Genomic DNA, 72,089 nt, shown 5'->3' with positions numbered 1-72,089 from the left:
AGTGTAAACCTTATTGTTATCAATGATTTTCATAATTTTTAAATATTCTATAGAAAAAATAGCATTGCTAGGTCATTCAATAAAAATTACCTGATAGCTGTTATGTGACATCCACTCTGTTAAATGCAGACATTTTTATTTTTTAAAAGATTTTATTTATTTGAGAGGTAGAGTTACAGTGAGAGAAAGAGGAGACAGAGAGAAAGGTTTTCCTTCTGTTGGTTCACTCTCCTTCATGCCTGCAACTGCTGGAGCTGTGCCAATTCGAAGTCAGGAGCCAGGAGCCAGGAGCTTCTTTCAGGTCTCCCACGTAGGTACAGGGGCCCAAGCACTTGGCCATCTTCTACTGCTTTCCCAGGCCATAGCAGAGAGCTGGATTGGAAGAGGAGCAGTCATGACATGAATCAGTACCCATATGGGATGCCAGCATTGCACATGGAGGATTAACCTACTGTGCCACTGTGCTGGCCCCAGAATTTTTTATTTTTAAAAGCCTTTAAAATGATTCTTTTTACTTTCTGCTATATTCAAAATTCAACTTCTAAATTCACTTGCTGCATCTAAGGTGCACAGTAAGAAAAATTGGTTTAAAAGCCCACACTTGTTTGTAGTAATCCTTGGTAATTTTTAGCACTATGAGTAGAGTGACTTGCTTTCTAAACTAGAAAACATATCAGGTTTCTAATTTTCTACCTAACAATGAGAGTTTTTCTGTCTGTAAACATTGTGTCTAACTATGCATCTTCTTTCAACATTGGTAGTTTATCAGAGAGCTGTTCTTATTGTGACCCCACAAACACAAGCTGCTTTGCATATTTTTATGACATAAAGATGGTCAATGGGAAAGAAGGCTGCAAAATTTGCCCAAAGATCACTGATGGGTGATTCCTTTCTCAATTATTTTACTCTGGGATGCACTAACTGTCTGAGCATAGTGGAAATCTAGGTCCTAATTATAATGGAATGGGCAGGAATGACAGTGCAGCAGCGGTGTGACAATGTAACCTGTGGAAGGGTCCCCTGGGTCTCCTGTGCCACATGTACTAGGAGTTACTGATTTAGACCATCTGTCTCTTAGGCTGGAGAACTACTTGTTAGGTGAACAAACTCCAGGGTCATTATCTTTATGTTACTCAAGCAGATGACAAAATCTTGCTAAGTTAAGAACTCCCCTGTTCTTAATTGACATTTTTGGGAAAACATTAGATAAAAGAATTTTGTTACTCTATTGATTTATATTTACTGAGATCTATTGAAAACGATATTATGCTCACAAGGGAACTTCAGTGATAACACGAAATGTATCAGACTTTCCAGTTTTTGCAGGTTACTTTAGGTGACTTCATTTTGACTTAAAAAAAAAGATCATCATTTTTCCAATCCTCACTGAGATCCCTAGCCATTACCATATTGCAGGTGTTAATAGCACTCGACTTCTATATAGAGTAAGATCTTATCACTAGCAATTATATCTGATTATGAGTTATTTGTTCAGTCCTTTTTTTCTCATTGATAAATTTGATCATTTTTTTCAGTCCTATTTTTCTCATTGATAAATTTGATATTAATAGCCTGTAACTTAAAGGCAATATGAGTGAACACAATTGCCTGCTTTTAAAAAAATTAAAAACCCTTATAATCATTTAAAACATCATTAAACTATGTTCTACTTGTTTCTTTCACAGGCGTATATTGCTGATAATATGAAATTCAGCAAAGATCCAGTTAACTAGATTATGTAAGTTCTTCTGAAGAAAACTTTAGATATCACACTACTGAGAGGTAATTTTCTTTGACTCTGAAGCAAATTAATAGTCACATGAGAAGTTTGTCCTTTGAGTTTTACAGCTGCTTTCACACTGTTTCACACCCATTCACAGTATTTCCTCAAAGTGGGAAGTGTTGAAAATAATGACGAGAAACCACTGGTGGAGATATCTTTCTGTTTGGAGCAGATTCAATATGCTACACAGGCTTTGTAAGGCTGGCTGTTGCTGGTAACAAATACAATAAAGTACAAGAGACTTTCAGAATCATGGAACTGCATTCAATATAAAATAAATGGACATTTAAAAACAGCCCAACCAGAATGCCACCTATACTTTTTAGCTGATGTTTTGTAACCCCTTTATTTCTTTTCTAACTTCACATTCAAAATTTTCATGCACTGATGATTGCTTTGTTTCATTATAAATAGTATAAAAAATATGTGAAATCTAGTTTAAGACGGAATTAAAAACTTCAGTTTCAAAGAATGCATTTTTCCCTTTTGTATGTCACTCATAGCTGTGCACGTTTATCCAAACGTGTATTCAACACCTTGAGGATGAGGGTATATTCTTCAAATTTTTGTCATAAATACCTCAGACAGCAACTCAGGCTTCCACATTTGCCTTCATGTGAAATCAGCTGAAAATTTCATTTTGTGTATTTATTTTGCTTTTGTATGCCTAATTTCATACCTTTCAACAAGGCAAAATCATAATTAATAACTCCTGTATATGAGTAAGGTTGATTATTTTATGTTGTGCCTTTATTAAAAAACTAAGTATTTTTCCCCATTATGTTTCAATATTTTCAGTCTAGCATTTTGTGGTAACTGCTCTACAGCTCAAGCTCACCAAGGTAATCAAGTTGATGACATTGATGCTCAAGTTCAAACTCAATGTAGCCTCCATCTGTCTTCTCTAAACTCAACACTCAACATGTGTAGAAAACTCAGAGGAGTAAATCATCCACTTACATATCTGGATATAAAGAATGCTGTAAGTGTCCAGATAATAATGTCTCAAGATTAGAGATTAGAGATAATTTTTATTATGCTGTGTATACTCCTGTCTAGTACAATGCAAACATTGAGAAATGCTTAAGAAATGTTTGCAGAATGGTTAATTGTTGAACAAGAGGCTAGGGAGCTGTTGAGAGATGACTTACAAGTATTGTGCTGTCTTGAAACTATCAGCTTTCCATCATCTCATATGTCAGTGTTTCCCCAGGTAATTATCTTCTGACCCTTACCACTCGTACTACCCTCTAACACACTCTCTAATTTGACTCTAGGGAATGTTTGGATCATCTAATGGAATATCCAGCTGTTCAATATACCACAGGTTGAATACAGTTTGTATCATCTGATCTGAAGCCTGGCCAATCTGATAAAATTACCAATGTATACAAAATTTCTTGTAATCCATTTAACTTAGGCAGGAAGTGGTAGAAAGAATATCATAATAGTGTAAGTGATGATGAGCAGTTTGATTGAGGGAGACTCATCAGTGTGCAAGAATAACCAATAGAAAAAGGAAATCAAGGGCTGGGACGAATCCTTGATAGAAACCAGAAAACAAGTAAGGCTCAGGGAAGAGAGGAGGAAATGCTGAAGAAGTCGAAGGACTGGCTGAAAGAAGTGTGATGGAGCTTAAGGACAGCACTTCCACATTTTCTGACACATACAAAACACTCAATAGATGTTAAACAAATTACTGAGTGTTCGCCTTAGGAGTATCAAATATCTCAGAGAGGTCAAATAGTTAAGGACTTGTAATAACTGAAGGCAATTATGAGATCACTGCTGACTTTTCTAAAAGCAACTACAATGGATTTGTGGGGGCAGAGCCATATTTTAGAATAATGAGGAGTAAATTTGTGCAGATGAAGATTTTGTCATGATTAAAAACTACTCTTAGGCCAGCGCCACGGCTCAATAGGCTAATCCTCTGCCTGTGGCACCGGCACACAGGGTTCTATCCCTTTCAGGGCGCCGGTTTCTGTCCCAGTTGCTCCTCTTCCAGGCCAGCTCTCTGCTATGACCCGGGAGTGCAGTGGAGGATGACCCAAGTCCTTGGGCCCTGCACCCCATGGGAGACCAGGAGAAGCACCTGGCTCCTGCCTTCGGATCAGCGCGGTGCGCCGGCCGCAGCGCGCCAGCTATGGCTGCCATTGGAGGGTGAACCAACGGCAAAGGAAGACCTTTCTCTCTGTCTCTTTCTCTCACTGTCCACTCTGCCTGTCAAAAACAAAACAAAAACAAAAAAAAACAATCTTAGAAGAAGTTTGGTCAGAAAGAGAATAGTTCGACTCCAGAATACTTATTCCTCATCCATTTTTAATTAAAGTTGATTTTTTAAAAAAAGATTTATTTAATCTGTTTATTTGAATGGCAGAGTTACAGAGATAGAGGTAGAGACAGAGGGAGAGATCTTCCATCTGCTGGTTCACTCCCTAGATGGCTGCAACATCCAGCGCTGGGCCAGGCTGAAGCCAGGGGCTTTATTTGGGTCTCCCACATGGGTGGAGAGGACAAAGTACTTGGGCTGTCCTCCACTGCTTTCCCAGGGGCATTTATGGGCCTCAAACCAGTGCCTATGTGGGATGGGATGCTGGCATTACAGGTGACCATTAAACCCACATCGTTACAACACTGGCCACTAAAGTTGATTTTAAAAAATTATTCTCTTTCTTTGAAAGACAGAGAAAGAGAGAGAACAAGAGGGAGCACCTCTGTCTGCTGGCACACTCTTCCAATATTGCAAGAGCTTAGACCTCTACCTGTGTCTCCCATTTCGGAGGCAGGTACCCTGTACATGAGTCATCATTTACTGTCTTCCTAGGTTTGCATTAGCAGGAAGCTGTATCAGAGTTGTATCAGAGCAGGGACGCGAACCTCAGCACTCTTGACATACAATGTAGGATGTCTCAAGTGAAGGTTTAACTGCTGCACCAGACACCCGCCCAGATCATCCATTTTGTACCAGATTCTGTGCTAAGCACCATATTCACCCATAGAGTTCAGAGTAGAGTTCAGTGGTGAAAACAGATAGATTACAAACAAGCTGAGTGTCAGGAAAGACTAAGCACAAGATAATATGGGCAATGGAGTTGATTTAGTGAAGACAAAGGAAGACCTTTCTAAGAAAGAGACAACTGAAAAAAACTGGAATTAAGTGGGAGTTAGACAAGACTGGTGGGTGCGATAGAAAGGAGTATTACTTGTTGTGTACTGATACTTCATACCTGTTGAATTGTGCCTCTGTTTAACAATACTTCATTGAGCACTTAATATTTTGTTTAGAGGGCAAATCATGTTAAATGTCCTCGCCAAAATAATAACCATACAAAAAGAATATCATTGATTGAAGAATATGGAGAGGTGGGGAAACTTTTCTTCTGCCAAGGACATTTGGATATTATAATATCACTCATGGGCCATACAAGATTATCACCTATAAATTAGCCTGATATACCTTTATTAAATTTTGAGTTCTACCTTTGGTTGCCTTGGAGGGACAGACCAAATGATTTTGTGGGACTTACGTGGCTTAAAGGGATAGAAATAGGACAGAGCACAGAAATTTTAAATTGTAAAACAGATCACATTCAGAAAAGCTCCCATGGACTTACTACATCATTGAAGAAACTGAACATTATCAATATTTTTGAAGCCTTCTGTGTATCTCTTTCATTTTCACCAATGTATACAATGAAATATGCACATTCAATACATATTCACACTATATATATATAAACAATAATATATAAATACAATTGCTGTTATAAATTACTAACTTGTCTTCCCTTACATTATTAATATACATGCATATATCTCTAATTTATATACTGTCAAATTTTGATAGTTTTTAAATTTCATGTAAATGGAATTAGATAACTTATATTATTTTGTGTTTTTCTTTTTTATTCAGCATGATATTTTGAGGGTTTTTCATGTGGATTCTTATAGCTGAGATAAATCAATTTTTATTGTTATTTAGTTGTACAATATAAGATCTATGACAACTAATTTATCTATCTCTTAGACATCTGGACTATTTCTAAAACTTTGCTTTATCAATAGTATGGTTTGAAACATTCATATATATCACTTGTTGAAGTTTTTCTGGAGCAACAAGCTAAAGTGAAGAACTCTGTCATTTGATATGAATATGATTATTATTGCCATAAAATATCAAATAGGTTTTGAAAACAATAGAGGCAGGATGGTAGGTTACAAGAAGACAAGATCAAAGAAAAAATTGTTAGTATATGTGAGTTGGTTTGCATTTTTTCAACATAGGGAACATGCGAACATATTTATGAGAGTACATGAAAAGAAAAGAGTGGAGAGAAAGATTTTGAGCATAAAACTGTGAGAGATGACATAATTAATGAGTAGGGTTCCAAAGGAGTGGGGAGAATGTGACATCAAGATCATAGGTGAGACAGAAAAAAAAAATCAAAGCTCAGAACCATCAATTGAATAGAGATAGCAGGGCTAAAGTGGGAGAACAGAAGTAAGAAAAACAAACAAACCAGAGTCTTCCATTTGCACTGCCCAGTGTTTCTTTGCACTAGTTAAAACTGGCAAAGCAAACAAACAATAGCAATGCAGTGTAAAAGTAAATGCAATACTCCTGCATTTTTAAAACCATTATGTTTCAAGTATTGAAAGTGTGTATGTATAATATATATATATATATATATATTTCATAGTTTTTGCCTTATGCCAACTCAACTCCATTTAACAGATATAAATTAAGTCCATGAGCACAAAGTTAGCAACTCAATCTAAATCCCCCACGTGGGTGCTAGGGACTGAACTACTTGAGCCATCATGTGCTGCTTCCAGAATGCACATTAGCAAGGAAGTTGGAATTGGAAATGGAGAAGCTGGGATTTGAATCCACATGCTCAAATATGGCCTGAGATATCCCAACTGGGCCTTTAACCACTGCAGGAAAAAGTTTGCCCTCACAATGTAAATATCTCAAAATTGTTCTCTTGGATTTATTCCTTGAAAACTATTTCTTGAAAATTGCTAGTCACCATTTCCAATTCCTTTCTTCAAGAAAGTATGTGTCTGGTTGAATATTCTGTTATTTTTAAAAAAAGATTATTTATTTAAAAAGGCAGAGTGATGTAGAGAGAGGGAGAGACAGAGAAAGAACATTTTCCACCTGCTAGTTCACTCCCCAAATGGAGGCAACAGCCAGGTCTCAGGCTGAATCCGGGAGCCAGGAACTCCATCCTGGTCTCCCACATGGGTGGCAGGGGCCCACATATTTGGGTCATTACCCACTACTTCCAAGGAGCATTAGCAGGGAGCTGAATTGTAAGTGGAGCAGCCAGGACTTGAAGCACTATCATGATAGGGAATGCTAGTACTGAGAGTGGCGGCTTATCCCACAGCACCACAACAACACTGAACATTATTTTTTATAGTATTTCTTTTACCATAACAATGATAGGGGCGCTGTATTTAAATATATGTATATATATTTACTTAATACATATGTACATATACATTTAATTTTTGACTAGGGAGCTGTGTCTTGACCATTATACTGAACATTACCAACACAAGGACCAAGCTGTTAAAATTCTAGAATTAGAGATGTGCGCATGAGCTATTCAAGTCAGTTGAATTAAGTATGTTAATTAATCAGTTGCTCATGAGGTTGTATACATGATGGCTTTTCAATCTTTTTGGCATAAACTGATTTTGGGATTTATGCACATATAAAATATTTATATTATTTTTCAAAAACTATTTTTTAGAAACTTTTTAAAATTTTTATTTGATGAATATAAATTTCCAATGTACAGCTTATGGATTACAATGGCTCCCCCCCATAACTTCCCTCCCACCCGCAACCCTCCCCTCTCCTGCTCCCTCTCCCATTCCATTCACATCAAGATTCATTTTCAATTCTCTTTATATACAGAAGATCAGTTTAGTATAGATTAAGTAAAGATTTCAACAGTTTGCACCCACATAGAAACACAAAGTGAAACATACTGTTTGAGTACTAGTTATAGCATTAAATCACAATGTACAGCACATTAAGGACAGAGATCCCACATGAGGAGCAAGTGCACAGTGACTCCTGTTGTTAACCCAACAAATTGACACTCTAGTTTATGGCACCAGGAACCACCTTTAATTCATTTAGATGCTTGAACTTTGATGGGGAGAATACTTTTCATGAAGTTGCAGTGTGGATCTTGGTGTTCTCTCTTGCTTCAAGAATTGGCTTTAGAAGTGTCATTTTAAAAAGTTGCTGACAGGGGCCCGTTGTGGTGGTATAGTGAGTAAGGCCACTGCCTGCTATGCCGGCATCCCATATGGGAGCCGGTATGTGTTCCAGCTGCTCCACTTCTGATCCGGCTCCCTGATAATGTCCTGGAAAAAGAAGTGGAAGATGACCGAGTGCTTGCGACCCTGCCACTCATGTGGGAGACCTGGATGAAGCTCCTGCCTCCTGGCTTCCACATGGCTCAGCCCTGGCCCTTGCAGCCACCTGGGGAGTGAAGCAGTGGATGGAATATCTCTCTGTCTGTCTCTTCCTCTCTCTGTGTAATTCTGGGACTTTCAAGTAAATAAAATAAATCTTTAAAAATAAAATGTACTGATAAGTAAAAATTAATCAGAGGAAGGATAAATGCTTCCAAACTTCCATTACTGTTGCATCTAGGCTCAGCAAGCTTATCTAAATGGACTTTTTGTTATTTAAGCCTGACTAATTTTCTTTGTATTTACTGTCTTAATTCCATGTGTCTACCATATGCCTTATAAATCCCTAACAATCTACTTATTTTGTTGCAAAGCAATTTTTTATTTAAAGATGCAACTTAAATATATATGTTACTTATATACTATTTAATATGCTTTGATGATAATTATTGGAAAATCTTTTCACGAAGATCAGTGTCCATGCCTTGTTTTTGTTACTATCTGAGTCTCAAGAAGCCCAAATCCTGCAGCCATGATGACTTTAGCTTTAGTTAAAAGCAGGCAGCTATAAGTTTGGGAAATATTGTATAATTTATATGGCACGAGTAATATCTTTAGCATTCTGCATGAAAATGGTTTCAAGAAAAGTCTTGCTGGTCTTCTACTATAATGTAACACCTATGTGTACCTCACATGAGGTCATCAGAACCATATGTGCATTTATTCCATTGTAAATATTAGCACATGAGTAATATTGAAACTCAACATGATTTTTCCATTGCTACCAGCTCTAAGGTCACAAGCAACTTTAACCCAATGGAAAGATAACTCTATTTCTTTTGGTCTTTTATGAGCACGGTTTCCCATGTTTTTATAACCGAGGCCTCATCTGAAAATATTTGTCGTTCCTATTTGTAAGGGAGTGTTGTAGTCTCTGGCCCAAACTTCTGAGTTTTATGCAGATTTCGTTTTAGCACCTATTCTCCTTGTCTCCCGGTGGGATCCAAATAGCCGCAATGTAATATGAAATACTGTTTTTCAGCTTCACTTCTCCTCTCCATACATAACCTTGAAAATAGAAGTTATAAGAGAAAAATTGCAACTATTCAAAATGCATCTGTCCAGATTTATGGTGGAATTTGGAAAAGATCCTGTTGTAAACTGAAGTTATAAACTGGCCTCCCCCAACTAGCTGCTGATAACCTAGTTCATCTGTCTTATGTCTGAGAGCTGAGCTTAGCTCAGAGATGGGGCACCTTTCCCACTCAGAAGTCAACATGAGAAGAAACAGTGACAGTGTAGGTAGGAGATGATTTATGTATCTTTTGACTCCCCTTACCTTCCTCAAACACCCTGGAAATATTTCAATGAACTTTGTGCCCTTTTTGTGCACAGTACAGCTTAACTTTTTTCTTTTTTTGCTTGTAGTAAATGAGCAACTACATTGAGTCATTTAATGAGTTCTTTGAAATATTTTTATAAAGTGTATATAAATAATTTTGAAATATGTTCTCAGTCATTGTCTCATTTAGCTACACCAGATAACTGTAAATTAAGCAGATTAAATATGATTATTCTCCTGTTTAAAAAAACTCAGACTTAAAGTGTTTTAAATAAACTTCTCAAAGTCACATGATTAATGAATAATGAATGGAACTCTAAGTTTTTGACTCCTTATCCAGTGCTTTTTTTTATTCTGCACCCTATTTTATATTGAAATACGAAGCATTTGTTTCAATTCACATTCCAAATCTTACTTTGACATTTAGTGTTTAATGTCTTTCCTGGTTAGAACCATGCTTAGACAAATTTGCTTTAACCAATTCTCAACTACACAAAAGCCCCTTTATCTGTGTTAGTATAAATCAATTAACCTCTTTACTTTCTGCTCAAAGTTCCAAACTTCAAATGAATTGCCCATTAACTTTGACTGTGTGCCCAGTGTACTCTCGACAATAAAAACAAGCATCTACACAATGTGCTGAATGCACTATTATTGTCAATCCAGGTTTTTAATGTATCCCTGAAAAAAGAACATGAGGAGCTGGCCCTGATGCTTTATAGAGTGGTAAGGTTTTGGTGATAGGAAACCTGTTATGGATGACTGCCTTGCAAGAACTGTGATGCCTTCTAATAGTTTCTAGTAAGTCTCCTAATAGTAAGGTCCAAGGATTTCAGCCTTCTGCAAACCAAGTAAGTGCACATTCAGCACAAAATTCTCACAAGTCTACAATGGAAAAATGAGGCAAATGCACAGTTTTCATAGTACTCAGTAAATGATTTATGAAGGCTCATTTTTTTCCCCCATGAGGTAAGGTAAAACTGCTCAATTGATTTCATTGAACAAAAGAGGCAACCTAAAGCTATTTGAAACAGAAGTAAAATCAAAGAATAAACCTGGTTAATGCAATGAAGTTTGCTGGCAATCGGAAGAGAACACATTTGAAGTACTGTTTATATTTTTCCTTCTTTCCCTCCCTCCCTCCTTCCCTCCTTCCCTCCATCCCTTCCTCCCTTCCTTCTTTCTTTCCTTCCCTCTTTTTGATGAGAGAAATATTATCAAATGTAACTCATCATAGGTTCATGAAGTTCAGATCATGTTATTTAAATAAACAACTGTTTACTTACTTTCCCATTTTTTAACCACTTTTGGATTGTAGTTAATTAATTGCCCTATCATGCCACATGTTCTGTAACAGGATCCCCCTATATGTGCCTGTTTCACAGCTCTTACCATAGGCAATTTGCCATAGAAGTTTCACAAAACCTGGACTGGCATATCCCCGTTCAACCAGTCAAATCTCCAAATCATGTACCTGAATACCAACGGCTATAAGAAATGTTGTGAAAATGTCTAAATGTTTACCCCTAATTTCTGAACTTTACAAATTCTCTTCAAGGATTTGTAACAAGTGCTTCACTTACCAGCTCTGATCAAGCCATTGCCCTTTCCTTCCTAGTCTTTATCAGCAAGTAAGTTTTCATCTGGATTTTCTCTGCTATGGCTCCCCTGCAACAAAATTCCCACATAGAATCTAGATTATCTTTCACAAAATGGAAATAACCAAGCAAACTCTGGAGTACAATCCTTCATGGGCTTCCCAAGTCACTTAATGGCAGTTGTACTTGCTGACACAAAGACCCTCGATGAACCCCTACCTGGTAATTTTTTCCTACTTAATTTTTCTGGCTTTTTTATTTGCTCACTACTTTTTTCCTTTTTGGTTTGCTTCTGTGGGTACATGTACTTTTGCCTAGCTCCTGGCATTTCTTAAAGCTAAAATCTGCTCCTCTCTGGATCTAGGTTGGACAAAGCTCCACAAAGCCTCGGATAATATTTTTAGATTTTCAGGTTGTATAGGCTCTGTCACAACTACTTAATTCACCCATGGCAAAGCAAAAGCAGATTTAGATAATCGTGAATGAATGAGTGTGGCTGCATTGCAATAAAATTTTATAGACACTGAAATTTCAATTTTATGTAATTTGCATTGTTAAGAAATGCTCTTCATTTGCTTCTTCTTATATTTTAAACATTTACATGTAGCTCAAGGGCATACTAAAACAGATGGTATAGTTTGTGGGTCCTTGTTTGAGCTTAGCTTAAATGTCATTTTATGATGGCTTGACCTTATCTAATTATGGTTCATATCTTAGCACTTTATTATTTTAACTTGCATCCTCATTTACTTTCTTTTAGTAATTATTTTCCAATTGCTGTTTGTTTATTCTCCATTTTCATTCAAGTGCAGTTTTTATGATCTGAACTATTCCAGTGATCTCTACTTACAGTGAGAACAATATGGAGCATATGGTAAGTGTCCAGCAAGTGTTCGTTACCTAAATTAATTAATTGTGTGAGCCCATTTCACACAATTCAAAGTGCTGTAAAAATGAGCTACGTTGGTTTGTTTTATGAGGTTAAAAGTCCAGAACAGGGAAATGTATAATGATAGTAATTAGAAAAGTGATTGACTAGGGCTCAGAACCATTGGTGCGGATGGAAAGAATTGGGAATGATGGCTAATGGTTATGGAGTTTCTTTTTTAAGTGATGAAGATAATCTAAAATGAAGGTTGGTGATGGTTGTACAACTGTGTGTATGCCTCAGAACCATTGAATTGAATACTTTAGCTGGGTGAATTGGTGATATGTGAAGTATATTTCGATGAAGCTGTTTAAAAACACAGTGAGAATACAATTTACTCAGTACAAAGTGCTATTAACTTTCTCATAACTTTCTTTCGTCAAACTGAATTTGAGAAAATATTTAACTCTTATTTGTTCAATCTACAGCAGGCATAAACAAAATATTTATACATTCGCATGGGGCATCTTATTGTGTTTATACAAAGATTATAGAAAGAGATAGCTTGAAGACTTTCATTTGACATCCATGTTACAGTCATTTTCATAGAAATGGATTCCTGTGGTATTATTCAGAATCCAATATCATGCTTTGTGGAGTAGAGCCATAAGAAGCCATGCATCTGTGACAATCTCTGTTGTTGTTCACTTGTCGCTCCACTCTCCTCAACCCCCTTTCTCAGTAAGTAGAGTTCTTGTGGGATCGTGTGCCCAGAAAGACTGACTCCCCTCTTAATTGAAGCGTGGAGGTTGATTCCTCTTAGCCAGTGGTGACAATTCCATCACTCTCTGCTTATGGAGTCGTCAGGTAGGAGCCAATAACACCAAAAGAAATTTGTTAGGGGCTTGGTGGAATGTCATCTCCCCTACCGAAACAGACACAAAAAAAGAGGTATTGCAGTTCTTGTCCTGGAAAGAGGCCACATGAATGCAGAAAGTTCAGGGAATGTGAGATAAAGGAATTGCAGAGAAGCCTACTGGGAACCCTGTATTACCTTCCAGTTCTGTGAGGTGTAATTAAGTATTAAGTACAGCCAGTGATTCTCGAACCATGATGTGCATCCCAATCACTTGAAGATCTTGTTAAACTTATGATTATAATTCAGTGAGTCTGTATAGTTGCAGGTAAGGTTGATGCTGCTGGTCCACGGCCCACACTTTTTTGTAGCAAGAGTTTATGTCTCTGTTGACATTTCTATTACTTGTAATTGGAAGCACCTTAACTGATGCATTATGGATGCTAAATCTACATTAAAAATGACAAACTGATTTCTCTCTATCTTCATGTTTGTAGAAAATACAAATATAAATTATACAATGTCTTCAAGTTGTTTTAAAGAGGAAAAAATCATATTACTCTGTCTTAACACTAACTCTGCTTTCCTTCTAAGAAGTAATCAAACCAGAAGAGAACATCTTTTGTGATAGCATTGTTACACAAAATAGCAATTTTGTTGAAACTTTAGCATTGTTTATATTTGATAATGATATACATTTTAGCATAATTTTTAAAAATTGGTAAATGTTGGAAACAGGTCATTTGGATTGTTAAATATTAATTTAATATTAAGTATGTTTAGTAAGTTAATTATTTTTTTAAAAAATTACTCAAACTAATTGGATAAGCATGAACATGGAATTTTTTTAATCGCACTAAATTTTTTTTCAAATGCTGTTTTAGAGCTATGTCAATACAGATTGAAATATAACACAATAGGAAAAAAACAATGAATAGTGAGTAATAAAAGATGCATCTCTAAATAATAAGAATTTAAATCCCAGTTTTCTGATTTGGGCCTTTCATTTTGATATATTACATTTATTGCCTGTCTGGAACAATGAAAAGGTTATGATACTTTGTAATAGGAAAATAGTGAACAATACTGTGTCAGTACAAAAACTGAAAGGAGAAAATATGAATTGTGCCTGTGGATGTAAACTGTAAATCTTATGGAAATGAAGTGGGCTGCCTCTGATGATTGGATGTTATTTACAGGAAATGGATACTGTTTGTTTATGTCATTATTATTTCTGTTGACCTAATATTCATCTAATATATTAGAATATGATATGAATGATGCAAAAACTATTGCAAGGAAATATAATTTCATCACACTCCCTCTTCATATTTTCTCAATCAAAATAAAAGTTAAATTAAAATCAAAAGTCCATTCCTTTTTGAAAATGATAACTAGCTATCAACCTGGCCAACCTTGATGGAAGGCCCCTGGGTGGGTCACAAAACAAGGTTAACACTACAGCAATACAGTGTTGATTTAGGCCATTCCCAAAAGAATGTTGATCAAATACTCGGGGCAGAGCTTACTTTAGTTTTCTTTTTGCTAACATGAGGCTTAAAATAAAATCTTCTAAATCTGCAAATCTTCCTGTATGTGTTTATTCTTTGATGAAATTATAAGAAAAATACTTTTAAGATTTGATGGATTTTCCTAGATACATAATCATGTGCATTTTTTTAAAGATTTATTTATTTATTTGAAAGGCAGAGTTACAGATAGGCAGAGGCAGAGGCAGAAAGAGAGAGGGGCTTTCATCTGCTGGTTCACTCCACAACTGGACTCGATGGCCAGAGTTGTGCTGATCCAAAGCCAGGAGTTTCTTCCTGGTCTCCCACGTGGGTGCAGGGGCCCAAGGATTTGGGCCATCTTCTGCTGCTTTCCCAGGTGATGGCAGAGAGCTGGATCGGAAGTGGAACAGCCAGGACTTGAACTGGCGCCCATATGGCATGCCGGCACTGCAGGCAGATGCTTTACCTGCTAAGCAACAGTGCCAGCCCCAATCATATGCATTTTAGAAAAGATTTTTGGAGCTGGTGTTGTGGCTTAATGGGTTATGCTGCTGCCTGTGATGCCAGCATCCCATGAATGCTGGTCGAGTCCTGGCTGCTCCACTTCCAATCAAGGTCCCTGCTAATGCACCTGGGAAAGCAGTGGAAGACAGCCCAAGTGCTTGGGCTCTTGCATCCATGCAGAAGACCTGAATAAGTCTCCTGGCTCATGGCTTTGGCCTGGCCCTCAGCTTTGGCCTTTGAGGACATTTGAGGAATGAACCAGCAGATGAAAGATCTCTCTATCTCTCCCTCTCCTGCTCCATAACTCTGCCTTTCAAATAAATAAAATAATTCTTAAAAAAAAAAGAAAAAAATATTTTAAAAATTTATTTTAAATACAGAGCAACAGAGACAGAAGGAGACAAAGAGAGATCTTCCATTGCTGGTTCAGGCCCCAAAAGACCTCAATAGCTAGGTCTGGGCCAGGGTAAAGCCAAGAGTTAGGATCTCTGGGAGACATGGGTGGCAGGGGTCCAAGTTCTGCACCCATCTTCTGCTGCCTCCCCAGGTAGGTTAGCAGGAAGCTGGCTTGGAAGTGGAGCAGAAGAGACTTGAATAAGCACTCAGATATGGGTTGCTGGCATCACAAGTGGTGGCTCATCCCAGTGTCCCACAACACTGGCCCTGACATTTGCATTTTATAAAAAAAAAAAAAAGGTCTGACTAAAAGACATGAGGAAGTGGCATAAATATTTTAGGCCCTGAATTTTCAGCCAGATCATTAAGGGCAGGATTATATTTCCTGGTCCTGTAGAGTCAGTGTTAATTCACTCCAATCTAAATTTTAAAATGCTTCAAGCCTCTAACTATATGCTGACTTTGAGGGTATAGATTTATGAATAGTTACCTATTGTTGTGTTCAGTATCTGGTAATTCCTACATTATTTGCTTTATGTTGAATTACTTGTTTATGTGTTTTATAAACACAGCTCATAGTATGTACCACTTAAATTTTTTTTAGAGATTTTATTTATTAATTTTTTTTTTTTTGACAGGCAGAGTTAGTGAGAGAGAGAGAGACAGAGGGAAAGGTCTTCCTTCCATTGGCTCACCCCCAAAATGGCCGCCATGGCCAGCGTGCTGCGCTGATCCGAAGCCAGGAGCCAGGTGCTTCTCCTGGTCTCCCATGCGGGTGCAGGGCCCAAGCACCTGGTCCATCCTCCACTGCACTCCCGGGCCACAGCAGAGAGCTGGATCATAAGAGCAGCTGGAATATGAGCTGGAGCCCATGTTGGGTGCTGGCGCTACAGGCAGAGGCCTAGTCTACTACAACACAGTTCCAGACCTCCAATATATTTTTATATTATATTAGAGATAGTAACTTATAAATTGAATCACCTTTGAATAAGACCTAGGAATCAAAATGGAAAACTTACTTAATTCTTCAATAACTTTAATGTTTTATGCTCACAAGGGAATTTTTAATGAATTGTTCAAGGAAGAATGCATACCATCACAAATATTGTATATTCATGATGAGATAATTGATTGCTGAAATGATTGACAATCAGATAAAAACAAGATATTTTCATTTAAAACCTATTTAAATGCATTCTATAAAATTAGTGTGCTATCTTGGGGGAATGAATCTTTCTTTCTCTTTCCCTTTCTCTGTAACTCTAACTTTTAAATAAATAATTTTTTTAAAATAATTGGTGTGCTGGCCGGCGCCGCGGCTCACTAGGCTAATCCTCCGCCTTGCGGCGCCGGCACACCGGGTTCTAGTCCCGGTCGGGGCACCGATCCTGTCCCGGTTGCCCCTCTTCCAGGCCAGCTCTCTGCTGTGGCCAGGGAGTGCAGTGGAGGATGGCCCAAGTCCTTGGGCCCTGCACCCCATGGGAGACCAGGATAAGCACCTGGCTCCTGCCATCGGATCAGCGCGGTGCGCCTACCGCGGCGGCCATTGGAGGGTGAACCAACGGCAAAACGGAAGACCTTTCTCTCTGTCTCTCTCTCTCACTGTCCACTCTGCCTGTAAAAAATAAAAAATAAATAAAAACAACAACAAAAAAAATAATTGGTGTGCTGAGACTAAGCCAAATCCAGCAGGCTGAGTTTTCCATACCAAGCAATACATTTTGGTCCATATTGCATAACCTAATGTTGGATTACTCTTATATATTCTTTGTAGAAGTTAATAAAAAGAAAAAAATATGAGTGTAGCTATGCACAATGAAGTAAGATTGGAGCAATGGGAATGGTTGGAACAAAAGATATTCATATTCTAATTAGGTACAAACATATAAAAATTTCATAATTCTTCAAATTTCCTATATATTCATGTAACTCCAGGCTTTATTTCTCTGAAAAATATTTAATGTTCTATAATAAATTATTTTTGATATGACTAATGATAAAGGTATGGAGCCATAACACCACATGTTTAGAAAATATAAAAAGAATTGATATGTGTAAGTGTCTTGTTTTCAGAGTCTTCAGATATAATTGTACTTGTACTTAGAGTCTTTGTTTTTCTCAAGTGAGCAAATCAATACATGCTTATTTTAGATTTCAAAAAAATGCCACAGGCCATTATCAAACTCTAGGTAACTGTGGCTATTGCAGAAAAGTAAAATTGCATAATGCTGCTTTCTTTTTTTAAAAAAAAAATCAATAAAAACAATTTTATTTGAGCTGTGATTTTCAAAATTATAACCTACTGGTTTAGTTTCACTGTATAACCAGTTCTGTAATGAGCAGACTATGATCATTAGGATAGCGTTACTAGAACAAGTTGCTAAAAGAGAAATGAGTCCAGGCATGACAGATTGTACATGTTTGGTTTTCTGTATTTAAAGAAGCATCATCAGGCCGCTGCTGTTGCATAGTGGGTAAAGCTGCTGCCTGCAGTGCTGGTATCCCATATGGGCACCAGTTCATATCCTGGCTGCTCCATTTCTGTTCCAGCTCTCTGCGATGGCCTGGGAAAGCAGTAGAAAATGGCCTAAGTTCTTGGGCCCCTGCACCCACATGGGAGACCTGGAAGAAGCTCCTGGTTCCTGGCTTCAGGTCAGCCCAGCTTAAGTCGTTGCAGCCATTTAGGGAATGAACCAGCAGATGAAAGACCTCTCTCTCTTTGCTTTTGCCTTTGCCTCTGCTTCTGTGTAACTCTGCCTTTCAAATAAATCTCTTTTTTTTTTTTTTAAAGAAAAAAGCATCATCATAGTAATTGAAAAACAGCACTGCACCTGCTGGAATAATAGACTGTAGTACAGTGTATCAGGTGTTTTTTTTTTTTTTTTTTTTTTTTTTTGACAGGCAGAGTGGACAGTGAGAGAGAGAGACAGAGAGAAAGGTCTTCCTTTTTTCCGTTGATTCACCCCCCCACTGGCCGCTGCGGCCAGTGCGCTGGGCTGGCGCACAATGCTGTTCTGAAGCCAGGAGCCAGGTGCTTCTCCTGGTCTCCCAAGCTGGCACAGGGCCCAAGGACTTGGGCCATCCGTCACTGCACTCCTAGGCCACAGCAGAGAGATGGACTGGAAGAGGAACAACCGGGACAGAATCCAGCGCCCTGACCAGGACTAAAACCTGATGTGCTAGCGCCGCAGGCGGAGGATTAGCCTATTTAGCCGTGGCACGGGCCAAACTATTGGCTTTAATGATGATGCATATCACACACTGAGTGCTCACTGCAGGCTGGATGCTATGCAAAACACTTAACATTATTCTCTCATATTGTGTAACAATACCTGAAAGCTAAGTACTGTCTTTCTATTTTAAAGATCTGGAAACTGCAACTTAAAGTGGCTGAATAATTTATTCAGGATCAAATCATGAGCAAGTATTTATAAAAGCATATGAATCCAGGCTTGCGCTGTGGTGCAGAAGGTTAAAGCCCAGCCTGCAGTGCCAGCTACACCTGTAATAGGTGCCGGTTCGAGTCCCGGCTAGTCCACTTCTGATCCAGCTCTCTGCTATGGCCTGGGAAAGCAGTAGAAAATGGCCCAAATCTTTGGGCATGGGAGACCCAGAAGAAACTCTTGGCTCCTGGCTCCTGGCTTCCGATCAGTTTAGCTCTGGCCATTGCGATCATTTGGGGAGTGAAACAGTGGATGGAAGATCGATCTCTCTCTGGCTCTACCTCTGTCTGTTAACTCTGTCTTTCAAATAAATAAAAATAGATCTTAAAAAGAAGAAAAAATAAGCATATGAATCCAACCATTGTGAATCCAAAGTGTGGTGGTAGTTGCTGTTTAGTGAAGTCTTGACTCAGTTTTGAACAGAGGTTGGCCATTTCCTCTTCTTGAATGGCCAATGAAGTCCACACTCTAACCATTCTCCTTTTCAGCCTTTCATCCTTTGGGCCTCTATGCAGCAGCTTAAATCACCCCATGGCCAACGGCCAACAAGTAGACAATTAGGGAAGACTCTTTGGCCTGGAGAACCAGAAATTATTCAGATTAGCCAGTTCACAGGGAGTTCAGAAAATCTAGCTAATTCCACAGTGTGATATGTGAGCTGCTCCCTTCTGCACCAACTTGCTGTTACCCTTGTCCCAGCAGCAACCACTTGTTGGCTCGACCTGGAAGTTTGGAGCTCTAAGTAGTAAAGAGTTTGCCCGCCTTCTATCTGAGAGTCATTGTACTGTGCCCCACCATCAAAGCAATCTTTAAATCTTAGAAAACACTGAGTCTACTCCCCCAACCTCTTTCCTTCTTCTGTATGTTTAACGTGAAGTGTATAGTGAAGATGTTAGGCTGTGAAACATCTATGGCAGAACTGAAAATTACAAACCAGTTAACCCTCCTCTCCATATACACATAATTGATATTAATTTGTGTTATTTAGAGTTGGTTACATGAATTTCACTATAGGCTTTTTCCATCTGTGAAAATAAAGATCACATTTAAGACAAAATTGAATTTAACAGGGCAAAAGAAGTTTATGAATGGACTTTAAATTATATTATTCTTTTTGGCAGGTTTATGAATCATAAATTACTAAGGAAATTTATCAGAGCAGGAACATGATTATTATAACATCTAAACAATTCAATATAGTGAAAGCAAGAAACAACTCAAATGAATAATAATTCCAGTAGACCCCTTGCACTCAAATACTTTAGAGATGAAAGTGTTAGTAATTCCCTCCGGGATGCAGAAAAGAAGTTATTGCAATGTGTAATCTGCTATGAATTATTTTAATTGGCTAATAACAGAGTTTTGAAAAACTTTTTCTGTAAAAAGTCAGATAGTAAATATTTTAAGGCTTTGGGAACTGTAAAATCTCTCTCCCAGCTACTCAAGTTTACCTTTATAGTACGAGAGGAACCACGGGGAATAGATAAATGAACAGGTCTATCTATGTTATAATAAAGCTTTACTTACACAAACATATAGCCAGTTGGATTTGAACTATGAACCAGTTTGCTAATGATGGTTGCTTTAAAATTGCTCTTTGAGGGGCCTGCGCTGTGACGTAGCGGGTAAAGCAGCCACCTGCAGTGCTGGCATCCCATATGGGCACCGGTTCAAGCCTCAGCTGCTCCACTTCTGATCCAGCTCTCTGCTGTGGCCTGGGAAAGCAGAAGATGGCCTAAGTCCTTGGGCCCCTGCACCCTTGTGGGAGATCCAGAAGAAGCTCCTGGCTCCTGGCTTCGGATCAACACAGCTCCTGGCCATTGTGACCAATTAGGGAGTGAACCAGTGGATGGAAGACCCCTCTCTCTCTACCTCTCCTTCTCTGTGTAACTCTGCCTTTGAAATAAATAAATAAATCTTAAAAAAAAAAAAGTAGAAAACAAATTGCTCTTTGAATTGTGATTCAGGCTTCCATTCTTATCTGTGACTGACACACTTTTATGTAAGTGGCTTCAGAGTTTAGAATGATGGGAACCACACTCCAAAAACTCTCAACTGATGCAACTAAAGGCACTCTCTTTGTAAGAACAGTATGACCGGCTGGCGCCGTGGCTCAACAGGCTAATCCTCTGCCTAGCGGCGCTGGCACACCGGGTTCTAGTCCCGGTTGGGGCGCCGGATTCTATCCTGGTTGCCCCTCTTCCTGGCCAGCTCTCTGCTGTGGCCCAGGAGTGCAGTGGAGGATGGCCCAAGTGCTTGGGCCCTCCACCCGCATGGGAGACCAGGAGAAGCACCTGGCTCCTGGCTTCGGATCAGTGCGATGTGCCAGCCGAAGCGGCCATTGGAGGGTGAACCAACGGCAAAAAGGAAGACCTTTCTTCTCTCTGTCTCTCTCTCACTATCCACTCTGCCTGTCAAAAAAAAAAAAAAAAAAAAAAAAAGAACAGTATGGCCACAATCCAATCAGTTTCTCTGGAACACTTAGTGCAGGTAACTTAGATAAAGGTTTATTTTCTGTGATACTGTCAGCTTCACAAAGCCACCAGTTTTCACTACAAGGTTTACTAGCTGCTGCTCTGTATTTTCTATTTGTCAACATCCAAAAAACAACCAAGAAAATTGCATTGTATTTGTCTCTCACATGAAGTAAGCTATCAGTTGGAACTAGCAATGAATAATTTCCTTTTATGACCTGTGAATAATAATTATAGATATAGGAATAATAATCAGTGTTAGTTGTTGAATATTTCTGTTTGAAATCTTATTTCTTTCAAGACTCAGTTCCATTTTGTTCAGCAAATGTTCTTTAACTCCATGGCCCAGCTTTTGTAACCTTTTTGTTCCCCATGCTTCATCGATCTCTGGTTCTGGTTTTCTTTGTATCACAGCATTTACTGCACTCTCGGGTCCTACCGTTAGCTCCCCACTACACTGATAATAAATGCCTGAGAGTCAGAAACTATGATTTATTCAGCTTTGTATCTCTAGGCTCTCACACAATGCCAGCCTTTTAATAGGCACCTGTGCATAAATGTTTATGACATAAATGGATGAACAGATACTTTGAGCCATGGTCCACTGGGCTGACATCCTGAAGCCTTCAGAAACCGAAAGGAAACACTGAATCCTGGCAACCCATCAAGGTTCAGCTGCAGAGAAGGCCCATCACTCTGAATCATTGTAGCTTTGAAAATGGTTGGCAAATGTTTTGTTTTGTGTTCACTGACTATAAGATGTCTTAAATCTCTGGGCACCCACTCGTTCTCCTGGTATGTTGGTTTGTACACTCAAGAAAGGGAGAAAGCAGGTTGGAAAACAAACCACGAAGACAGATGGTTTCCCTTGTCTGAGTCTGCCTTGGTTTCTGTTTATCATAGTACCAGAACTAGGATGCCTGTAGAGATGCGTGCAGATAGGCTACCAGGAATGAGATTTCAATTCAAGTTTGGCTCAGAGTAAGTTACTCTCCCAAATGTCTTTTACAATGTGCTGACTGTAATACTTTGACCATAAACCACTGGCAATAACCAGAAATTAGACCCTGGTTAGAAACGTATTACTACATTGCCAAATCCTTCTGTGGAATTCAACTACTACATATTTTTAGGTTAAAGAGAACTAAGTCTTCTGGACTTTGGACAAATTTGACTGTGGTTTCAAGTTACTTTAGAGGAGAATTTTTAGCTGATGTTTCATTTTATATGATTTATTTCACATGGAAATATATTTATAATACATTTGATAAACAAACCTCTTTTCTTATTTATTTATTTTGTTTTAAAGATCTATTCATTTGTTTTTTCTGTTTATATCGCCATCTGTCTCTGTCTCATTTTTAATAATTACATATATATATAAAGTATATATATAAATATGTATAGGTATAAAAATTTTGTGTTATTTCATATATGCAATTTTATGAGCATAGTGATACTTCTCACCTTAACCTCCCTCCTGCTCACACTCCCCCTTCTTCCTCCTCCCTCTCCTATTCCAACTCTTAATTTTTACAAATTTCTATTTTCAGTTTTTATACTCGTAAGATTAACACTACACTAAGTAAAGAGTTCAACAAATAGTATGAAAACAAACACTGTTCTTCAACAGTAGAGACAAGGGCTGTAACAATCATCAAACTCAAAATGTCAATTTCACTCATATACATTACATTTTAGGTACTCTATTAGTTACCTCAGATCAGTGAAAACATATCAAAGGTACATTCATCAATATTTATTAACTAGAAGTTTCCAGTTTAAAATATTAATAATTTGGGGAGTGGGACAGAAAGGAGGATGTACATAGGAATTTTTATACCTTAGATCATTGGAAATAAATGGGATAACAGGGGTGAGTACATGAGGGGGTTTGAGGAGAGAAATGAATACTCTGAGGGAAAAAAATGGAACTCTGAAAACATTAGAGAAACATCTGGAAAAGTCAAGGACCTCATTCTATGGATGATTCCTACAAGGTTGGCACCAAAGGCATTTATTCTGATGGGGATTGCTTAGTTAGATTCACATAAATAACCCTTAACAATTTCTCCATGGTGGTATTTTTTTCATTTCCCTTTGGTTGACCATTCCTCATTCTTTTTTTCTTGAAAGATAAAGTGATTAAAGCATGAGGATCAGAAGGGACATCATAGAGTACCACCTCTAAATTCAATTGGGTAAGATAATTACACATAGTAAATTGGCTTTGCTGTCATAATTTGTAATCCACAACAGAGGTTAAGTGAGTTGGTCAGGAATTCGGACACCTCAAGAAACATCTTTTTTGGAATTTCTAAAAAGAGAAACAAAACATTTCTGGGGAAACAGGTTGTGCCAAAACAGAACTTTACTATTTATTTACTTATTTGACATTTATTTATTGGGTGCTTGCTATATGGAAATAGGCAATAGCAAGGAAAAAAGTCGTTATAACTCATCGTCACTTCATGAGAGGAGCTTAATCTGTAATAAAAGTTTCCAGTTTGACATTTTGAAGTTATGGGTTGGCTGAGAAATTCTAACTCCCAAATTCCAGTATAGATTCTTACTTGTGATAAACCTAAGTGCTGACCTTTGTAAGTTTTCCTACTTGGTCGTTCTTACAATTGATTGTAAAGCAGGTTTCTTATTTTTCAACTCCCTCTCAAGTCATTCCCAACAAATAATTTTGCTATCTGCTAAATCTAATCCTCTAAGGTGATTTGTGTCTACATGATCCATGTTTATTGTCAATCTAAGTGATGTTAATGAGCAATAGTGGTCATATTTTGAGCAAAAATCTTCCATTTTTATACTTAAATAAAATATTTATGTATTAATAATATAGCTGCCAGTTATTGTAATACTGATTACTGCTCATTTTTATTTGTAAAATGGAGATACAATTTAAGTATGATATATATAGAAATAAATGCATAAAATAAAATACCTGCTTATTTCTTTTGGCTAATTAACAACCACCTACATTAGAGTCTACAATTACAAACATAAAGCAATGCTAATTTTTGAAAAGCCTAAAGGTTTTAAGTTTTGGATCCATCCCTTGTTTTCTTTCTTTGGGAACAAAACATAGAGATAAAATACAAAAATTTCTCTAAATTTAAATTCTTTTTTTTAAAGAATTTGTCATTATGGCCAACATACTCTGATGGATGCCATGGCCTGTGTATTAACATTTTACATTTAAGGAGAAGGGGGCTTGGTTCTTCTGCTCATTGTTCATTCTTAAATTTTCATTGGTACTTTATAGAGGAAAAAATCACTGCAGCAAAATATCAAGAAACTAATGAAACTGGGTAATGTGGATTCATCTTTTTGCACAATCATTGGAAACCAACCTCTCATTTGAAATTTAATCTTTCTGTTACTCAAACTGATTGTTTTTCCCATGAGAAGGAAGTATAATGGCAGTTGAAATAAATCCAATAATATGTTCATTCATCTACAAAATCAAACATACTAAATCATTTGTCAATCTATTATGAATAGTTAACATAATTGACTTGACTGGGTATATACAATTTTCAAGTATCAATTCAAATTCCTTAGAAAAGAAGTTTGTGAAGATGGTATAATGCAGTCAAAAGAATATATAACTTGGAATCAAGGAGATAGTTGTTCTGATTTATAGTTCACCGCAGCTAGCAAAGTGACTTTTAGCAGATTATTGTAGTGCCTGAAGCCTTGGTTTCCTTATGTCTGCAGTTTCTCTTTTTAAGATTGATTGATTGATTGATTTAGCAGAGCATGAGAAGAGAGAGATTCCATCCATCTGCTAAGCCACTTTCCAGATGGCCCCAACATCCAGGACTTGGTCAGGATGAAGCCAGTAACCAGGAACTCCATCCAGTTCTCCCACCTGGATGGCAGAGACCCAAGAACTTGGGCCATCTTCCTCTTCCTTCCTAAGCACATTAGCCAGAAGTTGGAACAAGAAGCAGAGCAACTCAGACTTGAAGTGGCAATCTGATAAGGAATACAAGATCATAAGCAACAGCTAAACCCTCTGCACCACAACTCTGACCCCTATCTCTTCAAATTCTACCCATGTCTGACATTCAGTGATTCCTTATGGCTGAGAGGCTGCATAGAGACAAACAATATACTTTCAGTGAGCTTGATGTTTTTAATGATCATCAAACTGATTGACTTCACTTTTTTCTTATAGTTTCTTTCATGAGTTTAGTATAGGTTTTGGTTTTTTTTTTTTTATAGTATAGCCTATTTTGATCATTTAACTGCTTTTTGTACATATTTTCATTCAGGACACGTACACATTACTGATTGAAATAGCACAGATAAGCACCGAAATGTAGCTCTGTGTATTTGAGATAGCACATTGAAAGGTAATTTCATTTACTGTATTCATTAAAAATAGATTTTAATTTTTAGAGCAGTTGTCACTTCATAGAATATTTGAGAGGAAGGTACAGAAATTTCCAGTTTACTCCTTTTGAATCTCCTAATCATCATGTAAAACAGTTAGCTTGTCATTTGTGCCATTGTAGGCCTTCATGTATTTTTTCAGGTACGTATGATTGCTATTCAACCAACAGAAACCAGAATTTTCTCCCCTTCTTTTCCTTGAAACTCTTTGCAATACATTGCCTTAAGTACATGTCCAGCCATCATTTTTCATTCATTATTTCACTTGACCAAGGCTTGACATTGACAATTCCTTAACTCTCCTCTCCCTCAACACTGAAATTTCTTTTTTCTTGCCTTCATCTGATCACTTTAATCTTCTTACCTTTCCCTGCCTCTATAGTATTGAATCATATTCAACTCTGGGATTTCTTCTTCTTCTTCTTCTTCTTCTTCTTCTTCTTCTTCTTCTTCTTCTTCTTCTTCTTTTTTTTGACCAGCTGAGTGGACAGTAAGAGAGAGAGAGAGAGAAAGGTCTTCCTTTACCGTTGGTTCACCCTCCAATGGCCGCCGCGGCTGGTGCACCGCACTGTTCCAAAACCAGGAGCCAGGTGCTTCTCCTGGTCTCCCATGCGGGTGGAGGGCCCAAGCACTTGGGCCATCCTCCACTGCATTCCTGGGCCACAGCAGAGAGCTGGCCAGGAAGAGGGGCAACCGGGATAGAATCCGGCGCCCCAACCGGGACTAGAACCCAGTGTGTCGGCGCTGCAGGCAGAGGATTAGCCTAGTGAGCCGCGGCACCAGCCATGGGATTTCTTCTAACCTTGCTCAGTCCTCAATGAGTTTATGACTTCAATACAATGCTCTGCCAATATTTACCTCTAATTTCAACTCTCTCCCATGTCCAGATTCTTATTTTTAACAGCAGCTTACTCCATTTAGAGTTCTTACAGGGCTCTCAAATTCAACAGACATAAATTTTAATTAACTCTTACCCCCAAAATGTTCCTTCTCCTCTAATGTTTATTTTTAATACTAGCATGTTATCTCTGCAGTTATTGAAAGTAGATGTCTGGGACTCACACTATCCTTTATTTTCCCTAATTTCTTAGTTACAAAGGCATATACTGAAGTCCATATCTGATTTTGAATTTCACCTCTACAGGTCTTCCATTTACTATGAATGTGACCTTGGTAAGCTAGTTGACTTCTTGTTATTTCAGTTTCAAGTTTTATAAAGATTTATTAATTCATTTGGAAGGCAGAATAGGAGAGACAGAGAGAGAGAGAGAGAGAGAGAGAGAGAGAGAGATATCAATCTCCCATCTGCTGGATTTCTCCCCAAGTATCTCCAAGTATCTCCAACAGCTGGGGCTGTGTTTGACAGAAGCCAGGAACCAGGAACCCAATCCCAGCATCTTACATGGATGACAGGGACACATCTACTTGAGTCATCACCTCCTGCTTTTTTTTTTTTTTTTTTTTTTTTTGACAGGCAGAGTGGACAGTGAGAGAGAGAGAGAGAGAGAGAGAGAGAAAGGTCTTCCTTTGCCATTGGTTCACCCCCTAGTGGCTGGCGCACTATGGCCAGCGCACCGCGCTGATCCGAAGGCAAGAGCCAGGTGCTTCTCCTGGTCTCCCATGGGGTGCAGGGCCCAAGCACTTGGGCCATTCTCCACTGCACTCCCAGGCCACAGCAGAGAGCTGGCCTGGAAGAGGGGCAACCGGGACAGAATCCGGTGCCCTGACCGGGACTAGAACCCAGTGTGCCGGCGCCGCAAGGCAGAGGATTAGCCTGTTGAGCCACGGCGCCGGCACACCTGCTGCCTTTTAAGGGTGCAGACTTACGAAAAGCTGTAAGCTGGAGCAGAATTCGGATTCAAATGTAGGTGCTCAAATATGAGATGCAGAATTCCTAAGGGACATCTTAACTGCTGCACCAAATGATTGTCCTCTTCATCAGTTTCAAGTGGTGACTGTAATTCAATGTTTTGCCCTCTGGGACTTCATCTCCATATTGGACTATTGATCTGTGAAAGCCTCACAGTTGTCTTACTTTTGGCCATGCAGCTTAATTTATGATTTGTTCTGCAACCTGAGTGATCTTGCAGACGTTAGGAAATCTATCCTATGATATGCTCAATTGTTGCATATTTCCTCTCATTGACTGATATTCATAAGCAGAAGGATAATGGATTATATTTCTTTGTGTTTGCAGTGCTTAGAATAGAGTGAACATATATATTTTTGTTAAAATAATAGATAATTTCTAGCTTATTTACAACTAAAATGTAACACAAGACTTTAATTACATGGTCATCAAATTGTATTTACTAGTTAGAGTGTTGAGCAAACACCTAAAGAAAAAGGGTGCTATTACTCTGCATACAGTCAAAACATATAATTTGTAAAACTGTCATAATCAGGGTCAACTGTAATTTCTGAAGTAATGTCTTTTAAGTCTGAACTCCAAATTCTGTTTAGAAGAATCTGACACAGTTTATTGCAGTGAGTTTGGACTAATCTAACACCTTTCTGTCTAAATATACCCCCTTTGGTTAATCCTCTACCATTGCATGAGGCCAATTAAAAGTCACTCTTTAATGTTTTCTTAGAGATTTAAGCATCCATGATAGGCCCTCTCTAACTAATCCTGCTTGGAAATCCAAGATCTTTAGTGACTGTTGAGCCCAGCATTAGGAGACAAATATTTGACACCTCCTTGTCCTCCAGAGTACTCAGCACAACACAGCAGGCTCACTCTTTAGATAAAGAATATTTAAACCTCTAGTCCATGTTTTAGTCTGGTTAGATGGCATCTAATTGGCTGACAATCATTTGAGGAAACTAAGTGGTGCAACTTATAGACCTATGACTGCCTAATCTAAGAGCAGGATTCAAGGCTAATCATTTCTTCTGAGTTTGTTCTTTGGATATATTCTAGCTGTGACAAATGATTCATTAATTCGAATAGTATAAGCATCTACTCCAAACCATTCTGGGTAAAATTGTCTATTTATTCAATAATCATTAGCTTCACTTCAGATTTGGAAATGATTATAAAATTATACTTAGAATAACACTCCAAAACATTGACTAAATGATGGGTTTTATTGGACTTGAAAATTAATTAGGGCATTCTGAAATCAGAATTATATGTTTTTCTTTTGTGGTAAATTATTACCTGAGATTGAAAAGTCATTTTTCATGGATCTAGATGCCAATTACACTTACTTCTGAATGCATAGGATTTGTACATAACTATCTATTTTTAAAGAAAAAATTTATTTATTTATTTGAACTGCAGAATTAGAGAGAGGCAGAGGCAAATGCAGAGAGATCTCCCATCTGCTGGTTCACTCCCCACATAGCTGCAACAATCGGGTCTGGGCCGATCCAAAGCCAGGAGCCAGGTCTTCCACATGGGTGCAGGGGCCCAAGGAGTTATGCCATCTTCTGCTGTTTTCCCAAATATATTAGCAGGGAGCTGGACCAGAAGTAGAGCAGCCGGGACTTGAACCAGTGTACATATAGGATGTCGGCACTGCAGACAGCCATAGCGCCAGCCCTGTGCATAACTATCTTAACTATAAATTCTATCAAAATACCCATTCTGCATATTACTCAAATGGGAAGTAATAATTAGATCTTCTGATTTCATTTAAATTGCAGTTATTCAGTTTCTATGTTAGAATTGTAAGTTTGTTCCTGCTTATGCTTTGATTCTTACAAAGTTATACACTTCTTTTTCCTCCCCCTGAGAGTCACACAGAGAAACAGACAGGGAGAGAGCTCCCATTGCCATGCCATTCATTCCTCAAATGCCTGCAACAGCCTGTCACAGGGGTGGAGGGTGAGAGTAGAGGGCACAGAGGTGGTTATTCGAAACCAGAAGCCAGGAGGCCAATCCAAGTCTTCCACGTGGGTGGCAAGGACCTAATGCTTGCAACATCACCTTCTGCTTCCAAGGGTCTTCATTAACAAGAATCAGGAGCTAGATTCCAAGATCACCAAATGATTGTCCAAGGCACTTCCACATGGGGTGCAAGCATCTTAACCGGCCAAGTACCTGCCTTTATATGCTTCGTAGTTGAAAATCTCTATCATGGCATTCTATTTTCTTCTCACAGTGCTTTTAGCATATTGAACACAATATACCTGCTAGATCCCCTATTGGACACAATGTACCTGCTATATCCTCCAAACTCATGTCAGTGGTTGTATGCAGATGTGGTCAGTCAGGGGGACCGCACTAGCCACCACAACATGTGTTCATGTCACTGCCACAACTCCAGAGGAGAGAATGAACTGCAAAGTAGAATCTCCTATCAGAGTACATTCAAGTCATGGGAGCACACAAGGCAAAATTTGTGTAGTTATAATCAAGGTGCCTATAGAGATTGGTTCAAAGAAGTGCACATGTAAGTCAGGACACTGCAGTTCCCTCCCTCCCTTCCTCCTTTTCCTCCTCCCCCCCCCCCTTGCAGTTCCCTCCCTCCCTTCCTCCTTTTCCTCCTCCCCCCCCCTTGCAGTTCCCTCCCTCCCTTCCTCCTTTTCCTCTTCCCCCCCCTTTTCTCTTCTCTTCTCTTCTCTTCTTCTCTTCTCTTCTCTTCCCTTCTCTTCCTTTTCCTTTTCCTTTTCCTTTCTAAGATTTATTTATTTATTTGAAAAGCAGAGTTACAGGGAAAGAGGAAGAGACAGAGGCAGAGACAGAGACAGAGAGATCTTCCATTGGCTTGTTCACTTCATACATGGCCACAACAGCTGGGACTGCACCAGACCTGAGCCAGGAGCCTGGAAGTCCATCCAGGTCTCCTACATGGGTGGCATGTGCTCAAGGATTACTCCATCTTCTCCTGCTTTCCCAGGTGCATTATCAGGGAGCTGAATCAGAAGTGGAGCAGCTATGATTTATATAGGATGCCTGCCTCACAGCCAGCGTCTTCACCTGCTATGTCACAATGCTGGTCCCTGGATTTCTTAGACTATGGGAAAGAAAATTATATTGTTAGCTAGGATAATGCCAGCTAAAGCTTCCACGCATCACCATGTTAACCATCCTAAGAATATAGCCCACATGGAAAAAAGTTAATTGATGAAAAACACAAGCGAGATGAAAAAATAAGGGAAAGAAGGGAAGGGAAGGAAGAAGGAAAAAGGAAAGGAAGGAAAAGAGAAAGTAGATTTGGATACAATTGACAAATCATGTCAAATACAAATTATCCTTTGGCTGTTAACAATGACAACTAGAATACAAAATTATCTGAAAAGCTGGTAGGAGAGGATGCCCTAAATTTGTTTAAGTCCGTTTTTTCCAGGATTATTTATATACAGAACACATTTTTCCTCCGAAGTTCATATTTTAAGAAATCAGAACAGTATAAAAGCATTACAGTATTTTTTTCTACTCCCTGTTCTTGTTTTCCACTCTGACCAGTAGTATATATTTAAAGGAATCCATCATTCCTCTACTCCAGCTATATACTATTTCATCAAATAGATGCATTATGATCTATAGAATCAGTTCCTGGATTTAGATACATTGATTGCTTTAACACTTCTGTTACTACAACAGATGAGTAAACTTATTTGTATGTATTCTAGAGGTGGGCTCTCATTAAAACAGAATAAATTTCAGAGATTAAAAGGTCAAAGAGTGAACACATTTGTCATTTTTAGATGTTGTCAACTTCCTCTCTGTAAGTAATCATACTTTGAACTCCACACATAGCCTGCTTCGTGGTAGCCTTGACAACTGGATTTGTTTTCACACTGTGAATCTTGCTAATGTTAGAAAATAATACTTTAACTTATATTTCCTCTTACTATGATTGAAACAGAGCATCACTCACTATGTTAAAGGACAACTGGATTTGTTTTTCTGAGAACTATAAATTTACATCTTTTGCCAATTTTTGCTACAGAGATTTACTAATTAAACAGCATTTTCTACATGAGTCCCAGTCACCCCTCTGCTTATTATTCATCTTTTAACTTTGTTTCTGATAACTCTTCTTGTGATACAGAAGTGATTAATATTCATATACAGAAAAGCTTTTTCTTTGTTTTCTGTTTCCATATTTTTGTTCTGGAATATTTTTTTTCAACAATCACAAGATCTTCCATCACACATATTCTTCTTACATTATGATTGTGTTAGTTTTCCAGGGCAACCATCACAAAGCATTGCAGACTGGGTGGATCAAATAACAAAAATGTATTTTCTTACTATTCTGGAGACTAGAAGTCTGACATCAAGCCGCTGGCAGGGTTGATTTCTTTTTGGCCTCACTTCTTGGCTTGTAGCGCCTTCACAGGGTCTTTTTTCTAGGTGTGTCCTTCCCTTCTGAACTGACCAATTATGTGCATTTGGGTTCACTAGTGACCTCATTTAACCTTAGTCACCTCTTCAATGGCCTTGTCTCCAAACAAGGCATGTTCTCTATTTCTATGAGTTAATGAATTTTGGAGGAATAAAATCTGGTCCATAACAGTGACTTGGGTAGGCCCCAACCATACTGGTTTAATATCAAAATTTCACTTTTTATTTGCTATTTTACTATTTGGTAGTAGTCTCCAACCTTGCTTTTTTATTTAGAGTTTTACTGTCCATTATTGTTTGTTTTTCTTATTGAACTCTAGAATCAATATATTTATTTCTTGTAGGGTAGACAATAAAACCTGTGGGAATCTTCATTATAATTATATTGACTTTTTTATTTTTTTATTTTTGACAGGCAGAGTGGACAGTGAGAGAGAGAGACAGAGAGAAAGGTCTTCCTTGGCCGTTGGTTCACCCTCCAATTGCCGCCGCGGCCGGCGCGCTGTGGCCGGCGCACCGTGCTGATCCAAAGCCAGGAGCCAGGTGCTTCTCCTGGTCTCCCATGGGGTGCAGGGCCCAAGGACCTGGGCCATCCTCCACTGCACTCCCTGGCCACAACAGAGAGCTGGCCTGGAAGAGGGGCAGCCGGGACAGAATCTGGCGCCCCGACTGGGACTAGAACCTGGTGTGCTGGCGCCACAAGGCAGAGGATTAGCCTATTGAGCCATGGTGCCAGCTATATTGACTTTCAAAATTTAACCTGTTGATATTTTACGCAGTGAGTCTTCTAATTAGTTCTTGTTCTTTTTGATGACTATATCTCTATTTTTAATTGCTATTCAACTGAAACATCTAATTGTGTGAATACAATTTCTACACAATGTTTTAAGTATTCTAGTTAACTAGTAATTGCATTTACTAAATAGGAAAACTTTAGTTTCCGGTTTTTTTGCATACCTGTCTTTACTCTTCCAGTTTATTTTTACTGGGTAATACTTGCATAAAATGTAAACTACGCAGTTTTGACAGTGACAGTTTTATCTTCTAACCATCTTTAACAAAAATGCTTCTTCTTTTATTTTCCTATTATTGTCTGATCCTGACTTTTAGACTTTTAGATATAGAAGGCTTATCTAAATTTATCTATTTACTGATACATCTCTTCCTCAAAATTTTGTTTGTTGTGAATCTCTATATTGTCAAAGTCCATAGTATACAGTTTCATTCTGTCAAATCTTCATCTCTTCCATTTTATTTATTTACTTTAAAAAGTTTATTTTTATTTAAAAAATCTTTTTAATGTATTTATAAAACACAATGACAGAGAAAGACAGGGTGAAAGACGCACACACACGCACACACACTCGCAGAGGAGTAAAAGACTGAGAGACAGGAGAGATCTTTCAATCTTCTATTCCCTCATTCACTCCCCAAAAGCTCCAAAAGGCAAAGGGCTGGGCCAGGCCAAAGCCAGTTGCCTGAAACTTCATCTATGTCTCTCATAAGGTGGCAGAGACCAAGTATTTGCACTTTCTCTTTTTCAATCTATGGTTTAAGATGTACAATGGTCACAGGCCTAGTCTTTTTCTGCTGTTAGAAAGGAATTAATCCTCTGGTGGACAGTGTGAATTTTATACTTTGGGTATCTTCAGGTTCAAACTATATGTCTTTTCCTTTTTATATCTCAAGGGAAAACTTGGGGGAACATGACAAAGATTTACTAGAAAGTTTGATGCTAGCTTTATTTTCTTTCTCATATATGTGACATAATTTCTTTTTGCCTAGGCTCTTTAGATGTTCAATAAACTTACAAAGAAATATCTCATTGTTCTGAGCACATAATGTTGTCTTGCAGTGTATGGAAGTGATATAGTTCTACTTAAGAGTCTGTTTTTTAGGACTGGCATTGTGGTGTAGCAGGTAAAGCCACTGCCAGTAGCACTGGATTCCCATATGGGTGTAAGTTCAAGTCCTGGATGCTCCACTTCCAATCCAGCTCCCTGTTAATGTGCTTGAGAAAGCAGTGGATGATGGCCAAAATGCTTGGGCCCCTGTACTCATGTGGGAGACACAGAAGAAGCTCCTGGCTCCTGGCTTCAGTTTGGCTCAGCCCTGGTCATTGTGATCATTGGGGAGTGAACCAGTGGATGGAAGATTCTCTCTCTCTCTCTCTCTTTCCCTCTGTAACTCTATCTTTCAGATAAATAAATCAATTTTTAAAAAAGAACGTGTCCTTTAATTATATTTACCTTTTTGTCCTATTGTTTTATTTTCTTTGTAGGTAATTACAATTATATATAGAATGATTCACCTTTTCTTATATTCTACGCTTACTGTTTTGTCTTTAGTGTCTACTTACTCTCCTTTTCTTTCAGTAGGTTAAACTTTTATTTCTGAAATTGTTTTTCTATTTAACTTTCATTTCTTTTTTGGATTCTCCCAGTTTCTTCATTCTCTTTGTCCAGTTGCATGTGTATCAACTGTTGAATATGCACTAGAGTCTGTACAACTTTTTCAGAGTTTGTGTGTTTCTGGTCTTCAATTACATTGACAATTGCTACACTTGAATATTCTTTTGTTGTTTGGTGATGGTGTTCATACTGTAATGTTGGGTTATAATTTTCTAATCCTTTGGGACATTTCTCTGGTGAATTTTTCTCTATTTATAACAATTTTGTAACTCTTTTTCTTATAACATTGCATGACTTTGGCCGGCGCCGTGGCTTAACAGGCTAATCCTCTGCCTTGTGGCGCCAGCACACCGGGTTCTAGTCCCAGTTGGGGTGCTGGATTCTATCCCGGTTGCCCCTCTTCCAGGCCAGCTCTCTGCTATGGCCCAGGAAGGCAGTGGAGGATGACCCAAGTGCTTGGGCCCTGCACCCGCATGGGAGACCAGGAGAAGCGCCTGGCTCCTGGCTTCAGATCAGCATGATGCGCCGGCCGCAGAGGCCATTGGAGGGTGAACCAACGGCAAAAAGGAAGACCTTTCTCTCTGTCTCTCTCTTACTATCTACTCTGCCTGTCAAAAACAAACAAACAAACAAAACATTGCATGACTGCATGACTTCTAAAATTTTTCTTAGAAATCTTTGTATGTAACAGAGATGGATTTTTCTGAATAAGCTATTAACAGATTATTCTTGTATATGTGAGATGGGAGGGTATGGAGGGAGACAGGGAAAGGACCAGTGTGGCAACCAAATTTATCATCCTGGTTCCTTGTCCATCTTTGTACATAGGATTCGGTAAATTATTTAAATTCTCTGGTCTTTGTATAATTGTCTTTACTTCATGGATCTGCTCTGAAAAGTGCTCCTTATATATGGATCATGCAGTATATGGAAATTCTCATTTTAGCTTTGCTCTGACCTGATTTGATGGTGCTTTAAAAGTTATAAAATGATTGGTTTCTACTGTAGCATACATGTAAACATAAAAAAGCAAGTAAATGTTGAAGTAATATATGAGTAGCCAAAGCCCTGCCTCAATAATTCTGTGTACTGTTTTTTTGGCATCAGCCTTATTGCCTTGGACAAAAAACAGATACCAGCTTTGGCCTACTCTGCAAGGAAACTCTTTGATATGGTTAATCATCTGGCTGAATGGAAACTTAACAGATGCTGGAAAAAGAATGGATGAATATCATCTCAAAAATAACAATCCTCATCAACACAAAAATATCATTGGCTTTAACTAGTAAAAGATTTTTTTGGCCATAGCATATTTAATGATCATGTATTGCAGCTTTGTAGGACAGCTGGTGAAAAGTATCAGTACACTTATCCTATGATTAAAATGCAAGTTTTTGACATATGTGAATCATTGTACCTGAATACTTTTAATAAAGAATCAAATTATCTCGTTAAAAGGGACAGGGTATCTTTAATACACTTTAATAATCAGCTGCACATGCTCAAGACTATTTTAGGAAATATCTTCCAATGTATGCTTTCAAAAATTTTGATGATATATGAAATTGAACTTGGCAGCTCAAAAGAGAGAAAGTGAGAGTCATAATTTATGTGCTATGGCTACTGTATTTCAGCAACTTGCTTAGGAAACAGCTATTTCATTTAAACAATTTTTTAAGGAGAAAAAGTTGAGAAATCTAAAAAAAAGCCCCTAAAATCCTTGTCATCTGTTAGAAATTGAAATATTTACAAGTGTTTATCCAAACATGAATGGATTTATTTTTGTCCTTTTGGAATTGAATCTAAAAGCTTGGTGAAAATGAACTTCCTCTTAAAAAATTTACAATTCTTCATTTTTCTTTTCATAGGAGCAGAAATGCTGAAACATCATTTTCTCTCAGAGTAGAGGATATGTGTTTCAGAGCCAAACTAAACTGAAGCCATCTGGGAACTTGCCATTCTTCACCTTCCAATTCACTTGCTGAGTGGAGGCGATGATCCTTAGCTCTTATTGTTTTAGTCCTCAAGTTCATCTCAACAACTTTGAATGAATGCCATTCCTTTTTCCAGGTGATTTTTATCTGACTTTATTAAATTTGTTTCCTATATATCTTTCACTTTATCCAACAGCAATGTAACATGCTGCAAGTTCTTAACAATCTTTTTTATTAATCTACATTCCTAATACTGTGCAAATATAAATTAATAGTTGTCCCAGAATTCAATAGACAGTGATAACCTATAAGACTTAAGAGATTTTAGCTTCTAAGTCTTATAAAAAGCATTTTTAAAATTCCTATTGTCTGTAGCTTAAAGTACACTACACATTATTGTTAAAATCTCCTGTGCCCTCCCTTTATTTGAGATGTTCCATTTGCTGATTCACTCTCTAAATGGCGACAATGGCCAGGGCTGGGCCATGCCAAAGGCACGAGCCAGCAGCTTCATCCAAATCTCTTATGTGGGTCACAGGGGCCCAAGTACAAGGGCCATCTTCTACTGCTTTCCCAGGTGCATTAGCAGGGAGCTGGATCTGGAGCAGAGCAGCTGGGGCTCACTGGTGCTCGTAAGGAAGGCAAACACAGCAAGCAGAAGCCTAACCCACTGCACTACCATGCTAGCCCTTCAAGAAATTTTTTATTTCATTGCTAATGTCTTCAATGATCCAGTGTTCATTCAAGAACACGTTATTGAATTTCCATGGATTTGCAAGTGGGGTTCTGTTGCTCTTGTTGTTGATTTATAATTTTATTCTTTTGTGTTCTGAGACGATATGTAGTATTATCTCAATTTTTAAGTAATTACTGAGATTTGATATGTGGCCTAGCCTATACTTTTGAAGAACAATGGGTTTTGTATTTGATATTTGTTGAATTTTTCATTTGGTAGAGGGTTAGGTTGATGATTGTGAAGTAAACTGAAGGTATGCCACTGTGAAAATTGAAAGGAGGAGTGGGAATGAGGGAGGAAGGGAAGGGGGGAGTAGGAAGTATCATTATGCTCTTAAAATTGTATATATGAAATACATGAAATTTGTTCTCTTTATATAAGTTTAAAAATTAAAAAAAATATTATGAGATTTTGTTTGTCACCATATATATATATATGCTCCATGTGCTGATGAAAAGAACATATATTCTGTAGCTGTTGAGTAAAATGTTTTATAAATGTCTGCTTGGTCTATTTGCTCTACAGTATGTCTCAGCTCTGGTGTATCTTTGTTGATTTTCTATCTAGGTGGTCTGTCTGATGTTAGTGAGTGTTGAAATCCCCCTCTATTATTGTATTAAATCTATTTCTGTCAATAGATCTAATAATATTTGCTTTATACAATATATAGTATATATTTGGGTAGTCCTATGTTGTGTGTATCTATTTATATTCATTATATCTCCTTGCTGAACTTATCCTCTTTTCAATATATATTGTCCCTCTTTGTCTTTTTAAAGTTTTTAAATTTAAATTTTCTTATATGATATAAGTATATTACTCCTGCTTGTTTGTGGTCTCCACTCACATAGTGTATCTTTTTGAAACCTGTCATTTTCTTTTTCTTTTTTTTTTTTTTGACAGGCAGAGTTAGTGAGAGAGAGAGAGAGACAGAGAGAGTTATAGACAGTGAGAGGAAACCCTTCATATTCAATCTGTATGCATCTTTTTTAAAAAAAATATTTATTTATGTATTTGAAAGTCAGAGTTACACAGAGAGAGGAGGGACAGAGAGAGAGAGGTCTTCCATCTGATGGTTCACTCCCCAATTGACTGCAATGGCTGGAGCTGTGCCGATCTGAAGCCAGGAGTTAGAAGCTTCTTCTGGGTCTCCCACATGGGTGCAGGGGCCCAAGGACTTGGGCCATTTTCTACTGCTTTCCCAGGCCTTAGCAGAGAGCCGGAATTGAAGAGGAGCAGCAGGGTTTCAAATTGGCACCTATTTGGGATGCTGGCACTGCAAGCAGCGGCTTTACCCGCTGGCCGCAATCTGTATGTATCTTTACAGGTAAAGTGAGTTTCTTTTGGCAAAATATAATTGAGTCTTGATTTTTTTATTCATGTGTCTACTGTGTATCTTTTAACTGGGAAATTTAGTCCATTTACATGTAAGGTTAGTATTGACAAAGTAGAACTAACTCCTGTCATTTTGTTGATTCTTACAGATTTATAGATCCTCTGCTCCTTTCTGACTCTCATTGTTTATCTTCATGTTTGGTAGGTTTTTGTCATGGTAAATGTGGGTTCTCTTCTACATTTCTTTTGGCATTGTGCTTTGTTTGGTGATGATGTGTTTTCATGGTGATTGGTATGATCCTTTTACTTTCAATGTAGGACTCCTTCCAGAATATCTTATAGGGCTTGTCTGCTGTTGATGGAATTCCCTATTTTGGCTTTTCTGGGAAGTATCTTATATCCCTTTCAATTCTAAAGGATAGCTTTACTGGATGTAGTATTCTTTTTTGAAATTTTTTTTCCATTTCATGATCTTCAATAAATCATTCCATTGTTTTCTGATTTGAAAGTTTCTACTGAGAAGTCTGCTGTTAGTTTACTGAGTTTTCATTTGCATTTTTTCTCTCAGTGTTTTTAGGATTCTTTGTTTGTCCAATTTGACTATAACATGCCTTGTAGCAGATCTTTTTTGGTTGAGTCTGGCCAGGGTCATTTGAGATTGTATCTGGGTGTTCTGTATCTGGATGTCCGTATCTCTGAAGATTTGGTAGGTTTTCAACTATTGTTCCATTCAATAGAATCTCAATGTCTTTTTCCTTTTTCTTCTTTTTTAGATACTCATAATATGCATATTTGTTTGGTTAATGGTATCCCATATACCGCATAGGTTTCCTTTATTCTTTGAAATTATTTTTGTCTGACTGGATTATTTTGAAAGTCGTGTCCTCAAAATCAGAAAAATAGTTCTCCCACTTGATCTATTCTATTGTTGAAACACTCAAATATATTTTTTTATTTACTGATTAAAGTTTTTAGCTCCACCAATTTGGATAGATTCTTTTAAATAATTTATATCTGTTGAATCTTTCACTCATATCATGCATTAATTTTCTCATTTTTTTAAATTGTCCACCTACATTCTTTTGCAATTCGTTGAATTTCCATAGGAATACTATTTTGAATATTTTTTCAGACACTTCATTTATTCCCTTTAAATCAAGACCCATTTCTGAAGAACTACTGTGTTCTTTTGCAAGCATGATGCTCCCTTGCTTCTTTGTTTCCAGTGTCCCCACACTGATGTCCATGCATCTGGTGTTAACAGATCCTTATTCCATGAATAGTTTTCACCAAAAAGGACTTTAGATGGAATATGGAGAGTTAGTTTGGTAGTTGCTTTGGCTTTGGTTCTAGGTGAGTCAAATACTCAGTATTGTATCCTTTGAGTGAGTTCTTCAGGTTGATTGAATGTCAGCATTGCCTGTGAGTGGCATGGTTGTCTAGTTGGTAGACTTTAAAGTGGATGTGGGTTTCCAAAAGTGTGTGTTTTCTGGTCTCAGGAAGTTAGTGTCAATAATACAAGCATTTGTGATGGCTGTAGTTTTGTTTCTTGTGCTATGGGATACAGAGGGTGCTTTCCCCTGTTTCATCAGGCAACTATGAGTGATACTGGGGTTTGTGGCACCAATAACTGTGGCTCTGGAACTGTTGATTGTATTTAGGACCTTCTCCAGGCTCTACTGGTTGCATATGGGTAGTGCTGGGGCAGATAACAGCAAAAGTACTTGTCTCAACACCTTAGGATGTGAAAGTGGCCTTGCCCAGATCTCAAGGAGTGAATGCAAACTGTGCTAGGGATTGTGCACTGGCAAGTATCAGCAGGGTGGATTCAAGTGATTCTGAGGAATATAGTACTAATAATCACAGTTCTGGACTGCAGGACAGGAAGTGTATCTCACTTAAATGCCATGAGTAAAGCATAGGTTATGCTCAGGATTGTGCACTGTCAGTCATGAGCCTACAACAGTGTAATGGAGATGGAGCCTTTCTCAGACACCACAGGGCAAGCACAGAAATGTCCTTAACCTATGGAGCCAAAAATGACAGTTGCCCAGTGGCAAGATACAGTGGAGATCTTCTTGGCTCCCTGGTTTACTTTCAGGATATAATGGGGATTGTGCACCATTAGGCAAAGTTCTGGCACAGTAGAATGCAGATAGGATCTTGCCCAGATCCCATTAGGTGAACATAAATGACTCTTTACACTATAGCTTCAGTGGTCACAATCCTGGCGCTGCAGGACTCAGAGAGTAGCTTACTCTTGTGCCGCAAGTTGATTACAAGTTATCTGAAAATTTTGCACTAGTAGGTGCAAGCCTACATCACTGGGATGTAGATACGGCCTTCTTCTGGCTCCAGGGGAAAACACAAGTGTTGCTGAGACTTACAGAGGAGTGAGACTGAAAACACGGTCATTCCTTTGTTGTCCAGTTTCTCCTCTGTAGTGGAGGCGAGTGCAGGGCCTCTATTTAGCCATCTTAGATCTCCTTGCTGAGCACTGCTCTACGTGCTTTATGCGAAATGTCTTATTCAATATTTGTAATGTATTTGGTGCTTTTAGTTGGAAGATACAATAATCTTTGTCCTACAATATGAGAAAAATGTGGTCTAGAAAACTTAAGTAACTTCTTTAAATGATCCCAGCAAGTTAGTGATAGATCTGTGATTCAGATTGCTCACTCTTAATCATTCTTCTATTCCAACTGAAGAGATTTATTATTATCTATTTTTTAAAATTAAGTAGATAGAAAAAAAATAAAAAAATAAAAATAAAATAAAATTAAGTAGATAGAGAGAGGAAGAAAGAAAGAAGGATGGATGGATAGAGTTCTCGTTTGCTGGTTTACTTTCCAAATGCCCATGATGGACTGGGCTGAGTTGGAGCCTGAATGCAATCCAGCTTGTCCGTGTGGGCAGGAACCCAACTACTCAAACCATTGCCTGCTGCCTCTAGGGTCTGCATCCGTAAGAAGATTGTGTCAGTAGCTGGAGATAGGTATCTAACTGCAGTCACTGCAATATGGATGTGGGAAATTTAACTTGCATCTTAAGTGTCAATCCAAATATTCTCCCAAATTGAATATATTTAACATAAAATAAAGTCAATTTTCACTTTCGCTACAAGTTGAAGTAATCTGGATATACGTTTATTGTTATGTTTTCACCATTTTAGATCAAGTAAGAGGAATACAAAACTTAACTTTCATTCAGTGTATTAAAATGCTTCTACACGCAATCATTATACTTTAAAAAAAAGTATAACACTGCACTGTTTTTAAACATATTTAGTTATTCAAAAATCAGTGATAGACAGAAAGAGGAAGAACTTTCATCTGCTGGTTCACTCCTCAAATAACTACAATAGCTAGGACTTGTCAAGGGCAAGGGAAGAGCCAAGAACTCTGTCTGGGTTGCCATTATGGGTGGTAGTGATCCAAGTATTTGGCCCCAATTCTCTACTTTTCTATGTACATTAGCAGGAGACTGGATTGGAAGTGGAGTAACCAGGATCTGAACCTGCACTCCAGTGTAGGATGCTGGTGTCTCAAAGCAGTGGCTTAACCTACTGTGCCACAGTGCTGGCCCTGAAACACCGCACTATTAATTTATGGTAACAAGTAATCAGTTTTCTTGAATATTTCATGTCTCTTTTACCACTGTGCACACAAATATATACGAATAACTAACTTTGTGATGGGGCTCAAATGATCAAGATTTCCTGATTGTCTGGCATGCTAGAGGATAATATACTATTTTCTTTACACTAAATGATTTTTACTTTTTAAAAAACATAACCTTAGTGATCTTAAACTATTCAAAAACATTTTATGATTCTAATTCTGTTAATGGAGTTGATGTGCATTGCACATGATTCAAAACTGAAATTGCTTCAACCATTGCCTCCTCCTTCAGATCCAATCAATAGCCGAGACATATGAACTATACGTCCCTACAGTCACATAAGTCTTGGTGTCTTCCTACATTTTCCAACTTTCTTTATTGTAAATTACCTTTTCATTATGTCCTTTTCAACTGCTGAGAGAACTTCCTACTTAGAGTCTTGCTCTTCAATTTGATTTCAGTTCAATTCATTCTTTACACTGTTTCTAGATAAATATTCGCTGAAGCACAATCATAGTCATGTGACTCCTACCTTCAAAATCAGTCTGAGCCTCTATCTTGCCTGTACTGAATGGTATTCCTGTCTCTTGAGTCTGACTTTGATGTGTTGGTGACAGTTCACACCAGCTTCCAAAAGAGGATGTTCAGTTTGTTAAATTTTCAGAGATTTTAGTCAGTTGTTAAATCAAGTCATTTCCAAAAATTAAATTATGTAAACATAATCAAATAATTTTATTTTTAAAAGAGATTTATTTATTTATCTGAAAGTCAGAGTTACACAGAGAGAGGAGAGGCAGAGAGAGAAAGGATGGCCGGAGCTGCGCTGATCAGAAGACAGGAGCCAGGAGCTTCTTCTGAGTCTCCCACGAGAGTGCAGGAGCCCAAGGACGTGGGCTATCTTCTACTGCTTTCCCAGGCCATAGCAGAGAGCTGGATCAGAAGAGTAGCAGCCAGGTCTCAAACTGGGGCCCATATGGGATGCTGGCATTGCAGGCGGCAGCTTTACCCACTATGCCATAGCACCATCCCCATCAAATAATTTTCTTATATAGATAAAATTCAAAACTACTTTCTTTTAAATTATGCTATTATATTGTGTCACATTCTTAGAAAAAATAGGAACTTATTTCTCACAGTTCTGGAAGTCCAAGGCCAGGGTGCAAACATGGTTAGGTTCTGGCAAAGACCCTCTTCTGGTTCCAGGTTACTGTCTTCTTGCTGTCTTCTCATTGGTGGAAATAGAACAGAAATAAGAACAGAAATCCCCTTCACCAGGGCTCTGTGTAATCACCTCCCAAAAGCCCCACCTCTTAATACCATCACACTGGGGATTCTGATTTCAATATATGCATTTTGGGGGGAGTACAACTTTCAGTTTGTAACACGCCTCTAGATTTATGCAGGTTTCTTGAAGAAATGAATTTTTTCCTCTTCATCTTTCCAAGGCATAGAGGATTTCCAAAGCACTCAAGACATAGCCTCAGATTCAGATGCTCAATAGAACATTTCTTAGATGAATGAATTTCTCATGTCTCTGCATTCCCTACAGAGCTAGATGGTGCTGAACACATTGTAGTCATTCAATAAATAGCCGTTGATTGATTTGTAAGTGAAACAAAAACTAAAAATAGTTGAAAATTGTATTTTAGTGAAATACAATAAAATTATCTGGTTTCTAAGACTTTTAATGCTTTCAACTGTTGTTTCATCTATCACTGCTGACTTTTGTGCAATGTCATGAGGCTGTTGTCTGCTCAAAGTTATAATTCTGAAGAATCCTCAAGCCCCCTAGCAATGCCAGAATCTAGGAAATCTGCAGTCATTTATGATTAATGAGTCTCTGTGTTTTGTGAGGCATTATTAAAAACAGAAGCCAATGACTTCACTGGTTCTGACAATAACTTTGAACACAGGGTCAGTCCTTCAATGTTAACATTTCTTTGTAAGATTAAAAGAAAGTAAAAACAATCTCATCGGGAGCTTCACCCAGATGTGACAAAATAGGAGACACAAGTTTTCAATCTGTTTCTACCAATGAAACGTCACCTCATTTCACAGAATATTGATGATGAGCAAATGTTACTGAAGGGTAAATCTAGTCATCAGAAAAACATAGAGTTCAGGACTCTATCAAACATCACATAGTCAATTCATAGAAGATGTTAACCAAGAGGCTTAAGAGTGGTTTAGGAACTGACTCATAGCAGATGCACTTTACTATTTGCATTTCCCTCCAGATGAATAATTGGAAAGAGAGTTATCAAGTTTTTTTTTTTTTAAAAATCAAAGTATTCAAAGTTCTATAAAAATGTAAGCAAGTACTGCCTGTTTCCTGAAAACAAAAGTTGTATAATATAAGGGCATTTTTATTCAATTACACAAATATAATAATCATGTGCTCCAAAAATTTTAAAAAATAAGAAAAGTATGGTAATTTGTTTCTGACTGGAAATTTCAGATTAAAGAGCACACATAGCTCTCCCTTTATATAAGAAGATAAATATCTATAAATGAATACTTTATATGTAATAATATGATTTTTAAATTGTTTATTACTATAAAGAGAACAGAACTCAGTATTTCACAAATGCAGTTCTAAGAAGATACTCCTACCTCATATTTCACCTCTTCCCTCCCTCCCTTCCTCCGTCAAACCTCCTTCCTTCTTTTTGCTTTTTTCCTTTAATTTTTGCAATAACATAATTTCAATTTACTTTATACTCACAGACTTAATGCACCACTAGCCATAATGTTCAACAAGTAAAAAGTAGAAAGACTACTGTTCCACAGGAATATAAACAAGGGTCAAAAACAATTTGATTTAAATTATTGACAATTCTAAAAGGAATGCTTGTTTTATTAAGAAATTAATTCAAGCATGTCAACTCTGCTTACTGGCAAAACTTTGTGATCTATATGCAATAAAAACATGTTATACATAAAAACTGGTACAGTTTTCAAGCACCACATGGCACTGAATCCCATCTTTACCACCATGTTAAAAGCGTCCTCCTAATTGTCAAGCAATGTGGTGATGATATTCAGAGTAGCTACACAACTATATTACGTTTTCTATGTTAAAGGCACCTCATGGATGCTTTAAGCTTGACCTTGGATTTGTATGAAAAATTGAGTGGAAGGCCAATAGTTGAGTTGTGGTTTCTCTCCGTTTAATATAATTTCCCAGCAGTCTGGCAAGGAAAGGAAAAAAAGAAAAAAAACCCTGCTTGATAGGAATTGTCACTTTCTAGTCCTCCAGTGAAGCAGCACTTAAAAAGGATTTAGCAGGAGCCAGCGTTCAGCCGATCCTTCTTCCTGAAAACGTGATGATGTGAGGATAGACAGGCCTAAAGGAAGAAATAATCCAGGATGTTTCTTGCTCACTTTATTACTAAAAGTTACTTATAATTTTTTAAGGGCCCACTTACACTCGTTGCTTCAAAGCAGTAAGAGGACGCATCAGAGCTATACAGTTAAATTAAACAGTCCTCGGCAGTAAGAATGAAGATCCTATCTCGTCATGGTTTTAGTTGTTACAGTAACCTCAATTTAGGTTAACCAAACAAAAGATATTTGAAAAATAGCACCCCTTCATGATTTGGTACCTTAAACCTCCTTTTCTATTTCACTAAACAGGACCCGTGAATTAGGAGGTGTTGTACACAAGTGCTGAAATAAAACCCTTTGCTGTTAATGTCACAGAGGAAGTGAGTTATAGGTTTTGTAATAAGATACTTTCCTCCCTAAGTACTTAGAGTTATGGTGTTGTTCTCTACCACTGGAAAAGTGGTTTTCATTGCCTGGCTTTTGGAGATTTCAGTTGTTTCTTTTAATTATTTAACTCATCGCTTCCATACCTTCAATGTTTGCCCAGTCATTTTCAAAATATTGTCCTGTGCAAATAGTTCCAAATGCTCTAAGTGTGGATTCCTAAAAATGTTGGTTCAGTTCCAAGAATTGGAAAATACAAATGATTGACTCAAAAGATTTTTGCTAATATTCTCCCTATATATTTTGTAGGTCAAAACAAACTGGAAGAAAATGAGTAGAAACATGCAATACTTTGATATAGTTTTAAAAATCCTCCTAGACACATAAAGGGAATCAGCAACAGAGGAATACCTCTCCTCCCTGCCCCATGAAGAAATTATGTTTTCAAAAACAAGGTTTCAGCACACTTATAGGTTCCAGTCATTTACCACTCCCCACAAGTATTTACTGGGTACCAACCATGTTGAAGCATTATGCAAGATTCTGAGGATGCTGTGATAAAGGTCATTCTCCTTGACTTTAGAGTCTAGAGATATAAAAATGACAGTGAGTTAAACAATAACAGGAGGGGGACATCAGTTGCAGGAGTTAAAATGCCTACAGCCCTTATCAATGTGCCTGGGTTGGAGCTGTGGCTGCTCTTCTGGCTCAGCTTCCTGCCAGTGCGCACTCTAGGGGACAGCAAGTGATGACTTAGGTACTTGGGTGGCTGCCACCCATATGGAACACATGAACTGAGCTCCTGGCCTCCAGCTCTGGCCTGGACCTATGTGATCTGTTGCTGGCATTTAGCGAGCAAATTGATCTCTGAAAGAACTTTAGTCTGTCTGTCTCTGTCCCTCTGCCTTTCAAATGAAGTGAAAATTAATAACTATATTCTTTAAAATTAAACATTTAGGAATTGGAAGCTCTCAGCTTGGAAGTGACTTCTGAGCTTCATTCTAAATGACAAGACACAAATTCTGTGAATTTACATAAGGTAATTCTATGTAGGAGATGAGAGGCCCTGAAGGAATCAGCTTGGAGTGTCCAAAGGACTGAAATAGAGTTGGTTGGGCCTGGCCACAGACTGGTGGGAGGGGCTAGAAGAGGGGTGAGAAGATCAGAGGAAAGCACAGGTCAGGTAACACACTCTCGTAGACCAGAGCAAGGAGTTCACATGTCCTTTAGCAGCAAGGGAAAGCCATTTGAAGATACAACAGAGAGTTATATGACCTGATTGTTTTTTTTTTTTTTTTTTTTTTTAAGATATTTCCTAGGGTAGGGGCTGGGAAGCAATGTCGTGCAGAGTATTAATCCTCCATTTGGTAAGTTCGCATCTGATAACTCCCACTTTCACTTCCTATTTAGCTTCCAATGAATGTGCCTGGAAGGCAATAGTTGATGGTGTATGTGCTTGGATCCCTGCGACCCTGTGGGAAACCCAGGTGGGGTTCTTGGCTCCTGGCTTCATCCTGGCCCACTATCAGCTGTTGTGGAAATTTAGAAAGTGAAGCTCTGTGGCGCAGTGGCTTATATGGGCACTGGTTCAAGTCCCGGATGCTCCTCTTCTGATCCAGCTCTCTGCTAGGGCCTGGGAAAGCAGTAGAGGATGGCCCAAGTGCTTGGGCCCCTGTACCCGCATGGGAGACCTGGAAGAAGCTCCTGGCTCCTGGCTTTGGATCAGCTTTGCTTTGGCCATTGCGGCCATTTGGGGAGTGAACCAGTGGAATGGAAGACCTCTCTCTGGCTGTACCTCTCTCTGTAACTCTGTCTTCAAATAAATAAAATAATAATTATTTTTTTTAAAAAAAAGAAAGTGAACCAGTGGATGAAAGATGTCACGCTATTTTTTTCCTCCCTCTTTGTCTATCATTTGGCCCTTAAAATAAATAACAAGTTTTAAATAAAGATACATTTGTTTTCCATGAAGAAAATAGAATTGAAGGAGTAGTAGTTGATGCAGGTTTCCAGTCATTTTGTTGTTGCTGTAAGGTAGATTGTGTAGACAATACTAAGTGGAAAAAGGATTTGTGGATTTAATGTAATTCTGACAATTTTCTCAATTTTTTTCTTCATGTAGCATCTCTGGTTCACTCCTCAAATGTCTGCAACAGCTGGGACCAGCCAAGCCAAAGCCAGGAACCTGAACTTAATCAGGGTCTGCCACGTGGGTGGCAGACGCATAAGCACTTGAGTCACAACCTGTTGTCTTCCAGGATACACATTAGCAGGAAGCTGGATTGGAAGGAATTTAAACCAGGTATTTTGATAAGGTATATGGGCATCCCAAGCAGCATTCCAACCTCTGAGCCAAGGGCCAGTCCCAAACAAAGGGTTTTTAACCAAAAAAAGCTCCTGTCTGTTTCCCTATACTAAACTGTCATTTCAGTTCTATTACTTTTGGAAAATTAAGGTGGATCTTGGCAGACCTAAGTGTCAAAAAGAAGAATGATCCCAGATATGCAAGTGTAGAAAGGCATATCAATAGGTAAAAGTTTTTGATTTCAAAAAGACCTAAATCTTCACTCTTAGAAAATGTGTAATAGAACATGGATATGAAACATCAGAACATCATCACAAGGGGCCAGGAAAGACGGAAATAGAGTGATGATTAATAACATATTGTTGTATTCCTGTTCTATGCACAATGAATACTAATGCTAATAACATATGGCTGTGTTAGCACCTTTTCAAACAATAAAAATCTACAGATTGCATTTAGTTTGTGAACACAGTGTGATGACATAGAGCTTCCTTGGTCATCCTTATCTGGAGTGGATGGGACAAGAGGCTGATCTTGTTTTCCAGTTTCTCCCTTTCACCACCCTATTTCTCAGTAGTGGTGTAAGATTTTTAAAAAGCATAAGGAAAGGTGAAGTACATAAGTTACCCAGAGAGACTGATTTCAGAAAAATTTCTTCCTGTAAGAGCTCTTGAAAAAACACTGCAAGCTGCTCTGGTTATACTGCACCAGGACTCTCAGGCTAGGGGAGTAGATTACAGTCCTTGACTTTCCTCAAGCCTGCTTAGATGCTGACTGCAATCCTAACCCACTGAGGTGACCGGAGATTGCTTCTGAATCAATAACTGCAACTCAGTTTTCTTACATGTTGCGTAAAATTCAGGAGCTACGTTTTTCTACCAGTGTAAAGCTGGATTCAACACTAATGCTGAGAAATAGGGGTTGGTTATTCTGCTGTCATTGTTACAGTTTTTCATAGTCTGTGCTGACTCAACTAAATTTAATAGTACAAGTTTAACGTTGCATTGTAACCACTTTGCATTACAAAATTGTATTTATTTAATATATACATTGATTTACAATTATTTAGCTATAACAGGATTTTAGAAGAGATATAAAATAATACTGGATCTTTTAAAACAATAACTTCAAAGAATGTACTTCAAAAGAAAAACTTACCTACATTTCCATATAAAAATGGAATATTGTTAGCCAACTGATAGATTCCCAGGATAAAAAGGGATGTTGGCATTAGGAAATGGTAATGTAATAAACTTTTTATTTTTATTAATATAAAGAGAACAGATTTCATGTAGTTCATAGATATGATTCTAAGAACATAATGAAACATTTACCTTTATTTCTTAGTTTTGTGCATAATTTAGAAATAATCTTGGATTAAAATTCAGTTCAATAATTCTTTCAAATTAATATTTTATTTATTTTTAGAGATAATGTACTTTTAACTTACATTATAGTCAAAAGATTGATGCCCCACTAAATAAAGGCGTCAACAAATAAAAACTTTGGTAAAAATATAGGCAAAGGCTATCAATAATAATCAAATGAAAAGATGTTAAGCTTCACTCATATAAATTTCATTTTTACTTTTTAAGGATTTATTTATTTATTTGAAAGTCAGAGTTACAGAGAGAGGGAGAGACAGAAAGAGATCTCCCATCCACTGGTTCACTCTCCAGGTGGCTGCAATGGTCAGGGCTGGCCCAGGCTGAAACCAGGTCCCAGGAGCTTCATCCAGGTCTCCCAGATGGGTGGCAGGAACCCAGACACTTGGACCATCTCTGAGGCTTTCTCAAGTGCACAGGCAGAGAACTGGTCAGAAGTAGATCAGCAGGGATACAAACCGGTGCCCACATGGGACGCCACCATTGCAGGTAGCAGCTTTACTCACTATGCCACAACACCAGTCCTTAAAGTAAATTTTAAAACAGTCACAAGTAATATTATTTAGAGTGAAAGACATCTCTCTTTTGATAATAAGAGTACAGATTCTCAATAGAGATTGACTTTTGTGCCAAAGAAAATATTTGTTAATGTCTAGAGACATTTTGGTTGTTACAACTTGGAGAGAAGCACTATGGGAATCCAGTGGGCAGATGACAAGGATGCTACTAAACATCTTCCATTGCACAGAAAAATTTCTTTTCTAAGTGTCAGTAGTGCCAAGTATGAGAAACCCTGAAGTGTACAGTATTAAAGAAACTTAATACCAGAGAGTGAAAGAAACATAATCAGAGTATGAGGGGCTGTTTCTACTTAGCTAAACTCTGTGTAGTGCATCTTATAGGAACCCAGGAAATATTCATTGAATAAATACATTCAAGCAAATTACAGACAATTGTTACCTGCATACTTACTCGATTTTATTCAGGAAAAAGACACAGGTAATTATTCTTTTCTAGACCAAAAGCAAGTTAGCAATCTTCGCTGTAGGGCAACAGTCTATTGAATACTTGGGAAGTATTTTTAAGATTATTTTTATGGTATACTTATTAAAGCAGATGAGGCTCTCAAATGTGTATGAAGGCAGATGAGGCATTCAAATATGCTTCAACTCCTAGTATAAGAGAAATATTAAGATGAGTTTGGTAATACATAGATGTAGCCATTTTATTATACTGTGAAATTACTACTCATTCTTATGGAACAATAAAATTTGTGGAAAGGACCTTTTTACAATTTTTAGCCATAAATGATAGAATTTTTATGTACCCCAGGCAGTAGTATTACTTATAAATTTATACCATACACCACTTTAATGTAAACTTTTTCTTTCTTTCTTTTTTTTTTTCCAGGGGACCGATCAGAGTCAAACCATATGCTGCGGCTTTCGCCCTATGGAACTCTCAAATACACTGCAAGAATAATTATACCTACTTAATGGAGTTATAGAAGAGAATGTGGTGCTGGATGCTAAGACATATATAATCTAATGAAAACCCTCTGTAAACTCTCTAAAGGCTTATGCTATGAGTTTTGCAGTTTTGTGGGTTTTCTCTTATTAAGAGACTAAATAGCCATTGACGTCTCTAAACGAATAGAGGGATTCTAAGGACCCAAATGCTTTCCTGCTCAGGGGATTCCAACTTAAGTATATACTAAAGAGTTCTGGTTATCTGTGAAACCCATTCTTAGAGAGAGACAAGAAGAGGAGAGAAAGGGAGAGAAGTGGAGGTGAGGAGGGAGGAAGAGAGAAGGAAAGCACTTTTATTGTATTTGGCAAAAATATATCATGTCCAATTTTTCTCTATTTGAAAACTAAAGCATGAACCTAGACCCTCATCACTTCCCCTTGGTCACATGATTGTGGCAACATAAATGTCTTTCTGCTTACATCATTTTCCTATTCAGCCCATCCTTCAGAGCTTGCCTGCTTTTAAATGTTTAAAAATTTTAAAAAGATTTCTTTATTTATTTGATACAAAGATTAATAGAGAAGGGAGAAAGAGAACTTTATCCACTGGTTCACTCTCCACACCGCCTCTAGAGCTGAGACTGGCTCAGGCTGAAACCAGGGAGCCCTGAGGCCCTTCTGGGTCTTCCACTTGGGTGGCAGAGGTCCAGGTACGTGGGCCATCTTCCCCTTCTTTCCCAGGCTCATTAGTCGGGACCTGGATAGCAAGCAGAGCTTCAGAACTTGAACCAGCGGTCAGATATGGGATGGCGGTGTTGCCGGTGGCAACTTATCTCACTGCGCCACAATGCCAGCCTTGTCTGTTTTTTTGTTTTCAGAAGCACGTATCTGGAAACCTAGCTTCAAAGTGTTTGACCCTCCTAACAGGAAGGAATAATTCTTATAAAATTTGAACTTACCTTTCTTTCCAATGACAACCCCACTATTTACACCCTATCTACACAGACCTTTCTCTGTCGCTAAAACTGTCATGATCTGTTATGCTTTTATGCCTTTGGTTTTTCTTTTCTGCCTGGATAATGTCAAACTATCTTTCAGATGCCAAATACTTAATTTTCCCCTAATCTTCTGACTTCATTTCCCTATGTTCCTAAAAGAGTTGCTACATACATATATTGAAGAATTTACCATACCATATTACAATTATTTGTTTGACTATTTCCTCATGGACTGCCCTCTCTGCAAAAGAAGCAGACATATTGGGGTTGGCGCTGTGGTGTAGTCGGTGAACCTGATGCCTGTGGTGCTGGGATCCCCAGTGGGTGCCAGTTCAAGTCTCACCTGCTCCACCTCTGATCCAGCTCCCTGCTAATGCTCCTGGGAGGGCAGCGGAAGATGGCCCAAGTCCTTGGGACCCGGCACCCACGTGGGAGACCTGGAGGAGGCTGCTGGCTCCTGGCTTCAGATCAGCCCAGTTCTTGTTGTTGCAACTGTTTGGGAAGTGAACAAGAGGATGGAAGATTCTCTCTCTCTCTCTCCCTCTCTCTCTCTCTCTCTTCCTCTCTAACTTTGCCTTTCAAAAAATAAGAATTTTTTTTTAAAAAAGAGAAGGTGACATATTATTTATTTTTGTATTTCTCTTTCTTATTCATGGTGAGTAGTTATTTTATGAGCGCTATCTACATATTAGGATATCTAAAATTAAATAGATAATCAGATAAAGTAAATTGAATCAGAGATGTGGAAGAGCTGAAACTCCAAACAATGCTGGTAGGAATACAACCACTTTGGAGAATTGTTCAGCAGTTTCTTCTATATGTAAGCAAACACTTAGACATGGCCTTCCCATTCAACCTTGTTGTTACCCAAGGGAAAATACAGCATATGTTTGTACAAAAACTGGTATATAAATGCTCATAGACATTTTATTTTAATAGCCCAAACTGCATACAACCCAAATTCGCAGCAATAGGTGACTGGTATAATCAGTAGCATGGTCCCATATGTAATATTATTTATAGTACTACAACAACAGGGTGAATTTTTGAGAAATGCAATGAGGTGAATTAATCTGAAAACAATTACGCTGAGTAAGAGAAGTCAAACTAAAACAAGTATATGCTGTATAGTTCAATTTTTGTAACGCTCTAAAAAATGCATGATCTCTATAGTGACAGCAAGCAAAATAGTTGTTGTTGGGGTGAGGCTCAGGTAAAAACAGGAGGAATGGGGCATGAAGGAAGGATTTAAAGAGTGGCCTGAGGACACTGATGTGGTATTCACATATATTCATATGTGAATATTCTATATTCACAATATAGATTTTGGTGGTGGTTTCACGGATATAAACTTAGGTCAAAACTTATCAAATTGCATATTATAACTACGTACAATTTTCCTGTGTCATTTTTACTTCAATAAAGCTTTTCTTTTTAAAAAAAAAAAGCTGGTGGAATCACAATGAGATGATATTTCCCAAGTAATTTTGCAAGGTATATGCTACAGGTTTTCTTAGGGTATAACAGATAAATCTATATATTATTGACATAATTTTATAATATATTTTCCTTCTTCAAAATTAACAGAATTATTGATCTGGAATACTATAAAGTCAGAAACTACACTACCCCATTAATAAAATTTCTTGGGGCAGGCAGTTAGCCTAGTGGTGAAGACACCATTTAAGTTACCCACGTCTCATCTCAGAGTGCCTGGGTTTCAGTCCTGGCTACACTTTTTGATTTCAGCTTCTTGGCTAATGGATGCCCTAGGAGGCAGCTGGAGATGACTGCAGTACTTGGATTCCTGCCACCCATCTGGGAGAACTGGATTGAGTTCTGGGCTTCCAGCCTCATCCTTGCCCAGTCCCAGCTACTGAAGACATTTGGGGAGTGAACAACAGAAGAAAGATCTCAGATTCTCTGTCTCTGTCTCTGTCTCTGTCTCTCTCTCTGCCTTTATAATAATAGAATGACAATATATAAATAAAAACATGTTTCTATTAAATGCATAATTTAGATGTCTACATTTACTGTAATGTGATTAAAAGAACAAGATCACTGTGTGGCCTCTGGTCAGGTAATTAACACTTCTTCAGAACCAGTGCTTCATTTGGTAAAAGAAGGCAGCTTGTGTAGAATGAATGTAGTTCAACAAAAATCAAAGTAAAACATTTGCAAAATATTTAGGAAACGTGTTGGTGGTAAGTAGTATTCATGGCCACTGTAGCACTTTGAAATCTAGAAGAGAAATGGAGTTTTGCACAAGTGATTGTGAAAAAAAAGCACTAGTTAAAGTGAATATGCTGTCAGTAAGAGAGGAGCCAGATGCTTTGCAAGACAGTGAGGTCTCCACTGACTCTGGACTGGAGAGGGCAGGTAGCTTGTGAAGAACTTTTCACTGGAGCCAGCCCCTGAAGGATGTGTGAAACTGGAATCTGGTGGAATCCATTCTACTCTGATAACACACAGTTTTATACATCGGTAGACCTAACAAAGACGTGAAGAGAGATAATCTGAAGAGGTGGTTTGCCAGCAGTTCACAGAGCAGATGTGATAAGAGGGAAGTACTGATTTTGACTGGAGCAGACTATCAATGAAAACAGGTACAAATGTAGGATGAGCTTGAAAATGGTTTTCAGCAAATCACTGAAGGCCTTGAATACCATGGTTAAGAAGCTTAGAAGTTTGGACTCATGCTTCACAAAGTGAGTTCATGAAACCCTACATTTCAGCAAATCTCCGGGGTGATCATCAATGTTCTTTTTTGAAACTAATTTTACTACACCTGGACTGCAGAGCGCTGATGCTCATAAGCAAGACAGAGCCCAGAACTGAACAAGTAGTCTATGGAGAAAGTGATTGAACTCAGTATTAGACATGTTAAGTTTCAGATGCTAGTGGCACAATCAGATACAAACGGCCAGGGGGAAATCGATAATAAATTTCAGCCTGAGCCTATGGCTATAGATGTTTCTATGATTAAAAACTTATATGAGTTGTGTTTGTTGAAGACTTAGAATATGAAAGGCAAGCTAAAACACAACTACAGTTTATATATCAAATATAGCTCATTTTTTTTTATTCAACAGGTAGAGTTATAGACAGTGAGACAGAGAAACAGAGAGAAAGATCTTCCTTCCATTGGTTCACACCCCAACTGACTGCAACGGCCGGAGCTGCGCTGATCCGAAGCCAGGAGCTAGGTGCTTCTTCCTGGTATCCCATGCAGGTGCAGGGCCCAAGCACTTGGGCCATCCTCCATTGCCCTTCCGGGCCACAGCAGAGACCTGGACTGGAAAAGGAGCAACCGGGACTAGAACCCAACGCCCATATGGGATGCCAGTGCTGCAGGTGGAGGATTAGCCAAGTGAACCATAGTGCCGGCCCCAAATACAGCTCATTTTAATCCTAAAAATGGATCTGACTGGTTTTACAGTCAAATCCCTAACCTGTAAATGAAGAATGCTCCAAGATTCAGTCCTTTACTTCCTTTTCTCTCTAGGCGTGTTCCATAAGGGATCTTTCATGGAATTTCACAACTTGAAGCACAATCTTTATGTTGCAAGTACTCGGCTAGACATTCCTGGGACTTTGTATGCCCAGTGGATGTCCTGAACTTAGGAAGGCAGAGAGCAAAATCTTGATTTCAATTTTCCCATCCACACTTCAGAAATATTCCATCTATCCAATTATTTTTTAAAGATTTGTTTTATTTATTTGAAAGTCAGAGTTACAGAGGAAGAGAGAGAGAGAGAAAGAAAGAGAGGGAGAGAAACAGACAGAGAGATCTTCTATCAGTTGGTTCACTCTTGAAATGACTACAATAGTCAGGGCTAGGCCAGGCAGAAGCCAGCAGCCTGGAGCTTCCCTCAGGTCTCCCATGTGGGTGCAGGGGCCCAAGCACTTGGGCCATCTTCAATTGCTTTCCCAGGCACATTAGCAGGGAGCTGGAAATGAAGTGTAGCAGCCAGGACTCAATCTGGCACCCATGTCGGATGCCGGCAGTGCAGGTAGCGCTTAACCCACTACGGCACAACCCTCATCCAATTATTGAAAACAAGAAAAAATTATCCTGCTTTTAATTTCCTTTCTCACACTTCACATCCAATCAGTAAGTCAATCCATTAAAATCTAACTTCAAAATATTTCCAGAATTTCTCTCGTTCTCACCACCTTGACTGTTACTATCCTGATATAAGTGACATCACATGACACCTGTATTCATATAATTGCTTCCTAAATGGTTCACTGCTTCCCTCTTGCCTCCTTTCAGCCTTTGTTCTATACATAGGCAGAGTCACTCTTTTGTAATGAACATGGGTATTTCAAAAAGTTCATGGCAATGGAATTAAAAGATTATTTTTGAGAAGATGAATTTTGAAATCCATGCATATGAAAAAAGTTCCTGTAAAATGTGGGTTATGAAAAAAGCAAAGATTTTAAGGTATTTTTGTAACACAGTAAACTTATCTTTTGATTTTTTTCATTAACTTTTAAAAATATTATTTTTAAAAAAGATTTATTTATTTATTTGAAAGGCAGAACTTACAGAGCACAGACACACACACACACAGAGAAGTGAGAGAGAGAGAGAGAGAGAGAGAGAGAGGGAGGAGAGAGAGAGAGAGAGAAAGAGAGAGAGAGAGAGAGAGAGAGAGAGAGAGAGAATCATTTGCTGGTTCATTTCCCAAATGGCTGCAATTGCCAGAGCTGGGCCTATTGGAAGCCAGAAGCGAGGAGTTTCTTCGGGGTCTCCCATGGGGGTGCAGGGGCCCAAGTATTTGGGTCATTTTCTGCTGCTTTCCCAGGTGCATTAGCACAGAGCTGGTTCAGAAGTGGAGCAGCCTGGACTCTAGCTGACGCCCATATAGGGTGCCAGCATCACAGGGTACACCACAATGCAGCCCCTAAAAACCTACTTGGAAAAAAAAAAAAAAAAAAACCTACTTGGATGTCAGATCCTGCCACTTCTGCGTATAGTGCTCAGAATAAAAATGTTGTTACCAAAAATCCCAGTTGTGGAGCATGAGCGCGGCCAGGCCAGGCCAGGCCAGGCCCGGGGGCTCCGCATGCGCAGCTGCTCCAGGGTGCCCCCGACCGAGCTGCAGGGAACGAAGCCACGCGGAGCCAAGTAAGATGGCGCCCAGAGGAAGTAAGATGGGCGGAATCCAAAGTTGTTTACCACTAAAACTAACTGGCTGCGCAACATCAAGGGAGGTAACAAAACTAGTAACAAGTGTATAGACATATGGCTAGTCCTATAGAAATCCCCCGTAAGGTGATTTTTTAAGTGATTGGTTGGTCCTTAGCCCTGCCCCAATGACTCTGCAGTTTTGTGTTCTAAAAGGTACTATTATGCAAAAGGTGACTGAGTCCTTGCTAGACTTGGCTCCCCGCTGCGTCTGATTGTCTCCGGGACCAGGAGGCTGGGGAACGGGCGAGCAGCACACTTACCTTTCCTCGGACCCAGTCCATCCTTGTACGGGTGGACTAAGACCCAACACCCAGTGATTTGCCTAACCCTTTCTAACTTCTGTACCTCTTATTACAACCAGGATTTACTCCTCAAAATTCCTGGAACTTGTTGGGCAGGCTCCACCCTCACCATCCTTAAATTTGCTGTATCTTCTCCCTGCAATGCTTTTACATGTCCAAACTTCACCCATTCTCTGGTTCTTGGTCACTGCTCAAATGTCACCTGATTAAAGGTTTCCTTACCCATCAGATATAATACAATAAGCCTCTCGACTCCATCACCAACACACAATACTTGTTCAAAATATTTGAGTGAAAATTCAATATTGTAATTACTATTATATCTGTTGCAAATTACTACCATTTGGCTTAAATAAATTTCCTTATTTCATATGTAGTCAGGTTATAGAGCATGAACTTGAATCCGATTCTTTCTGACTCAAAAACTTTATGCTATGGGAATTCGAATCTCAATGTTTGGAAATCATCCTCAAATAGAAATATTTGAAATTGTGGAGGAAGTAGGATAATACAGTGACTAGATCACACAGATGGATCAGGAGCAAACGCTAGAGGATCAATTTTTTTCAGATCCTAGATACCTTTGGAAACATAAATGAAATTCTTTGACCCTTCTGCCCCCAAACACATATGAATACATTCCACAGTCGTGTATACTACTGCAAATAATTTATAGATTCTATATAACTGGACAAGGCAGAAATTGATGGAGAGGGTAGACCAGAGAGGGTTTTGCAGACTTCTTCTTTTAGAATGTTAGAGAGTAAATGTAAAGGGAGGGCACACAGACCTTCCAGATCCAAAATTTATAACTTAGACTTCACTGTTTACGCATAAGTTATTCAAATATTATGATTTCATGAAGTCAAGATAGAAGGAATAAAATAGCTGTGGGCCCAGATGTGCCCCATTGATAAGAACTAGATTCCAGGTGTCACAGCACAAGGTCCATGCTCCTTTGGCTATACCATGCTGCCTCTTCAGGAAAACTGAGTCATCTTGTGGTGCTTCTGAGTTGTTTTCAGGGTGCTTCAGTATATGAGATCCAGGTGTTTTTCAGCACCAAAACACATAGTAAATAAATAAGATGGAAAGTGCTTTGCACTGAAACACACCAAAAAGTTGCTTTATAACTAAATCATGGATGTGAGAAATTCATTCGTTAGTTACAATTGCTGAAAAAAATGTTAATGATTGAAGACTTAAAAATCTCGATCTGACTTAAAATACTAGTACAAGAATTTCACTTCATCATCCTAGTCACTTTAGTGTGCAATTTGGTTTTCATTGTGGAAAAGGCTGAAATAGTGTAAGATTGTGACACTGCAGTCAATTGCACAATTACAAGGAATGTGATGCTTTCCATATCCTTGTAGATACAATATAAAATGTCAGTGTATTTTCATTCACTTGGAGAAGCTTAGATAACATTTAAAATCTTCAAATCTGATGGAAATAGCAAATAGAGAGTAAGTGGAGTAGTTAATCCATTTATTTATCTATTTATCTATCCATCAGTCCATTCATCCACTGATTTTAAAAGAGAGGGCTTAGCCAGTGAAGTGGAAATCCTTGTACATTATTTGTGGACTCTTAGAGTGATTGACAGGACTACCTAGAGTGCCAATGTACTCTCTGCTCCAGCTTATCAGCTAACTGGTGAAATTTAACACGGATGGTGTCAGCTTTATGTTTAGAGTGGTACTGTATAAATAGATGAAGCTACTAGGAGGACCTTGTTTTGGAGTTTTCACCTCATTTAAATTCTTAATTTGTCCCTTCAGGTTAGAAAAGACTATTGCATTGTGGTCCTGCTTCCAATTAATGAGCTTCAGAGAAGGATTAAGTTTGCCTCTCGCAGTCTTTCCAAAATAGACTAACCTTGAATCTCACAAACTGTAGGGCAAGGTAAATACTCTGTTCTGATTCAAATTAACTTAGACAGGGAAGAAAATTCTAGGTGTTTTTATTATATCAAGAGACCCAGGAGTTAAAGTTCATAAAAGAAAAAAAGTTCATTTTACTGAAAGTTCAAATGAATAAATACTAGTTTGGGGCCCTTGTTACTTTTATTCCATTGTTTTGCTTACTTAATATATTCTGTTTCTATTCATTCAACAATGGTATTCCCTTCCAGCAAGAATTAATAGCTCATGTGAGTATGAAGAAGTCTAAACTATTTGTGAGATTTTGTTTTTTGGAGTTAACTTCTGAAGTACTGGCTACAAAACATCATTAAGATATCAAACACTTGAAGTATGAGAGTGGAAAGGGGAAGCTAACTGTGTGCATATTTGTGAGGTCACTTGAAGGATGTGCATTCCCTTATGATGGCTTTTCTGGGGTTTCACACAAATCAAGACATCTGATCACAGTGTTTCCTTCTGCAAGAAAGTATTCAGCCCTCATCCTCTCATACTCAACCCCAACTCATACTCAAGAGTAAAGGGATTGCATGTAGGGGAATCAAGAATGGTGTTCCATTTTACCTTAGTCCATCTTTGCCAATTTCTTTTGTATGTTTTGCTGTTGTCTGGTTAGAGTGTTAATTCCTAAATTCTTTGACCTCAATATTCTTATTATGACAAGCACATAAAGTTTCTAGTGTCTACCGAAGATAAATTAACTTCATAGTTTTTTTTTTTTTTAACATAACAAGGACTGAATACAGCTCCTGAGTATTTGATTATTAAAGTAGCAATATATTTATTCATAATATATTTCAGTACCAAAAAAGAAGTAAAAATGTATCATAATTAGGTCAAATTACTCATATTATCAAAAACATTAAATTTTATTTCAAATAAGTTACTCAGCCTCAGTAATCATCAGAAATTTAAATGAAAATATGTTTGAATTTTAAAAAAATGCCTTGGTGTTCTTAAATAATGCATCTCACAGCAGGTATTTAAGCACTGACAAAACTTGGATGTGCTGATATTTGTAATCAACACCCACAGTCTCTTTTAAACTAACAAGCCATTCTTCCCAGTAGGAGTGTAAACAAAACCCTAATTGGAGATTTTGCTAACTATTCTCTCCTGCTGTGAACACTAGTTAGTGTCTAGTGTTTAAACAGTAACATCAGCTACAATTTATAATTGGCAAAAGATAAGAGCTAATTCTCTGAGTTCAGGCAACTTTATTCTGTATACTTAAACTGAACCAATCCCATTCAATGATCTCTTAATTAGCAGCTTGCATCAATCATCTTTTGTTTTTTACATGACAGGGGGATTTCTCATATATATAGTGTTATTATTTTTATTTATTTATTTGAGAGACAGAGAGAGGGAGAGACAAGGCAGAGACAGAGCTCATATCTGCTGGTTCACTTCAATGGTTTAGTTAGAACAGCATGGCCAGGGGTTGAAGCCAGAGCCAAGAACATAATCCCGGTCTCCTACATGTGTGGAACGAACCCAACCACTTGAGCCATCACCTCTGTCTTCCATGATCTGCGTTAGCAGGAAACTGGAGTCAGATCCAGGTATTGAATCTTGGGCATTCTGGTGAGATGTAGGTGTCCTAACTGCTAGGCTCAATGCCTGCTCCCAAATCAATCATCTTGAAACTGTTAATTGCAAAGAAATAATAATTAACACATATAGTGCTGATAAAATATTGAAATTTGTCCTAAATATTTTTTTCAAATTTTATCTCATGTAATCTTTACAAATTACAGACAGATATGAATATAGTTTTCAGTTTACAGACGTGGAAACTGAGCCCACAGAGCAGATTGTCTTAAGCCTCAGAGCCACTAATCAGTAGAAATGAGATTTGACCCCAGGCAGTCTGAATCCAGAGTCTGTGCCTAGCCTTGTTCACTAAAAATAAAAGCGTAAATAGATGAAAAGTAGCTAGCATCCCGTTTTAGACAATAGAATTTAACATATCTGCAGACAAGGGACTTCATGGAGCATCCCAGGTTTTACACATTTCTCATGGATTCTGAGAATCACAGGTTGTAAGATAAAGTGCAGCCTTCATTGAAAAGAATACTTAGAGGAAATGAAAGAACATAAAGCACAAAGAATGAATAAAATGAGAAGTAAAAGAGGTGCAAATTCAATAATATGTGTTTCATTTGATCTTAGAGTATATATTGTTTTATATTGTTCAAATTATAACCATCTCTTTTACCTTTTCCTTAATGTGGCTATCCACATATTTTAAAGCTAGAATTTCCTGTTCCCTGAAGTAGCTACTACTAATGTGCAAGAATAGAACTATAAAATTAATTGAAGGCATTTAAAGTATGATAAAATAAAATAAGGGGTGGACATTTTGCATGGCAGTTAAGATACCACTTGAGCCACCTGCATCCCATATTGGAGGCCCTGGTTTCAGTTCTGATTCCAGCTTCCTGCTAACGTGTTCCCTGGGAGACAGCAGGTAATGGCTCAAATGCCTGGGTCCCTACCACCGGTGCAGGAGACTGGGACTGAGTTCCAGGTTCCTGCTGTTGGGGGCATCTGAGGAGTGAATCACTGATAGATCTTAGCCTCCCTCTCTTTCTCTACCTTTCAAATATGCCTTTTAAAAAAGGTAAAATAAGCATTAATAATGAAAATAGTACCAGGTGTAAGTTAGAACACAAAACATGTACCACAAAATATATCACATGTGGTAGAAACAAGCCCAAATTTTGTTTGCTAGATTTCTAACAAAGTGGAGAACATTATTTATTTGATTCATAGCCAAAAGGAAAACTAAATTCTTGCTCAGGAGCAGTTGAATTATATCTGGAATTAGAGAATATTTTTCATGAGTCCTAGCAAAGAGGATACATGATAATGTTTCATAAATATATAATTATATGTATAATTCATTCAAAAATAAACATGGAGATTAGCTCATGTAACTATCTCACAAGTTAACATTCTAAATAATTAACAGATAATTAGAAATATTTTGGTAAGTACAATAAAATAATGATAAAAAAGTTCCAAGTACAAATCTTTGAATAGATATATAAATGTGAGGGATTTTCAAAAAAGTTAATGAAAAATGCATATTAGGAAAAATCTAGGTACAGTTTTTAATTTTTTTTGCAAGAAAATCAACATACCTTTTAATTTCATTTTCTGAGAACTTTTTGATATACCATTCTGTATACATAGATATGGAAACATAAAAATAAAGCACAGATATGACATTATAATACCAAAGCTCAGTTTTGTATATGAGACTTAAACTGACATTATAATCCAAAAGCTTTGTATAAATATTAGTATGTATTCTTCCACAGAATAAATAAAATTGCTGAATAATATTTAGACAAAAACTTATGTGCCATAAATTCTCTAACATATGCCCTTTTGCTAGACATGTACTTGGTTTTGAATTTTATATGAACTTGCCTTGTAACTGAAATAAATATTTTTATGCAAGTTTTATGCTTTCTTTGCTTTGGATATATCATCCAAATTGAATATTAAGGTTAGCAGGTTTAAGTAATTAAAATTTTCAATTAAAACATTAAAATATTATAAAGGGCCTACTGGATACAGTAATGTTTTGTCTGATCAATCTGTACATTTTGACTTTTTGATAATTAAATGTACATGCTTGTTAATACTACCAATATTTAAGATTTGTAATCTTTACATATAAGAATAGTTAGACTATTTCTACATCATCATTAAGAAAACCAATCAGACCAGATATCTTACTAATGGTGACAACACAATTAATGTTCTGCATGAAGTAAACGGTATCTTCCTTATCTTCCTTTAACACATACTAAATTAACATTTATTGAATAATCTATTTTGTCTAGAAGACAAGTGTGTAACTTTATATTATGTTTTCAACTGCATTAGTAAATGCTTAGAAAGAAACACAGTAACACACTGCAAAATTTCAATAGCTTAATAAATACAAATTTATACTCCATTCACTAAGAATCTGATGTAGCTCTCTGGTTGGAATTGAGAAAGACATCTGTTCTGTTGAGTTCTTTAAGGACCCAGGTTAATGGAGACTGCCATCTCCAACAATGGGTTCCAAAGCTTCTCTGGGTATCAACATCCAATTGATGAGGTGGCAGGAGAAAGAGCAGAGAAAACATACTCTGTTCTGTCTTGTCCACAAAGTGATAAATTGTTTGACCACCATTCCATTAACAAGAAGTAGTTATGTGGCATCCTCTAAGGACTATTTGGGCAATCTTGGGTAAACTACATAATCCTTCCAAGTTTGAGTTTTAAAATTCACTAAATGGGAAAAACCAGAAATCAGTTAACATGGTAATAATAGAGGTTTATACTAGATATAAAGCACTTATCTCAGTGTCTTACTCATACCAGGGCTTAGTTAATAAAATACTCTTATTATTTTAATATAAGCAAAGAGAGACAAGCAAACATAAAATAGAAAAATATTTTAGTGACGTGAAATTACATTTGATAATTTTTGAAAGTGTTTCAAGAGAAAGAAAAAAATTTACCTGCAAAGAAAAAAATATGGTTTTAGACACCTCTGTAGTACTAAATGCACTAAAAGTTTTTAATTCAAGAAATGCTGTGTTCATGAATTTGATTACTGTAGTACTATTTAAACAATAGAAAGACTTGCCTATATGTGTGATTATATAGTTGCATGAAAAATATGGAATTTATGCTTTCTTTAAAAAACACATGAAGATATAAAAAGCTGAACTTGGGGCCAGCGTTCTGCAGCAGCAGGTTAAGATGCTGCCTTCCTATCCAGCTCCCTGGTAATCCATCTGAGAAGGCAGCAAAGACTCAAGTACTTGGACCTCTACAACCCACATGGGAGACTGGGATGGAATTCCTGGCTCTTGGCTTTGGCCTGGTCCATACCTCACTGTTGTAGCCATTTGGGAAGTGAACCAGCAGATGGATGATCTCTCTCTCTCTCTGACATGATCTCCCACCCTCCTCTTCTGTTGCTCTTTCAATGAGACAAATATTTTTTTCCTTAAAGTTGAACTCAAGAATTAAAGATGACATTGGGTAAAAGAGAGAGTGTTAAATTCTAACTTTCTGAGTTAAGTTTAAGGATTCTTGTAAATATTGGTCCAAAATTAACTTAAAGGTTAAGAATGATTACTGAAATATAATGCGTGCTGTGAAATTAATAAAATAAGTTCAAAGTATGAAATGAACAAAACAAGGAGACTCGAGGACTTGTAAATGAGGGTTGAAGTGGCAAGAAGTGATTAAAACAAGAAAGATTTTCATCAGTAATTGGGAAAAAATATTGAATTGTTAAGATGTATATGACAGAAACTATGGTTGCATGATGAGATCTGAGTTTTTAAAAAGTCATTGTGGATGCATTTTGGTGAATAAATTGGAGAAATTTAACAGTGATGTGGGAAGTCCAGTTAGTAAGTTGTTAGAGAAGTTTGGTTAAGATATGCCAGTAGCTTGCACAAGGTGTTTGGCATTGCACTGCAGAGAAATTGATGTGTTTGTGAATAGTAGACTTTATAAATGGTAGAGTTAGTAATGGATTGCCCACGTGCATTAGAGAGAGAGATGGGAAGAGTGATGAGTATCTGGTTGTGGTACTGGGTAGTAGGCAGACATACTACTCATTAAGATTGGGGTCCAGGATTTGCAGGAGAGAATTTGTATTAACTTTTGTGAAAAGTTGAGTTTGAATTACTTTGGGACATGCAAGTGGAGATGTTATATACATATCTGGACATGTAGATAAAAGATTCAAAGGAACTACTACATGTAGTAAAAATGTTAATGCATAATCATATATGTAATATAATGGAAACTTACACCCAAGTTTCTCAAACTCAGCACCATTGACATTTTAGGCCAAGTAATTGTGTTCTTCAGGGCTGTACTGTGTATTAGAGGATGTTTAGAGCACCTCCATCCACCAGATGCCAGTAGCAGCATTTGGGTCATGAGAACCAAAAATATCTGCCGGTTTTGCCAAATGCCCTATGGGGGTCGCAATAGCACCCTACTGAGAAACACTGCTTCCTGGTAGTAAATACGAAGAGAATATAGAATAATAAGAAAACCATATAACTATACTGAGACCAGAAACCTTAAATTTAATTTATTCACAAAATATATGGCTCAGGGAATTTTCTTTAATTGAAATAATTGTCATGGATATAAGAACAGTTAATGAGAACAAGAACTCAAGTTTTCATAAGTGCTATTGTGAGACTAGTTAAAGTATGATCCAGGAGAGATGGAAAAATGAAGTCGGATGGACTAGAAATTTCAAAGTGGTTGAAGATGGGATTTGCAGAAAAGAAGAGACCATAGAAAGGTATGAAATATTTGTAACTTCTAATTTGGAAGTGATGCATCTTCTTCATATAGCTGGTTAATTCTGTATAGGCATGAATAGGCTTCACTGAGAGACAATGCTATTCTGATTCTGTTTTCAAGAAAAACAAGGTTGGTCCGCATCTCTAGGAATAATGTGTGCATGGATCTGGCCACAGTCTTTTTATTTGGTCCTGTTTTTAGCTCTGAATTCTAATGGCTTCATGGGGAGTATATTTGGAGGTCTAACAGATATAAGGACTTTGTTGATCCCCGTAGAGGAACATTATTTGCTACATGGTACTATTAACAGTGTTTCAAATGTGTACTTTTTATTAATTGGTTTATATAAATCTAGACAATTTATGTTGGAAATTTTTTTTGTAGGACTGATTCTTTTATTGGTAAGTAAATGCTTCCTTTATTTTATTGGTAAAGAAAATTAATTCTGTAATTCCCTGAAAAATACTCAAATTCATAATCATTTTTACAAAATGAAACTAGTGCGGCACAAAGTAGTTAAATTGTGCAAAATTCTTTCTTTTTTTAAAGCTTTTTTCTTCACTTACAAAAATTCAATTGAATAGTGACTTTGTGTTTAATGTTCACTTTCATTTAATTCTCACATGATTATTTGTACTCTGCAGTGTTTGTGATATTATAAATGAGTTTCTTTCCTGTAAACTTTCATTTGGAATACTTAGAATGGAAGTTGTAAGTTGCCCTCAACTGCCAAGTCCTTTGAAAGTGAGATTGAAAAAAGAAAGAAATAGAAATCTCCTTTAAAATAATTTAAAGATCTCCCCCCCTTCCTTAATGACCAGAAATTTCTAAAATCCTGGTTTCTAAAAACCGTGCCATATTGAAATTTCCCTGGCGGACAGCACTGCTCTGCTGTCTTACATGTGGTTAATGTTAGTCACATCCTTGATGTAACATAACACAAGCTGGCTAAGGTAATCCAATGTGACATATGACAGCATTGTAAGCCAGTCTGGGATATTTGAAAATATGCCATCTTTCAAATACCATGGACAGATAGCGTAGTAAGCCAACACTGGAAACTCTGCTGCTTTCATTTTGAATAGCAACATAGATTCTCTGATAATGAAAGAGTAATTTCCAACCTGTAGATTCTAACAAATGTTAGCAAAAGCACATTTCTTTCTTGCTGCTAAGTTTATACTTGAAACCACTTAAGTTAAATCATTAAGAAAGATTTCTACTAAAGATATGTGATTATTAATTACTGCAGGTCTAATAAGTGAAAATTTCCAGGACAATGCACAGATGTACTAATAATATCTAGTAATAACGAGGTGACAAGTAGACATGTAGTTTTTGCTTATTTGCCGCTGAATTTATATTTTCAGGTTGAATCGAGTATCATTTTATTAGCATTAGAGGGAAAACAATCTAGAAATGTGAGTACCCAGGCAAAAATATAAGCTTTCTACATATGTTGTTCAGTTTCTCTGAGAAAGTCTTTCTGTCTTCAACCTAATTTATTGTGCAGGCTGTGGAGAATTTGAAAACCATGTTTTCTTCTAGGATTACTTCAAGATCAGCTTCTTTGGTTTTAAATTTGTTTCAGATTTGTTTGAGTAGAAAAATACTAGCACTAATAATTTCTGATGAATAGTGATGAGTTACAGAAATGAAAATAACCTGGACACTAAATTTGATAGAGGATGGAAGAGGAAATTGAACATAATATGTACATCTTAGAATGGAAAGGTGAAATTGCACTACAAGGTAAAGATCAGCAAAGCTGTTCTTTTTTTGGTGATCTTTAAAACTGCAAGTTGTAATACCTTAATTATATTTTAGAAATCCAAATGTAGAAGAATCTCATCTTTCCATATAATTCAAAATCATTAAATAATTCTTGTATACTCTATTAATAATACAATTTGAATAAAGGTGGAAAATTTATTTTCTTGTAAATTAAAAGTATATATGGCATGTGTCTATAAGAGGAGACTTTAAAAAGTTGGTGGAAAAGGCCCATTATCATGATCTTAAATCCATTTTCCATGCATTCTTTGAAGTTCCTTGAATAACTATATGTAATTATATTTTAAAAATTTCCTTCATATACACTATGTTTTAAAATGCTAACTAGAGGTTTTCCTAATTGCTGAGATGACATGGGGTATAGGAATAAAATGGTACACGTTTTATTATCTTATGTGCAACAAGAAAATTTTCTAATATTTTAATATTAAACTTGAAGTTTTTGGTGATGTTTTTAAATGTCTTCTCATTTGAAAATCAAAAACACATTGTTTATTGTGAAAATAAATTATTTTAGCTTATTTAACAGAAAACTGAGACTCAAGATTATTCTATTAACTGATGGAATCCTAGTTTTGATTTATTCTTTGAAGTCTGCTCTTTCTTTTTATGGCACTCATAAAACAAGAAGTTTGCTAAAGTGACCCAAGATACAATGAGTGTCTCCAAATTTTAATGCAAAGATAAATAATTTAACATTAGATGGAGGATGGATGTGTCACCTTGAGAAATGACCTTTCAATTCTGGTTGATAATTAAATTAAAACAAGTGTAGAGCTAAAACTTTTGTAATATTTTTATATTTAGTGCTAAGGAGTATGTTAAATAGAGACAGAATAACACCCAAGGAATCCTAAATAAAAGATCTGAAAATTTTGATTTAGTAGAAACAAACATAAAAAGTATTGCCAAACTTACTGATATTATAAAACAATCTATGAAGCCCACTGGAAAAACAAAACAAAAAAATTGTTGTACCTTTTATGCAACCTGCTTTGCAAGCCATTCTAGAAAGGTGTTGTCTCAATAGAAGGAGGGACAAGATATCAGGAAAAACTGTTAGTTTTGTTGCAATGACTACATTTTTCTTGTATTTGTCATTCTTACAGAATTATACCATTGCAAACCTCGGGAACTGAGGCTCACAGATGTTAATAGATTTGTTCAAACTAATGTACCTAATAAGTAGCACAGTAGGAATTTGCACCAGGTTACAGATTGGAGGTCTGAATGGTGAGAATTCTGAAAAATATTTATGTTACTCTTGGAAGAAATATAAATAATTGATAGAGAATAGAAAAGTTTAAAGAGAGAGAGAAAAAAGAATTTTTTCAAATTGATGGTCTAGCACTTATACGGGCCTACCCAGAAAAAATTGCGATTCATTTAAATAACTGCTAATTCTGTTTGCTTATTAGTTGAGTTAAACAAATAAGGAATCTTCTAGACAGTGAGTTGGCGCACATTTTGACCTCTTAAAATACTGCAAGGTGTTACATAGGATTGGAGTCAGATACTTCTGCATTCATTTCCTTGTTCAGTTTGCCCAGTGTGTTACTTTGGGCAATTTAACTTAATTCCTCTAATCCCTAATGCACTCCTCCACCAAATGAATACTAACATTATTTAGCTGTCTTCTATTAAGTTAAATTGTTGTAAAAAACTGTCACCCAAATCTGAGTGGCTTCACAACAAAGGGGCATTACTGATTGGGAATACAGATTCTTTTCAGATCAGCTTCAGCTCTACTCCCTGTTTTTTGTTTTCTGGGACCTTTTTTATTGTTTTGGATATGTTGGTCTCCTGGAAGAGAGAATAGAGAGGTAGGGGAACCATGGGGAGGCCCTAAAAGGGCCTCCGTGGTTCATGCATCACTCTCGCTGACCTTTCATCCAACTGGAGGAAATCACACACCCAAGCCTCAAGTGGGTGGGGCAGCCAAGCATCACTGTCTCATTGGGAAAGACAGAGAATAATTGGGAACAACCCTACATCTGTCACAACACCCACAGGATTATCGTGATGATTAAATGAGAAGAAAAAGTGAAGCTCCTGGCAGAGTTTCAGGCGCATAATATGCGCTCTCAAAATTTTGCTTCGATTTCATTCCCTGCTTGGGGTCCAGAGTCAAACTGATTAAAGACCAAGCATGTGAAGTATTGCAGCTGCATATTAAATTCCCAGTGTTCATTCTGTGTATAACCTTTTTTGTAATAATTGAGAGAATTACAAATGAGTGAATCATTATGCTTCTTCTTAGAGACTTGGACTTAAAAGATAAAATAAGGATTATATTTGAAAAATCATGGTAAGTTGGAAAAGACTATCATCTTCCTATTTAGCTCTCAATTAAAAATTAACAAATTAAGAACTAACTTTTATGAATACATTCCTAATTTCTTAACATCATAGAAACTTCTTTTATAAATATATATACATATTTATCTGTTCTACTACATACAAATATACACATATATGCTCATTAATAGAATACATAATGCTCACCATTAATAAAATATTAAATCAAAGCTTTCTTTAGGTAGCAGTTAGAATTCCAGATGATAATAAATTTTGGTGATGCTTATATTCCAGTGTGAAATATCTCCGGTATTTTGCAAACTTTAGGACAGGAGGAAAATTCCCTATTGAATGTAAAGGTCTCTGTGACATGCGGTCAACTCCCACAAGAGTTTTGCATGAGTAATGGATTTGGTCCTATAGCTCTTTGGATAGATCCTTGAGGAAAAAGCCAAGTTTTCCCTTCCCTTTCTGAGATCAAAAGCACCACTGTACTTTTGGTATGAGAAAGGTTTTGCCATGGTTGCCAAAAATACAGTTTTCCCATCAGTTATGAATAGTGATCCAGGCAGTTTCTCTAGGGTGGCTCCATTTCAGCTCAAAGGTAGTACTTATTTTGAAGAGCATCTTGAGTGCCTTTAGGATAAAAATTGTAACAGTGCAAAAATACTTTTCCCTTCAGCTGAAAGACCATCAACAACAACCACTGTGTAAGGTGTTATGAAGTACCAAACAACCTTTTGTGAACACTTGCGATAAATTTCCATGTGTGTAAGATCAAAATACTCAGTTGTCATGATTTATCTGTCCATTTTCCCCCAATAAAATTTAATGTGAAAAAAACAGATTTTCGATGAAAATACAATTGTTTATATGGTTCCACAGAAACAAATTTTTGAGAGTCTTCTTGTGGAAGAAACTTATGAGAACATTACTGATATGCCATTCTCCATTATAAACTCCTTCAATAAAAGAATTCTGTTTTCCCATGATTTTAGATGTACCGTAGATTGAAATGCACCCTCTGTAATATGACACATACTCAGAGTGCTCTGACAGAAATGGGACAATGACAGATGGGTGTTAGCCATGTTCTATTAAATGATCCCATAGTATACAAAATCCACTTTGAAATTATAAGTGAAAAAATTTTGAGAATTCATTTGTTTCTTCAGCATGTTTCTTTAAATTCAATGCATCCAATACATGGCAAAATTAAAGTCAATGAATAAAAAGCAAATTAAAAAAGAATGATTACAATATTTTCAGTCATTTGTGGGAGAGGGGAAGGATACACAGATAAATAAGTCTCCTAAAGAAGTGTGCCCACTACATTTGGGGTCAATATACATGAAAGTGGAGTGTTCAGCTGACTGAAAAAAAAAAGAGACCCAGAAAAATCCTCTGTTAGGATCTACCTGGCTTTACACTAGTGTTTACAATCTTAAGATTTGCTGCATTCCTTAATTTTCCCCTGAATCTCAGGTCCAATTAAATGAAATAATATGAAACAAAACACTTAGGCACTTTACGCTCCAAATCGTAAAGCTAAGGATAGGAGATCTTGAATGATTAGAACTAATTGGTGACTGCATATAGAGATCAAATTCACCAGAAAGCTGCTTTACTTTTTGCTTCAGTTCAACAGGCACTGTTTAAGATCAGAGGTAAGAGGGAAAAAAGTTGCATGTTGTGTTAATTGCTTGGGGAGTGTGTTTTCTGCTCACGTTTGATGCTATAAAATGAAATGCAACAGTTTGGAATGCAAACTGAAACTAGAGGTAGCATGGGTGTGGCCATTTACAGCCTGAACTCTTTTGTACTTTGCCAGTCCCTGTTCATTCATTCTAATTTTTGGGCCTTGCTCCAGGAGAGCTTTTGAGAAAATGTAAAAAGACAAAATGTGCACAAAGACTAAATGAGGTATTCAAATAAGTTCTGAAAATTTCATTCTCTCAAACATCTTTATATTTCATTAATTCTATGTCACCTAATTTTTCTAAATTACTATTTAATAGCTCATTTCACTTTGTGTATCTAGTCTTGAATATTCTGCACTCTGCAGGAGACATGTTGGCGTATATTCTGCCACTTTTTGTTATTTTGAAGTCTGTTATGTACAGATAACTCAGGTTTTAATTATTTTATTAAATAATAAGTCTGTTAAATGAAATTCATGAACATACTAAATCTAGTTCATTTATATAATTTTGTTTACAAATTATGCTGCTTATAATAACAATGTTGATGTGAATGTGTACTTTTTCAAAAGTGAAAATTAATAGGTATCTTCTTTCTTTTATTTTCTGCTTTGTGAATGTTTAGCTTATATTTTACACTGGAATGATCTATGATGAGGAAAAGCCACACTTGGGAAGAAATGCATG

Source organism: Lepus europaeus, chromosome 10 (assembly GCF_033115175.1).
Source record: "Lepus europaeus isolate LE1 chromosome 10, mLepTim1.pri, whole genome shotgun sequence".
Taxonomy (NCBI): domain Eukaryota; kingdom Metazoa; phylum Chordata; class Mammalia; order Lagomorpha; family Leporidae; genus Lepus; species Lepus europaeus.
Note: the sequence above shows the minus strand (reverse complement) of the source record.